The sequence below is a fragment of the Saimiri boliviensis genome, chromosome 1 (assembly GCF_048565385.1).
Source record: "Saimiri boliviensis isolate mSaiBol1 chromosome 1, mSaiBol1.pri, whole genome shotgun sequence".
Taxonomy (NCBI): domain Eukaryota; kingdom Metazoa; phylum Chordata; class Mammalia; order Primates; family Cebidae; genus Saimiri; species Saimiri boliviensis.
This window is the reverse complement of record NC_133449.1, coordinates 116472507-116543380: the sequence shown is the minus strand read 5'-3', so window position 1 is coordinate 116543380 and position 70874 is coordinate 116472507. Positions and strand designations below refer to the sequence as shown.

Genomic DNA, 70874 nt, shown 5'->3' with positions numbered 1-70874 from the left:
AGCTCAGGGAGACAGGGTGTGTTTGAGTTACGTGCAGCTAGTGTAGGGTGATGGTGCAAAGAGGTGGGGTAAGATAAAGAGAGGCTGAGGACTTGAATTTACTTTTAAGGCAATGAGGAACCACTAAAGGGCTTTCCATGAGTAGGCAATAGGTGCTCAATAAATGTTTCCTTATCAACACACGATTCCTCTCCCCATTAGACTTAGAGCTCCTTCCGAGCAGGACTATTCCTTCTCTGTTTTTCCTAGTTCTTTCCTGGAACATTGTAGAACCACATAGGATCCTGATCACTGAATGAATGAATGAATAAGTGCATCCAAGATATGATAGTAACAAAACAAAATGGATCTTTTCATTCATACAAAACTGCTTTTTAATCCCCTGGTTCCAGAGAGTGTTGAGGATTCAGACGTGCTCTGAGAAAGGTCTGGGCTCAGCCTCGGCATAGCAGCAGAAGTGTGTGTTGGCGTCACCTGGTGGCCACGGTGCTCATATTGCCAATTAGAAATCTCCCTACACTGTTGCTAAGGCAGCTACTGTCAGGCCAGGGAATGGGCAGAAACACTCCGCTCAATAGATTTATCTATCCTACAGCTCAGTGGTGCCTCTGCAAATGCCAGCCCCAGGTCTGTTTGTCTTCCTCCTGACAGACTTGAGTCCTGAGTCCCCATAACTTGAGCCCAAGGGAGTAACTAATATCAGACCATAAGACATAGATACCTTATGCGTGGCCTCTCAGTTCAGGGTGCTTTCCACTCTTGTTCTCAGCAGATGAGGGAATCTGGGGTAATGAAGCTGCAGAGAGGGAGACAGTGATCAGCATCTCCTCAATGTCTTTCCAATCCTCTCCCTAAGAGAACTATGATTCTATTCAGGGTAGCAGCATATCCAACAAAAGTTCTTACTTCTCCGGACTCTCTTATAGTCAGGGGTTGCTGTATTGTACAAATTTGGCCAATGGGATGTAGGCAGACAGTGGAGGGGTTCCATGGAAGCTCCTCTCCTCCAGAATGACAAGAGATGACTCAGCTGCCTTCTGCCTTTACCTTTTCTCTCTCCCTCCCCTTTCTCCTGCCTGAAAGGTGGGCCAGCTGTCCGCAGGTGGATTCACCATCTTTTCTCCATGAGGATGAGCACCACAGGCAACTCGTAGTGGAACAAGAAGCTAGAAGGCATCTAATTTTTAAATTACTTTTTAAAGCAGCCCCAGAGCCATCAGAGGCTTCTGGACACATCCAGGCAGGGGACCCTGTTGAAGTCCTTCTCTACGACCAAGGTTACTTCTCCCTCTTCTTCCTGCTCACCACCCTGTCCCTGACCCACTGCTTGTTTGTGATAAGAGATTAAGGAAATCCCATTTATGAAGAAGCCATAGTTATGTTTCTGTTAGATGCAGTCACTCGCATACTAATATATATGTGCCTGATGTTTGTCTTGGCTTGTGAGCCCAGACAGAACTTGTATCTGGCATAAGGAACCAGAGACTGCAGGATTGGGGGGTGGGATTTGGAGAAAGCCAGGATATTTTTCCTGGGAGACAGGGAGCCACTGTCCAAACTGAACTCTTACTATGTGATCTAGGGTAAGTTGTTTGCTTCCTAGCACACTGTAGGCACACACACACACACACACATACACACACACACACACACACATATATATATACATATATACACACATATTTTTGTTAAAATTAGGCATATATGTGTATAACACATATTATGTGTGTTAAATTACATATATGTGTACAACTTATATATGTATACACATAAGTGAAGATTTTTTTTTAGTATTATGCATTTGCAATTGAAGAAGGGATGGAAGTAGAGGAGGACTCACGTCCATACCAGTCTGAATGTGTTATTCCCATGTGGTCAAGAACCAGGGAAGGGGGTAGATCAGTGGTTAAAGACATAGACTGGAACCAGACTTCCTGGGTTCAAATCCCAGTTCCATCAACTAGTAAGTTATTTCATCTATTTGTGCCTCAGTTTCCCCATTTATAAAAGGGAATACTCATGCTAATTATCATGCTACCCCATGGAGTCATAAAGAGGATTCAGTGACTGACATTTGCAAAGAACTCACAACAGTAACTGACGCAAGGCAAGCCAACCTGTTCACTAACTGAAGGCCGCTCAGCCAATTGGCCTTGTCCAAGGTGCTGATGCGCCGAAAGCCTTGGTCCTTGTGGAACTCCATGGCTTGTGTGGCTGCAATGTGGCCTCATCCTCTCAACTGAGTGTTTTAATGAAGATAGGCACTCCTTGTGCTTTGTTGTCTTTCCAATTCCAAAACTCAAGGACAAGGGCTCCACAAATGTAACTGTGGAGCCCCAGATCCCCTAATCTTGTCTTTGACATTCCCTGGTCTGACTCTGCAGCTTACTTGACTGACTGGAGCTGTAGTGCTCTCCTTATGTGAGCGAGTATGCCTCAAATGCATGCCCTACCTTGTCCCTTCTCCCCTTGATAGGGGATTGTTACCACCAAGTGACTGCAGTTGTGGGTCAGGGGTCAATGGCAACTACTAGAGGGTAGTTTGATGGCCATGGTGCAAGAAGAGAGGTTTATCAGGGTCCTGGGAATGGCTTGAGGTGGACGGCAGGCAGGCACCCTGTTGCTGGTCCAACTGTGATCAGGGGCTGCTGTGGTGTTAGGCATCTCTTCTTCTGACTCTGTGTCTGCCCCTCCTGGGCTGGGGTCTGGAGTACAGCCTGGAGTTGCAGAGGTGTGAGGAGTGCTCCCTACCTAACAACCATCCCCTGCTGCAGGGATGGTGGCTCTGTGGCTCCTGGGCATTCCAGGCTGTGGCTCTTGCTGAGTTTTCTCTGGAGACAGGGTGGCCTCCACTTGATATCCTGCAGCCCAAACTTTACCCTTATGCCCTTCTAGTCAGGCCTGAGTCTGACAGAACCAGTAGCTGATAGGCAGGGCACCAGGACCCAGACAGTTGTCAGCTGTTTGAGGAGTCTGCCTCTGTCTCCTCCTCTGGGTCACAACCAAGACCAGGGTTGGCCTAGATTAACATCTCTCATGCTAGTAGTCTAATGTGGGCTGACAACCGAGGGCTTATGGGGCAGCTGGGTCCTGCAGGAGGCAAGGTCTGTGGAGCTTGGGGTTTCCAGAAGCTTCAACTTCCTGCCCAGGTGGTTGCATGCACTCAGATCCAGGGAAACTTGGATTTGACTACCCAGACCCAAACTCAAGGGCATCATCCTAAGGAGAGCACCATCCTAAGGAGGGGAACTGAGAAGACAAGGAAACAGACACTGATTTGGCCTTATGAAAAACAGTGGTAGCTGGGTTGCCTTTGAAATAGGCAGAGGTGGTGAGAGGAAGAAACATTCATCCTGTAGCTGACATTGACTGAATATGCAATAGGATAAGCTGTGTAGCTGATACTATTCTGAATACAATATTAACATTTAATCCTGCCTGTGACCCTATTGGGGGTCATTACTGTCATTCCCATTTATTGATGATAAACGGATGCATAGGGAAGTTATGTAACTTGCCCAGGGATTCACACTGTGGAGTGATGGAACAAGGGTTTGAATCCAGACACTGTTTAAGTGTACATTACCTTGTTTCATCTTCCTGAAAACTCCCTTATGGCAATCTTATTCTCACTCTTCAGAAAGACGAAAGCCTTTGAAAGTTTTATATAACTTGTCCAAGATTCCACCGCAGTCAGTGGTAAAGCTGAGACTCAAACCCAGGCTTAGGTCAACTCTGGATCCTTCACTTCTTCCACCAAACCAGAGGTCTGCAAACCACAGACTTCAGGCCAAATCCAGCCCACCACTTGATATTTACAAATAAGGTGACTTTCATGCTACGACAGCAGTTGAGAAGTCGCGACCGAGACCTTTACAGAAATAGTTTGCCAGGCCCTGCACGAAACTCACAGGATGAACAAAAGGCAGCAACTCCCGCCTTTATCTGTCTCTACCTGACAAAGTAGCCATCTACGACTTCATATGAATTAGCCCATCAACTTTATGCCAGGTCTCTGAGTGTATCTCATAGGGTCAGAAACAGAAAAGACTTTACAGAATCACCCCATCCAACATTCTCATTTTACAGCTGGGAGAGCCAAGGCTTAGCAATGACTTGTCCAACATGACCCAATCATCACACCAGAGTAGCTTGTCTCAAGTGGACACTAAGGGGGCCAAAACTTTTCCAGAGCTTTAGTCTCTAACAACATTGATCCTTCTAGTCCTGTTTGAGACTGTGTGACAAAGCAATGCTCACAGTACGCTGCAAGAAGCGCCAGTTAGGTGACCAAGTCCTTGTAGCTCTGCAGTCCCTTCCCACAGTTCTGTGGTGTCTGTCAGGACTTTCCTGGTCCCCACCCCACCATATTTCCATAGGACACCGAATTTAATATGTAAGAGACCTGACTTTGCCCTTCGGTAGCTGTGCAACCTTGGGCGGGTCACTTCTCAACTCCAGCCTCTGTTGTCTCATCTGTCCAGTGGGCACGGTGTTCCTGTTGCTGCTTATCTTGCAGGATCATTGTTAGGGGTAAAAATGAGATATTTGCTGTGGGATGATTGATATGAAAAGTCAAGCCAGGCCCTGTGGCCCACACCTGTAATCCCAGCTACTCAGAAGCTGAGGCAGGAGACTTGCTTGAGGCCGGGAGTTTGAGACCAGCCTGGGCAACCTAGTGAGTCACTGTCTCTACCAAAACCAAAATTACCCAACTGAGGTGGCATGTACTTGTAATCCCATCTACTCAGGAGGCTGAGGTGGGAGGATCACTTTGAGCCCAGGAGGTCAAGACCGCTGTGAGCTGCCATCACACCACTGCACTCCAGCCTGGGCGATAGAGTGAGACCCTGTCTCAGAAACAAACAAACAAATAAACAAAGTCGACATAATGCAGGGTGATGGAGATTCAGAAATAAGGTCTATTGTCATTCTCATTTAGTTTGGGTTGAAGGGCAGAGACTGAAGCCATATATCATCAGAAGAGAGAGGCCCCCAAAGATGATATATACTCGTGGGTTTAAAACATTTGAAAATCTGATGAATATATGGACCCTCTTTCCCCAAAACTGAGCTCTAAATCATTCAAACAAAAATTTGCATTTAATCTCAGAAGGTTCTGAAAAATTTTGAAGCCCATTCATGAATACTTAGTTCTGACTACTCCTGATCCACTGTACAGAGGAAAAAATTGAGCCCCAGAGAGAGACTACATATATCAGTGCCTTTGGGAAGGAAATAAAAATGAAGCTATCCAATCTCCAGAAATAGGATGGGGTGCAATTAAGTTGGGGAAAATTCAGAAGCCGACCAGATGCCTAAAGTGAGGCTCACCTGTGTTCCTCCAGCTTCTCCTACTGCATTGTCAGCCTAAGGGAAGAGTGGAAGCCTGGGCAGCCAGCTCCTTCATCACCCCCACAAAAGATCTGAACCAGCCTCCCTCTCCTCCTCCCACAGGACCACTGCTCACTAGATCTCGGCAGGCACAAGGGAATGCCAGAAGCACAGCTGCCTTCTGTTTGATTCACTATAATAAAGCCCAACTCCAATTCTGTGTTGAAACAAAATGATCCGAATGATAATAGCCTCTCTGGGATGTCTGCCCAACTCCAATTTGTGAGGCCAAACCACTCCTACCCCAGGATCCTTGGCATGAATGTATTTGCATCTCCCAGTGCTGCTGTTCTAGGCTGGCTTACAACTGTCCAAAGAAAACCCTAAGAGCTCCAAATGGAAGGGACCTTAGGGTTGCGTAACCTCCCTCCCTCAATTCCAGTTGACATTGCATCCCCAGGAGATATTGCCTGCTATCTGCTTGCGTATTTCCAAAGATGGAATTACCACTTCCAGCAACAGCCCATTCTCTGTTCTGGTCAAATCTTGCAAGCTATCTTCCTGGACTTTGTGCCATTGGCAGTATTTCAGCACTTGGGCCCACCACACGCTCTCTGACAGCCTTTACATATTTGAAGACATTGACTGAATACTTATTTGGCAACACCTCTTTTATATTGGTGTCACTATCTGCTTGCTGGCTTGTACTAAAAATAATTACCTGTAAGTTCACATCTTCTCCAAACAATGACAACATTCAGTTTACATCTTCCCCAAACAGAGACTTAGATCTTCTAAGGGTCTACATGTGAACATATCTCTCTCCCCAGAAAAATTCACACATGCACTAAATTGTGTATTTAATTCAATCAAACAGGAGGTTCTGAGCCCCTTGAAACTCAGCTTTAGAAATGAAAACTAAACGAAACTAAACCTGTTATTACTTGGTGCCCTCTTTTTATTTAAAAATATATGTTGATCTCAAAGCTAAGATTACAGGTTTCACCCCTTCCAATCTCCTTTTCCATAGGTTCTAAAAAGCGTTATTTGATTAAAAGGTGGGTCATTACGACCAGAAGCTCTTCTTTACTAGCTGGAAGCTGATCAAAGACACACCCACTTGCCTTACATAATTTGTAGCATTCTACCTTCGTGAAAGAAACTATTCGGAACTCCACTACCAGATACATAGCCCAGGAAAAACTCTTTATTATTCTGTACACTTATATTTCTACAGAGAGAAAACAGCTTTTAAAATAAATCCAAATCAGACACAGAAATCTGCATGACATTGGAACAGTCCATGACAGAGAGGACACAATAGAAACAGTCTTTATTTACACAGAAGCAGAGAGACAAAGGGATGAGGGCAGGTACCCCAAAAGTGACTTCACATTCACCAATGTTTCAGTGGCTTCTGCAACCACAGCAGAGCTGTGGATCCTGGGATTCACAGGGCATGACAACGTGTTACCCTCCAATGCCTCAAAACAAAAGGGTTGGATTAAAAACAAATACCAAGTGTTTCTGGAATCACCTAAAAATAACTGAGAAAGAGGAACTATTGAATGTCCAGAAAAATCAAAGTTCTGAAGGCTAGACATCTGACATTTCTCTGATAGAGAGATCATTGGTCATCAGTTCATTCTGGAAAATTTTTAAAGTTAGGTGATGTGTTTCCTTCATTGTAAATGTAACAGGAGAACATCAGTATGGAGACATGCAAGGATGTCTTTAATGGAATGGGAACTTTGATGGTCTGATATGACTCCTGATTTTAAAGACAAAGAATCTTGAAACCCCAAAGATGAAGCCACTATCCTCAGGCCACCCAGCTAGTGGTCTGCACATCCAATTCTGTAAAACTCTGCATACTCTTCTGTTTCCACCACACTATGTGCCCTCTCTGTTTTTCTCTCTTCTGCAGCTTTCAAAGGAAATAAACAAATGAAGTGAGTTCAGTGGGCTTCTTTACTAAGAAATGACTTCTTTGGTAAGACTGCTTCAGTCTCACATTAGCGAGGCTGGAAAACAGATCATATGTCAGGAACTGGCTCCCATCTGAGCAGCAAGTCCCTCTGAGAATTAAGGCAGCTTCGGGGATTTCTGTTTAGCAGGTTATCTGGCAAGAGTTGGCAGCCCTCTTTCTCCCTCGTCTTGTCTTCATCTAGAATGTAGGCTAGCAGGTGGCTGCTAAATAACTAGACATTGAGCAGATGTAAATGTGATGGTCTCAAACTGATACTTTACATTTCATGAAAAATAATAATTCTTTAAAAACCTGACAAAATATCAAAAGTGTCAAGTGTCATATACAGTACACAGCACCCTTGTCCTGGGTGACCTCTGCTATTTAAAAAAGGCTACAAAAAGGAAGTCAAAGATGACTTAACATAACAGAAAGCACATACTCTCTCTCCATTACATGTGGGTGGGGAAGGTAAACCCAAATGGTCTCTAAGCACCTCCCCGAGAACTTCCAAGGGCTTTCTGGGTACCCCCACCCCGCTGGGGGGCCTGGACTTGGAGCCAGGTTCCGCCCCCGCCGCCCACCAGATTCAGGAGCCAACTTCTGCCGCAAGGCAGCACCATTGCATTGGTTCGGGGTTGATTCAGCTAGCACCACATCTCTGATTCACCCCTGGGACAAATGTCTGGAGGCTGAAGGGGCCACATGCAGATGGCAAAGAGGAAATGGCAGGCTCTCTCGGAAGCATGCCCCTGCTCTAATGCACATGGGCTTTGCTGACTGCTTGCTCTCATTTCAGCCAAGTATACCCAGCTTTTCACGTCCACCTGTTCCGAAGAGTGATTACATTCATCAAAAGAGAGCAGCTGAATAGTTTCCTCTCTGGAAACCAGCTAGAGGAAAATACACGGCATTCTCTCACTTCTTCCCATCCTCCAACACATTGTTCTTTTGCTAAGAAATATTCCCTTGGCACTTGAATGAGTTTTTTAAAAAAGACAGCGCTGGGTGAGGTGAACCATATTGTGCAGGGAGTTTCAAAATGCTCTGGGCTGAGAGTCAGGGGATGTGAATTGAATCGAAGGTCCAACTTGATCTCTCAGTTGCTGAGAAACCTTGAGCAAGAGTGACTGAAATGCTGAGCCTTGGTTTTCTCACCTGGGAAATTGGGAGACAGAAGCTCTAGCCCTGCAGTTCCCACTGGGCAGATGGGAGGTAATGTACGTAAAAGTGCTTTATTACAAAAAAAAAAAAAAAAAGGTAACATCTAGGAAGAAGTTACCCTTCATGGGAGGATTGGAAATTACCAATGGGGCCCAGACCCTGACCTGATTGTTCTCCTCCATTCTCAAGCCTCATTGTTCATAGGGCTTCAAGACACCTGCCTCCTGTGCCGTCTCAGGCTTTCAGCTGACCTTTTTTACACGGAAGGATTCAAAGTCTCCTGAATTCCCCTTTTTTCTCTGCAGAATGACCTGAGGAGCCTGACCCTGACCCAGCAAGGAAACCTCAGGACCCTGGGAGACACAACCATCTCCCTGCCCGACCCTGGTCCCCTCATAACCCTCTGCTAGCAGGATTCACCAGGCTCAGTGACATCCTCGTTTTACGCAAAGCACCTTCTCCACGTGCGAGTGCAGCGGCCTCTTTATTTTTTCCCAAGATTCTGCAACAGGAGCTCCCACAGTCAGAATACAAATCCCTCCAACCAGGGCGTGAGAGACTCTAACCGTAAACAGAAACCCCTCCCAAAGATGCCACCAATTCAGCAAAGTAGGAATCACTTCTCCTACTGATCACCACCGCCACCACCAGAGGGCACCAAGTGCAAGCTTGTATCAGAAGTAAACCTAGAAACTTTCTCTGAAACCACCAACCTGTCCCATCCACTCATAATACTCTCCCCTCCACTTGAGAGAGTATTTCTGCACAGCTTGTCTCACTCTGCCCTCCAAGGGGCCGCATCTAGTGCATGAGAGTGTTTACAGTCAACTCTCCATTTCTCAAGATCCCTGGCTCCACTCCAGGATATTCCCAGGGGGAGGCTGTGCAGGTGTCCAAGAACAAGAAATTAACACAACAGCCTGTCAGGCTGCCGTTGGGCACCCACCTGGCCCTGTGAGGACAGCGCGGTGAGGACACACGTGCGGCCTCACTTTGCCCCTGTCTCTGTTTCTCCAGGCAGGTCTCAGGAAGCCCAAATGGGTTTCTGGGCTCCGTGTGTCTCACAGAGCAAGAGCAGCATGAGGCCTCAGTAGTCATGGCTTGCCTCGTGGCCTCCACCAGCTTGTCTGATGTAGGCACCTCCCAGAACTTGCTCACTATGCTTCATTTACCCTCTTCCCCCTGGCCCCCATAACTCTGGGCCATCTGACCACCAGAAGCTGGAGGAATGTTCCAGAACACATGCATCAAACTCAGATTGGCCAGAGTGAAAATCAAATATGAAAGTTTCTACTATGAAGGTTTCTACTCCAAATCCCTCAAAGCATCTATCCACTGACTTCATTTTAGGGGCAAATAAATCTAACTCCTGGGCTGAGGCTTAGACACAAGAGGGCTGCCTTGGGTAGGCAAGAAAAGGAGGGTCTATGTACCTTTCCCAGCCACCCCACTAAACTCAGCGGGAGTTCATGTTTGATTTTTGTTTTATTGGCGTCTGATCAAAAACCCATCCTCTCTCTGATTTGGTCAACTAAGAACTTCTGTGCCCCAAGTCTAAGCAAATGTGATGGGGGTTTCCGACCTCAAGGACCTAGCTTCGGCAGGCTGCCAAAGTAGGAGAGACTTCCCCCAAAACAAAGGGGATGCAACAGAAGTCATTTTCCTGTTTGCTCCTCTCCTCTGAGCTAATAGCCCCCAGGCCAGATACACAGAAGGCGAACAAAAACTAGAGCCATGAAATCATTTGTAATTGGTAAAAGAAGAGAAGATCAGAAGGACAGCTTCCAGCAGAGGAATCCCAAGATGGTGTCCGCGGTGGGGGTGAAGCAGCTGGCTGTGATCCGGGCGTTGGCATGGGGGTTCCTCCTCCTCCTCTCGGCAGGCTCAGATGGCCAGCCAGTGTTTTGACTGCAGAGAAAGACAGCAAGGACTTGACATGGTGGGGACCGACAGGAGTGAGGGCCAGCTGGTGGGGGCAGCAGGAAGCAGAGGAGGCAGAAAAACACCCCCTTCCTTCATGGACCTCAGGGAACATGCAGGTCAATTAACTAACTGTCACAGCGGCCCCGAAAGGGCAGCAGAACCTCCCCAAAGTCACATAGCAAGCCTGAAGCCATGGGCTTGCAGGGACCTCCCTGTCCCCCATCCTTTTCCCCTTTGGCCAATATGTTAGCCCTGCATGCTCTAATACTTGCTCAAGGTATTGCAGCTCTTCCTTCAAGATAAGGAATTTTCAGCATGGTTGATGACACTCCATGGCAACAACTCATAGGGGTTAAGCAGAGTGATAGGAAAGATGGCATTTGGCATCCCAGGATCAAAGAGCAGAGGGTCAGGCATGGGCTGATAGAAGGCAGAGGACGCTCCCTCTCCTGCTCTGATCCTGACACCACACCCCTGTGGGCTACAGCTCACACTGGGTTTCTGGGTTTTCTGGCTGTGAGGTCCAGCCTTGGGCAGTGCCCAGGAGGGAACAGCCAGGGCCTGTCCCTATGATCCCCACCCCAGAGGGCCGGGCTGCACCCACCTGGAACTGTCTGATGTCCCTCTGAGCCACCAGGTGGTGCTCGTTCTCCGGTGTGATACCATAGGCCAGTCTCTGAAAGGAGGAGGAGAGGAGGCCTCAGCTTGGCCCAGGGATACCTTTCTGGCAACCCAGCTACACCCCCAGATGAGGGCCGCCTGCTATTTGGCCCTGCAGCCCCATGTGGACAGCATTCGTAGTCTGTACAAGACACCTCCAGCCTTGTTTGTGGAGCTGGTTCATTGAGTCATTCATCCAACCAGTGTTTCTTGAGCTGCCTACTGTGGTCAGACATGGGCTAGGCCCTGTGGATCCAGACTTGAAGGAGACGCACACAGTCTCTACTGTGGGGGAGCTTACAGCCCATGTAAGGGACTGGCAATGAACAAACACACACGTTGTCTTAGACCCAGATTGGAGAAAGTGCAGCAGGGAGAGTGTGGAAGGAAGCCTCTGGCCCTGCAGGGAATCAGGGAAGCCCTCCTGCAGTGGGGGCACTTTCAGGGTTTCAAGCCATGTGTTCTGAACCAACAATTGATCACTGATAGTGGGAAGCCTTCCCCTGCCCGAAGTGTAGAGAATAGAAAGCCAGGTCCCAGTTCCCATGTCTAGAATGAGGTCACTGAACACTGGTCCTCCCAGGGACCCAGAACAGAGGCCCCCCTCCAACTTAGGGATTTCACAGACAGGAAACTTCTCACAATGAGGGTGGGGACTGTCCGTTGGGCTCATTGCCTTCCATTTTGTTTACCTGCCCTTCATTAGAATGTGAACTCCATAAGGGCAGGAATTTTTGTCTAGTACCTCGAATACTGCCCAGCATATATCTGGGTCCCAATAAATAACCTTCCAAATGAGTGGATAAAGGAATGAAGGAATGAAATCTTTGTTTTGTAAAGTAAGGATATGAATAAGACTATCACTATTAGTTTATAAAAGAAAGGGTATTTTAATCAAATAGGAATGGCATAATTTCAGGATAAAGGCCATTGTTTCCTAAATATTTATATAAATGTGTATGTGTGTATATATATGTACATATGTGTATATATATTTATACACATGTATAAATATTGACATATATGCAGAATGCATAGAAAGAAAATCTCTGGTTCAGAAATCTCTGGTTTAGGCTGATCAGATGATTAGGTTCTGGAAAGAGGCAGGTGAGAACCAGGTGGAGCAGATCACAGTGGGCTTGGATGGGGAGAGCTGGGACATCTGAGGAAATGACAAAGCTTAGATGGGGACACGAGAGTGAGCTGGGTTCAGGTAGTCTGTCTAATCAATCCTGAGTGAGCTTCAGGGCTGAGTGCACCCCCAAGGAACATGTACCCAACCCCAGCTGTGCACCAGGCACTGTGCTAAGTGCTTCCTTTTTCTTTTCGGATGTAGTATTATCATCAGGATATAGATGTGGAAACTGAGGCTCATCAGGGTAAATAACCTGGCCAATGAGGTGAATCAGTCTGACCCTAGCGTCTGTGTCCTGTCTCCCTTCCCCCACCCAACAGGAATGAGAGTCCTTCCGTCCCCCTCGGCCACCTCCCACCCTGTTCCCCAGGGGAGGCCCAGAGCTCACCTCCCAAAGAGAGCCCTGTGTGCTGAGGAACTTGTAGATGATGTAGATGGGCACCAGGACCATGGAAGACAGGGAGATGCCCCACCCCACCCAGTTGGCCCAGGGCGGGAAGATGTAGTCGTCATAGCTGAGTGGCTTGAAGTTGATGATGCTGACCACGACCACGAACTAGGGATGGGCAGGGAAGGGAGAGAAAGGAAGACAGGGCAGAAGAGAGACAAGAAGGGAAAGAGAGAAGGAGGTGGGAGAAAGGTGGGAGAGAAATGAAGAGCAGTGAGCATCACAGTGAAGGGAGGAAAGAAGGAAGGAGGGAAAGAGGAAGAGATGGAGAATCAAGAATTCAGGAAGCAAGTGATAATCAAAAGGAGGCAGAGATGACAGGGAACAAGCAAAGAGGAAGAACAAAAGGTGACTTTGGAGCAGACATAACAGCCCCCAGGGACCCGGCCCCCGCTCGGGAACCCCCCAGTAAGGTGGATGCCTACCATGTTATCCACAGGGCCAAGCATCCCAAGTGACCCCTCTACATGACCAGGGCCTCTGTATCCCAGAGCCTCCCCCCTAAGCAGCAAATATCCCCACCCAGCTCCATCCTGGGCACACCCCACTCCCCACATGCAGGGCTTCCCGGCAGACACTACACACCAGGAGGAAGGCAGGACTGACGAACTTCCAGCACAGTCTCCAGTACAGGCCCGGCCTGAACCCCATCATCTGCTGGATGTCATTGCTGAACCTGTCCACTCCTGTGCACACACAGGGCAGGCCTGTTACAGCGGCCCCCGCAACAACTAGGGCCAGGGCCTCCCATGAGGTCCTGGCCCCAGGTGGAGAGCAGGGCAGTGGGCAAGCTGCTGACATCCTGGGACTCGGGAGAGTTGGGATGGGCACTTTGTAATGCAGAATGAGGGAGAGGACAAACTCCAGACCAATATCCACTTTCATGTGCCACCCCATTTAACTTGTCAGAGGGAAACCTGGGCTCAGAGAGGTGAGGGGATTTGCCCCAGATTCCACAGCTGGTTGGTCTGACTCCAAAGCCCAGCTCTTTCCTCTTGCTTATGCTCGCTCTGAAAATAACAGATGCAACTATACATACAGCACATTCCCTGACCTCAATCTGCTAGCAGAGCCCAGCTTCTTCCGTTGATTCTCTCTCTGAGTGGTAGCAGAGTGAGAACAGAACTAACATGTTGGTGTGACACTTGGGGGGGGCGGGAAACAAACAATTAACACATTTAAGGTTTGTAAAATATTCTCTCAGTTCCCTTCCAGAATAAGTTTTCCAGAAAAAAATACAGGATACTCAGTTAAGTTTGAATTTCACATAAATAATGGGAAAAAATTAGCATAAGTATGTCTGACGCAATATTTGGGCTATACTTATACTAAATAATGATTCGTTATTTATCTGAAATTCAAGTTTAACTAGGCAACCTGAGTTGTATTTGCTAAATCTGGCAACCCTAGGTAGAATGAATTGTATGACTTGGGGGTCAGCATTTTCCTAAGGGTTCCTCTTTTAGAAGCTGATGCGGATACCCTCAGGGGCCTTTGTAGCCTCCTGTTAAGGGTGGGTTCATCCAAAGATGAGCCAAGGATTGAGATTTGTTCCCAAGAAGCAACTTGCTGGACTCTGGAATTTTAGGTGGCTGTCCTGGAAATGGCAGGCTGAGGCTTTTCCACATACTCACATACCGTAAAACCAGGAAACTCCGATGGCTTCCATCAGGACAGCAAAAAGGATGGAGGTGCCCGCAGCAAAGGTGTCCAGGAGGGTCAGCACATAAATTCCACCCTGGGCCAGGGAGAGAAGAAGAAGCCTGAGGACCTTTCTGGCCAAACGTGGGCACTGACTATTGTGTCCCTCAACTCTTACCTGCCCCTGTCCTGCTTGCTCAGAACCCTGTTTGAGACCACAGGCCGCAGGGGTGTGGTGCTGTTGGAGTTATGGTACAGTCACCTCAGTTTCAGCCAAAGAGTTAGATGGGTTTCAAAGGGACTTTTGCTGCCCCTCAGGTCCATAAACAATTAACAGGGTTGAGTGGAATCCTCAGCATCAGAGGTGGAAGGAGACCACCGGGTCGAGGGTGCAGAGTCCTGCATTGTTCTCCCTGAGCTCAGCCCCAGTGTTTGACCAAGAATCTGCCCAGAGGCCCCACGTGACCCAGAGCCCAGCTCCGACTCACCTTGGTTATGCAGAACAGGGCGAGAAGGAAGGTGCTGAAGGTGACGCCAAATGTGAAGAGTTTCCGGTGTCGCTTCAGGACCTGGAAGTCATCTGCCAGGCCCGTGATGATAGCCTCCATGCCTCCCATCTGGAGGGAACCAGGAGGGGTGGGATGTGGGAATGAGGGTCTCTCTGGACCTCATTCTCAGGCCCCGGGGTTCCTAGGGCCTCCTGCAGCCCAGGACTCCGCAGGCTGCCTTTCCTCTCTTGAGAAATCAGCACATCCTTCCTTCCTCCCCATCTTCTTGCCCCATTTCTGTCCTGTTCTCAGGCAAACTCAGAACTCAGAAACTACGTGGGAGAGGGTGAGGGTTAAGTCAACTCCTGTCTCCCCTAGCTCCCTGCTCAGCAGCTACCTGTCTCCTGCCTCCTCACTCAGCCCGAGTGTGTACAGATAAGCTGATAGCGGAGTGAAACCAGTAAAACACAAAAACCCGTGTCATAGGTTTCTATGTCAATAAGGGTCTCTGGAAACAACTCCTGCGGACGAGCTGCTGGTGATGAGAACTTCAGACAGTCTTTTTTAATAAGGATTGTGGGCTGCTTTTCTAATGATGGAGCAAAGTGGTCACTTCAAACTCCAGACTCTTAGAGTCTGAAAGGGTCTCACATCCACTGCTCTATTGTTTCCTTATGAGGCCACTGTGAGGGCCAGACAGGCATGAAAGTTACCACTGTCCCCTCCCCTTCCCTCCTTCTCTCCTCTCCTCTCCTCTCCTCTTGGCAGACGCTGTTAATCAAAATTAGTATTCTCCATTATAAGCCCAGAAGCAGCCTCAAAACCCTCCTTAACACCCTGCTCCTGGCAGATCTACTGATTGAAAGCAAAAGGCAGTGGGAGGAAACCCATGTGCCAGCCCTTCCATAAGATTTTTTGCAAACTTCCAGGCATGATGTACTAAGGGCAGACACAGATTTTAAAAGACATCATTAAACCCAGTCTTACATTTGGAAAAAATAAAAGGATGTAAGAAACTACTGAGGTTCAAACTGTTTTTGTTTGTTTGGGGTTTGAGTTTCATTTCGTTTTTTTTTTTTTTTTTTTTTTTTTAAACTAGATCTCACTAAACCCAGGTTGGAGTGCAGTGATGTAATCATAGCTCACCGCAGCCTCCAACTCCTGAGCTCCTGTGACCCTCCCACCTCAACCTCCTGAGTAGCTAGGGCTATAGGCACATACCACCATACTGAGCTATTTTTTTTTTTTTAATTTTTTTTTGTAAAGACGGGAGTCTCCCTATGTTGCACAGTCTGGCCTTAAACTCCTGGCCTCAAGCAATCCTCCCACCTCAGCCTTCCATGGCCCTGGGATTATAGGCATGAGCCACCATTCCCGGCCTGTTGATTGTTGATGATAAAATATAATGAGAGAATGCCTGTTTACAGAACAAGACTCTATCTGTGTCCCCTCTGAATCATTTCCCCACCTGCAAGAGGACGGTGTTGGGCTGGCTTATCCGAAGTCTCTTCTCATCTGTATTTCCAAGATACCAAGGGGTTCCTATGGCTCTTGGCTTTGGCCTAAGTCTTATCTTTTTGAGTCAGGACTCACTTTTTTTGACCTACATTTAAATAGGGCCTGCTGGAAACAACTATTAACCAGGTGTTTGAATAGTGGGAGCTTCAGGCCCAGCACTGTGTGTTGGTGGAGGGGTCAGGCCCAGGGGGATGGGGGACAGGTATCTTGAGCAGGGTCACTTACTGAGCTGTCAAGGCCCAGCGCCAGGAGCATGACGAAAAACACGACAGCCCAGAATGTAGATCCAGACAGGGTAGAAATGGCTTCTGGATACAGGATGAACACTAGGCCAGCTCCTGCAAGAAACATCAAGGACCTCATCAATGGCTGAAACCATTGTTCTGAGCTGCATGTGGCAGGGGAGCATCTGGGGGCCCCCTACCCCAGATGGGTCAGTCATGTGTGGGTGGAGCAGACCACAGGTCTAGAGATAACAGACGAAGTCAGCATGAACTTACAGCTCACCTGCGCACTGGAGAGGTTGCCCCCAACAGCCAGACTGGAGAGCAGTTTTCTGCCTGGTAAGCTACAGACTGCATACTGCATACCCCACCTCCTATACTCTACAAGGCATTCACTCTTACTTACAAAAGCTTGGGGTCCTCGGAATGCATCAGAAGTAGCCCTTCCCTAGGTCTCAGCTTCTTTGTGGCCATAAGAATATGGGAAACTGCAGGGAAGGACACAAGCTCCAGAGCTGAACTGCCTGGGGTATGAACACTATTGTACCGTTGCTTACTAGCTGGGTGATGCCAGACAACTTATTTGGCTTGCGTCTCAGTCTTCTCATCTGTAAAGTGAGTCTACTGACACTTGCCTGGCAGCCTTGTGAGCACTAAGTGGAGGTATGTCAAGTGCTTAGCCCAGGACTGGTACAGAGAGGACATTCCAAAATCTCTTCTTCCCAGCCTGACTCAGAGGAAGGTTCTGCTACATACATGGGGCCTGGGACTGCCTGAAATTCTCACTGATAACCTCAAGGGAAAGTCAATCATATGAGTGGTTTGGATACCTCCACAGACAGCCTAGTGATCCTACAGCCAAAGGCAGAGCCATGCAGCCAAGAATAAGGCGGGCTTCTCAGCTCCCTCCTCAGTGAGCTGGGGCCCAGGTGGGCTGCCCACCCACCTTCTGTGGCCACATCCTCAATGTTGACCTTGTGTTCATGGGCCATGTAACCAAGGATAGAGAAGATGGCAAACCCGGAGACGAAGCTGGTGATGCAATTGATGCTGCTGGTCAGCAGGGCATCCCTGGGGGAAGAATCACAATGAGGTCAAGCTCCTTGACACCCTCAACCCTGTGCATTGATTGCTGGGCCAGTTATAGAACCCGCAGCCTGGCCCCAGCCTCAAAGGCCATGCCTCCTTCAGTAGCTCCTGCTGCCACATGGATCCAGGGCCCCACCATCACTGGCGCAGGAAGTAGGCTAACCACATATGGATGGAACAGTCCGATACCAGAGTCTACTGGCAAACTCCTGCCAGGAAATTAATTCACCAGCCTCCTTCAACATACCTTCCATGGTTGCTTCCCAGTGCCTTCCAGCTCCTCATCCTGTCATGCAAGAGCTTTGCTAGGAAGACCCAACCTTCCTTATAGATTTATCTTCCATGACTCTCAAGGTGTATTCTGAACAGTACGACTGTGTACTCTGAACAGTGAATTGAAACCAGTCAATTCGCTGGTCCATAAACAAACCACCTCCCTGTATCTGGCTGTGCTGTCCCCCTTCTCCCATAGTGTGTGCTGTCCACTCCACATCTGCCTAGCATAATCCTAACTATCCTCCAGGGTTCATCGCAAATTCACCTCCATGCACTGGCTTGTTTTCTATCAGGCGGCTGATCACCCCATTTCCTTACCTCCCTATAGCCTGTCAAACTGGTATGCATTCATCGGACTCTGCCATGTACCAAAGACACTATGATTCTGCCTTAAGCCTTGGATGGTGTAACGGAAGTGAACCTAAATTTGTGCCCGTGCCTGAAGTCCCCAGAGCACTGGGCCAGCAGGAGGCAGCATTGAGTGCTTCCTGAACTGAGCTAGATCATGGTCCTCTGAGTGAGTCTCAGTCTGCCCTACAATCTCACCTCTGATCCTGCCAGGCCCTCAGCAGCAGGGATATTCTACCCCTGCCTGCCTGGGCATCTGATGGACAGAGTCAGCCAATGCTGTCCACACTGAAATCTGCACAGTTCTCCTCTGTCCCAGCTACCCATCTCCCAATGCTGGTGACTTCAACTTTCCCAGTTCCACATCTCACTTCTGTTTAAGAGGCATCCTGAAATGAAATGTGGTTATTGGGACCCTCAGAGGCCACATTGCAGTTTATAGAACGCCCAGGATGGTCCACAAGAAGAAAATGTGGCTTGCCCAGGGAGAGTTGGCTTCCAGATAAGAACCCTCTCTGCCACTCATGCAAGGGTCAACCCCAGGATTGAGAGCATCCCAGAGTTCTGAGGAAGGTCTTACCTGTAACAGTTGTTGTCAAATTTGTTGTAACTGGCAAATGCAATCAACACTCCAAATCCAGCCCCCAAGGAAAAAAATATCTGAGTTGCAGCATCAATCCATACCTGAAACCAGCAGATAAAAGCCATCAACCTCTGCTTCCTATACCACGGGACCACCTCACTTTTCTGGAAGGGCTGAGAAACCCTGGGGATGCTCTGAGACCAGAGGAAATACAGCTTAAACCACAGATGGGCAGCCCTGGCAACTCCCTCCCCTGTATCTTGTACAAAACAACTGCAGAGAGAGCCTGGGCTTCTCTCGCAACTCCCAGCCTTGGGTAGCAGCTGTGAGTGAGCTGACCCTGTAGGAACTCATTCACTCAATTTCATGCCCTGATTTTCAAAGAAAATTAACCATACTAAAAGTTCTAGGCTAGAGTGTGAACGGGCAAGAACAGAGGGTTATGGCCATCTTAGGAGTTGCAGAGGTGGCATTTTCAGAAGGGGAGGACTGTTCCTAATAGGCTTCTACAAGCCATAGACAATGGTGACAGCTTGGGGGCCAGTGGGGCTCGCTTATTCCATCCTTTGGGTGATAAAAGCAAATGGCTGGAGGCCTGGACATCTGAATTACTTTCCAACTTCTCTTGCTCATGTTCTAGCCCTGGTCAAGTTCATTTCTCTCTGTTTTCTCATTTGTATAATGGGGATAATTCTACTTCACCACTCAAAGAGATGCAATTCAGATTTTTTTTTTTAAGTGGAGTCTCACTCTGTCACCCAGGCTGGAGTGCAGTGGTGTGATCTTGGTTCACTGCAACGTCTGCCCTCTGGGTTCGAGCAATTCTCCCACTTTAGCCTCCTGAATAGCTGGGATTACACTGGAGTGCTACCATGCCCGGCTAATATTTGTATTTTTAGTAGAGACAGGGTTTCACCATGTTGGCCAGGTTGGTCTTGAACTCCTGACCTCAAGTGATCTGCCAGCTTCGGCCTCCCAAAGTGCTGGGATTACAGGCATGAGACACTGCGCCTGGCCTTCCAATTCAGATTTGAGAGATGTCTGTCATCTCCTCGCTGGTACTAGTCCAGGCTTCCCCAGCTGTGCAAACAGAGGGCAGGACCATCTGATGAGGGAAGACGGATCTGCTCCTTGAGACTGCGCTGAGGGCTTAGTTTTTACACATCTAAAAGGTTTGGCATCAACAGTCACAGAACAAAAAGAAGTCTGACTTGTTTTGCAATTTACAAGGCTGATTCATTTCCTTATGTTCTATTATCTTTCTGGTAGCTACTACAAAAATTGGTTTTCTCTTGGTTACTAGTCTGTAACATTGCAGCGTGTTGGGGCATTACAACCATGGAGATGCATATTGGGATGCATGTCTCCCAATCCTGCGCTGTTGGGGCCTGCCAGAATTATCGTGGGTTCAAATAAAGAAGCCATGGAGCATCGAAAGACAGCATGTTAAGGTGTTCTCACTGAGGGGCACTGCAAGAGGGGGTTGGAAGTAATCTCCGCAGTTACCTGAAGGTGCTCAAGGTAATGAGTATCTTTATCATTGTCTCTGCTTTCACCCTCACTGCTCTGCACTGGACTCCACTACCAGATTCACCCACTTTGACCATAATTTGAGCCTTTGGTCAGGGGCAGTGGTTGGCTGAGGGTGTTGGGGAAGAGGGTTGGCAGAGCCTCCCTGATGGCTGAATCTATCCTTATGCTGACATCACAGGATCGTGGTAAAGATCAGGTGTGGGGATCACAGAGTAGAAAGAGGGCAGGGATGGCTAGGGTGAGCGAGGGAGGACAGGAGCAAGAAACCAGGACATCACGTCCTCTTCACAGGGTATTGCTCTCCTCGAAAAGAGTAGTTTGTGAAGGTCACCAGATGAATCCACAGAATCCCAGGCCTCCAGAGCTGGGTGGGCTTATGGAGACTGTCAGTGCAAATCTGCACTGTCAAATGGGGAAGCTGCAGCTCAGACACGGAAGGATCCTGTCCAAGGCTATGCTGTACGTTTGTGGCAGAGCTGGGACCAGATTTTCCATTGTCACCTGCTCCTGAAAACCCTCCCAGAAGCCTGGCCCAAGGCTGGGTGGTCACTGAGCACTAACCGTGGCCTCTTTCAGGCGGTAGAAGTCGATGTGCAGGTAGGCATTGATGCCATTGGAGGCGCCGGGCAGCGTGACACCGTGGACCAGGAGCACGAACAGCACGAAGTAAGGCAGCGTGGCTGTGATCCACACCACCTGGGCAATGGATAAGTTTGGGTGAGAGCCTCGCTCTGGCCCCAACCCCATGGGGCGCTGGTGGGGCACAGAGCCCTTTCCCAGGGAGCCAGTCATGCTGTTTCCCACCTTCCTTTACCCAAGGCACATGCTGTAGGTTCCAGCTCTAGGCAAGGCCCGGATCCAGAATCCAGGGCCAGAACAGGAAACAGACACAGGGCACACCCTAGAGGAGCTCAGAACCCAGGGCGAGAGTCAGCCACACTGGGGATAGCACCATGATGGAAACCAAGGGCACCGAGGGCAAAGACTAGGTTCTCATAGCACCGGATGCCTCCTCATCTACAAAGCCACCCCTCCTGACTCCTTCACGGAAAGACCCCTGACTCCATAAAATGAAGAATTTTCCCATAGATAGAGCTCTCTAAAGGAAAAGAGCCTAAAGAAGTGGTGAGGTACGTGTCCCTGAAGTTATGCAACTGTTACTATGAATACAGGCATTGGCAAAGGATTGCTTAGATCAAGGTGTGGTTCATGGACCAGGAAGAACTAAGTACATCCACCTTGTGCTCTCCCCTTTCCCCGTCAGTCTTGTGTCCATCACACCATTGCTACTGGTTGCTGCATGCACCTATCTGGCTGGCAAGATATTTAGAAATCTGTCTCTCTCTCCTTCTTTCTGTCTCTCTCTCCTTCTTTCTGTCTCTCTTTCTTTCTGTCTCTCTCTCTCCTCTCTTTTTCTCTCGCTCCATCTTCCCTCCCTCTTCTCCCTCTCCTCCACTCTCTCCCTTTTGTTTACCTCTTCCTCTTTTTCTTTACCCTCTTTTAAGCAAGTTTTCTTTCCTAAGCACATTGCCCAGGAAGGGATGTGGCTGGGCAGAAAGCTGAACCTCTGTCCATTCTTCATCTTGATGGGAACAGATGTGGGACACACACAGGCAACGTGTCTTGTTCAGAAATATACGAAAGGAGAGATTACTCCAGACTAAAAAAGACACTCTATCCCCGTGCCCAGGTTGGAGGAACAGAAAAGAAATGTAGGTACAGGGACGCAGGTGTTATATGGATTTCCTTGCTGTTCCTTCTCACCCTTGGCTACACATTCAAATACTCTGGGGGAAGTTACAGGTAAGAATGTGAAAGCTCAGATCTCATTGTTGGCGTTACCGATTTAGTTGGTCTGGGCTGGGCCTGAAACGCAGTATATATTTTTAAAGTTCCCCAGGTAATAAAATTGTGCAGCCAAAGTGAGAAATCACTACTTTAGGGAGATATAGTCATAGGTAGCCTTGCAGAAAGAATGCTGTGCCCCAAGTAAAAATATCTGGTTAAGGTTAAGGCAGTCAGACCCAAGGAGAACGCAGCTGAAACATGAAAAGGGCTATCACTTAAATGCTAGATGGTTCCACATCCCCAAAGCTCTGGAACTATGAAGCCCTGAGAATCTTCACACATCCCTAAGGAGAGAGTGGAAACCTGGAAACATGAAAGTTCTTTGCCAGGCTAAAAAGATGTGGGTGCTAAACAAAAATGGAGATATAGAAAATAAAGCCATATGTTTTTCATACTTATATTTAAGGATGGGGATTTATCCTCTTTTTTTACTTGTCTTTCCCACTAGATCATGGCCCCCTTAGAAATAAAATTCTATATTTTTCAAACTTGTATCCCAGCATCCGGCATATGTGAATCCTAATACGTTTATCATATGAATGATTGGACAGTGTTGTGGATGAATGACTGGATTGTTAGGTAAATGGATGGATGGATGAGGGGATGGTTGGACTATGATTGAGTAGATGGTTAAAAGGATGGATAAGATGATTAGGTGGGTGGAGCATTGAGTAGATGGATGGATGAGTGGGTGAGTGATAAATCAGAGAGTTAGTGGATGACTAAGTCAAAGAATAAGTGTGTGAGCAAGTGAATGAATAACTGAGTCAGCACGGGAGTGAGTAAATGCATAGTGGCAGTCACATCTGGGCTCAGAAGGAATCAGGCAGGAAAGCCTCCTCTGTTTCATGTTGTCCACTTGTTTCTCCATCACTCCCTTGTTCTAGGAAGGTCTTTGTGGAAATGGGATTTCCACTTGTTTTCTTTCAGGGAGGCAAGAACAGGAAGGACAAATTGGCATAACAAATAAGGAGGGAAACATGCCTTGGAAAGTGAAGCTGTTGCATCTAGGTGACCTTATGTTAATAAATCTTGGAATCGGTCCCCTGAACTGAGATGAATAGGTCTAAGCCCTTGGCAAAAGGTACAAGGAGGAGCTCTCACATTTCCTTGTAATTAGTCCTAATGGCTCTGGTCTCTTAACGCTCATGTCAACAGCTGCAGCCGAGGTGCAATGCCTAGCCCAGCAAACCAGGTGAGACCACACTCTTCCCATCAGAAAACAGTATCTTGACTTCTGACTCTAAGGAATCTCCCATGAGTCCTGGAGGTGGCCCTGCATTGGCCATGTTTGATGGCCATGGATGCAATTTCCCTAAGGAATGCATTAGGACATGACTGATCTGAAACCCTGACTATAGTCAAGCATCAAGAAAGCAGGAAACTTGTTTTGTCTGTGCCCATGTATTCAAAGCTAGACCATCTGAGTCTTGCTGAAGATTCTCAGAATTGACAGAGGGTGTTCAGCTGCCTAAGATCTTGTGTTGAAAGGGAGATTCCTGGATCTTTGGCCAACAGTTCACTCATGCTCACATGTGCCCTGAATGCACAATGGGTAAACAGAAGAAAGGCTTGGGCTCTGTCATCTCTACCCCAGGCTTCTCAGCTCTCAGAATTTCAACTTGCAACACAGCTCTGGCCATGAGAAGCTAGATTTGGTCCAATTTTGAGAACAAGATGAAGAATGCTATGAGCAGCACATTAGTCTTACAAGTGTCCTTAAACCCCTAAGGGAGGTCACTGCTTTCTGTCACTTTAAATCTATACTTGCTGGTGTTTCTATGGATAATTTGTGTGATTCCAGGGTACCAAATTCAAACCAATTGCCCATAATCAAAATGAGGAAGATCTTGGCTCCATAAAAGAAAGCACGTTCAAATTGATAGAGCTCTCTCAAGGGAAAGAGTTGCCCAGGACGGTGGTGAGATGCTTGTCACTGAAGTTGTGCAAGCCTGAATTCAGGCATCAAGCAAAGGGCTGCCTAGATCAAGGTGAGGTCCATAGACCGGCAGCATCAGCTTCACCTAGGAGCTTGTCAGGAATGCAAATTCTCGCATCATCCCCACTGAATCAGACTCTCTCAAGGAGGGACCCAGGAATCTGAATTTTAGCAAGACCTCTCTGTGATTCTTACATGCATGAGAGTTTGAAAAACACTGCCCAGGAACTACTCTAAGGTTGACTCGGACCCAGAGATGATAAATGTCCATGCTTTACCACTGTAAATCTGTGTTAATTTAACTTTTACTGATTTAGAATTTGTGATCCTCTGAACTGAGTTTTAGGGACATTTTCACTAATTAAAAAAAAGATATAATTTGAAAAAGAAGGATTTACGGGGTGTAGGGTATGCACTGATGTTACTGAGAAAAACCCCAGACGACAATATTTTAGTATATGCCTCACTCATATGTGAACGATGGTGTTCATTATAATAGAGTCCAAGCAAGTCACTAAAGCAAGCCAGGACCAGCACAGCCTTTACTTGCCAAGACCAGAGGTATGAACATTTGCAATTCATTTGAGGCCAGCTCTGAGGCTATGGAAGCCTGCTAAGGAAAGCTCAGTGTCCTGTGCCAGGTTCAGTCTGGAAAGAAATAAGCAACACTCTTGGTTTTCTCATACGCTAGTTTATAAAAACAATTAACTTTGGGGCACAGGAATGTCCTCAGTGAAGCTCCCCATTCTAGAAATCTCCTCTCCATAGACTGCCTATGGCATGCCTATTAGTGGTCAGAACACTGAGGGACTTACGCAAAATGTGGGCTGTGGCTTCGGATGACACACGCAGAGGGGACTCATGTTCCTCTCTCATCGTGTTTCTACATGGGGGACTTTCCTAGCATAACACCCAGGTTCACCCCTCATTACCTTCTCTGGAGGTGCATTTTGGAAAGAACTGAGCATGCTCAGCTCGACTCTTCCTGGTCTCTCTCGCATCAGCCTGCCTGCAGGCAACATATACTCTCCTCTAGCCAAGAGCTAAACTAGATGGGGTAGTCTCTACCCTCTTTGGTGATGGCTGTGGGGAACCTAATCTTGGGGTGCAATATTAGAAGTCTGTGGTGGCCCTGTGCCAAGGCCAGAAGCAGTATAAAGCTCATACATCTTCTGCAATTCACAGGAATGGGCCCTGTCTCCCCTCAAGGCCTCTGTCTGTGCCTGCAGAGGCCAAGAGAGCCCAGTTTCTAGTAGCCAGGAAAAGTGCAGAGAGTGCTAGATAAGGCTGGTCTGGTGCTTTCACATCTCCGCCACTTTGCTCATGTAGTTTCTTCTGCTGAGAATCCCTTCCCTCCCTCCCACCTCTACCTGTGACTGACCTTATAGATCCAGCTTGAACGCCACCTTCCCTATGGTCTTTGGAGATACTTTCAGTTGAAAGAGCTTCCTTTCTCCACTAATGCAGCATCTCACACTTTTTGACCATGAAGCATGCTAAGAAATACCTTCAATATCAAGACAAACTACACATAAACTTACAGACTGCTGTAACAGAAACAAAAATTCCAAGAGACAGCTCTTACTTTAATATGTGCAATGATCTCTTATTATCTAGACTTTTTCGTTTTTAAAAAGTGTATGTGATGACTCATTAAGCTGATTTAATGACAGTTTTTAAACTCACAGTTTGTATTTCTATTGAAATGTAATCTGACTTCTGCATGTGAAATTATCTCCAAGGTAAAGTTAAGCTTAAAAAAAAGCAAGATGTATAATAGTGCACATAGTTTGTGACCACTGGGTTTTATTAAATGGGGACACACACATATGTCTCTGGACAGAGATCCAAGAAGCTGGTGACATTGGCTGACCCATAACCTGCCTACAATATGCATAGACTAAAGCAATTGAAGAAGGAACCTGTCTTATTCTTGCATCACTAGTACTAGCATCAAGCCTGGTACATAGTAGGTGTCCATAAATGGTTGTATATGTTGAATTAAATTCAAAGAACACTCAATGAAGTTCCCCAAATTTATATACCCACCCATCATTCAATCACCCAATAAATATTTACTGAAGACCAACTAGGTGTCAGGCATCAGAATGGTAGTGGTCCTAACCTGGCTTTTCTCCACCTTAGACTTTCTCCAAGCCTTAGTTTGCATTTTGTTTGTGTGCTTTCTTGGGGTAGACACTGTGTCCCCAACATGCTGGTAGGAAGTTCCATCTCCATTTCTTGATGGATTTCATACCTAGTGGCTGCTGCTTCCCTGCTACTGTCTTTGTTCCCAATGGCATGACCAAAAACTCCAGGAGTATCAGAGAGAACTCTAGTGCACACCTCCTTTCCAAAATCAGTTGCCTGCTGAGGTTTCTCAAAAATTTACACCCGCCTGATTAAGATAGACTGGTGTGTTGTGGCCCCCAGTGAACTCACACCTGTGTGTAATTCCCTCCCACACGGATACTGGGTTTTACCACAACACTTGGTTTGGCCACTGGGACAATAGCAAGAATGATGCAAGCAGAGACTGGAAGAGCTTTTTGTACATCATTGAGACTTGTCTGCCTGGGATATGTTTTTGGAACTCAGCCACTATGTTGTGAGAAGCTCAAGCATCATAGAAAGGCTATGTGGAAACATCCCAAGATGCTCTAGTTGGCAGCTCCAACTTAGCTCCCAGCCAGCACCAACTGCCAGCAGTGTGTATGCACCATCTAGAATATTCAGCCCAGCCGAGCCCCCAGATATGTAGTCCAGGGTATATAACATGGAGCAGAAGAATCACCCAGCTGATCCCAGTCAACCCATAGAATTGTGAGAAACAATAAAATGGTTGTTATTTTGAGTTACTACATTTTGGGGTGGTTTGTTACAGAGCACTAGCTAACCAGAACACTGGAAAGAACATTTCCCATCCATATCCTCTTTAGTACAGTCAAGCTACTAAATGGACCCTGTAGAGCCCAAATGGGGTTGTTGTTCCCATGATATTACCTGGGCTAAAAATCAATAGGAGCCATTTCCTGAATATTCCCCACCCTGAGAGGCTGGCTACAGGGGGACGGTGTCACCCAAGTTTAGAATACTAACTCTGGACTGGCCCTCATGGGTCATCTAAAGTATGCTCTTCTCTCCAAGGCACCTGGGACCCTGAGGGCACTTACCTCTGTATCCGAGGAAACACAAAACTCAGCTTACATCTGGATGTCTTCTAGAGCATTCTTTTTTTTTTTTTCTCAAAAATTCAGAAGGGGATTTATTGATCTTATGATAAAGCAAATAGTCATATTCCAGAGTGGCACACAACATTTGCATGAAGATTTAGGTTGAGATTCCAGATTTATCAAGGGCATGTGGATGGCATCTCTAGGCTTTGTCCTGAGGCCTTTGGGAATACCCAAGTCCCTGGCCTCTGGTATTAGGGAAGCTTTGGCAGGAAAGTATGAGGAACTCTGATCCACTTATACCCCTTCAATCTATTGTTGGGGAGACAGACTTGGGAAAGAGAAGGGAGAGGAAGGGAAGGCATTTGTCCAAGTCAGTGGCAGAACTGGGGCTTGAGCCCAGGCTTTGCACTTCCAGCTCCATCTTTTTTGTTCACCAACTACATAATTATTGCTAGAAATAATCACACACACCCCCAAGGTTGATTTCCCAACTGAAAGAGAAACAAAGAGATATTACCTTTCCCGATGTCTTCACCCCTTTCCAGAGGCTAAAATACAAGACGATGACGACGACCATCAGACACAGCAAGAGCTGCCACTGGGGCAGGCCGATGTCATGAATCCCGCTGCTCTCGTGAAGGTGCAAGACGCCACGCCTGCCCAGAGGGGAGGGGAGGGGACCAGGGTAAAAGACTTTAGGGAGGATGACAGAGGCCATGACCACAGGCAAGTCCCTGCAAATGCACGCTGATGGAGACAGGACCTGACCACTCTCCCCTAACTCGGGTGCTCCAGCCATTGCCATGCGCCACATGGGTCTGCCCTGGTCAGCCATGGCCTGTGCCCTTGACCACTCTGTCCTGGAAGAGGCAAATCATATGGGGAGATTCCAAGTTCATGGTTGCTTTTAACAGACAAAAATCTCCTAAGTGCCTATTGCTTGCCTGGCCATGGAGAAATAAATAGGGAAGGTTCCTATCCTCATAGAACTCACACTGTAAAGAGCAGTTCTTAGCAGGAGGGAGGACTATTTTGCCCCTGACCCCCGCCCCCCAGAGGATATTTGGCAATGTCTGAGATGTTTTTTATTGTCATGACTTGAGGAGAGGTGGTATGACTGGCATAGAGACTATGGGTGCCACTAAACATACAGGACAGTCTCCAATAACAAAGAATGATCCCACCCAAAGGGTCCATATTGCTGAATCTGAGAATCCCTGGTCTAGAGACTGAGACAAAAGTGAAAATTTCTCCTATTGAGGAACAGCTACTAAAGCTAAAAGGATGCTTATCCTGTGCCCTAGGTATTGATTCAATAGAAAATTGTACACATGTTCACCAAAAAGACATTCTCTAGAATGTTTATGGCCGCATTATTCATAATAACCCCAAATCATAAAGTACTCAAACATTCATCAACAGTGGAATAGATAAATTAGGATATATTTATAAAGTGGAGTATTTTTTTTTTTTTTGAGACAGGTCTCACTCTGTCACCCAGGCTGGAGTTCAGTGGCACCATCACGGCTCACCGCAGGCTCAATCTCCCCAGGCTCAGGTGATCCTCCCACCTTGGCCTCCCAAGTAGCTGGGAATTAGGTGTGCATCACCATGCCTGGCTAATTTTTATATTCTTTTGGTAGAGATTGAGGTTCTCCTTGTTGCCCAGCCTTTCTCAAACTCCTGGGCTCAGGTGATCCAACTGCCCCAGCCTCTCAAAGTGCTGCGATGACAGATGTGAGCCACTGCACCTGGCCTAAGGGAAGTATTATACAGCAATTACCCCCAGAGGGATGGCTCTCACACACAATGCTGAGAGAAAGAAGTCAGATCCAGAAGAGCGCCTCTGACTCTAGTCATATAAAATTCAACAGGCAAAACTGACCTAAAGGATTAGAAGTCAGGAGAGGTGTGCCCTGGGCTGGGGGTGAGGGTGTTACTGACTGGAAGAGGACAGGATGGGGACTCCAGGACACTCATCATGCTCTTCCCTGAGCTGGGTAAGGTTACTGGCTGTGCTCAATATGTAATATTTTCTGAGCTGTCAGTTGGTGTTAGTCACTTCTTTGTAATATATTAGCCATCAATAAAGTGTTGCCTTTTTCTGTTTTTTTTTTTTTTGAGACAGAGTTTTGCTCTTGTTGCCCAGGCTGGAGTGCAATGGCCTGATCTCTGCTCACTGCGACCTTCACCTCCCAGGTTCAAGTGATTCTCCTGCCTCAGCCTCCCTAGTAGATGGGATTACAGACGCCCACCATCACGCCCTCCCAATTTTTTGTATTCTTTGTTTTTTTGAGACGGAGTCTCATTCTGTCATCAGGCTGGAATGCAAGTGGCATGATCTCGATTCACTGCAACCTCCACCTCCCAGCTTCAAGCAATTCCCCTGCCTCAGCCTCCCGAATAGCTGGGACTACAGGCACACACCACTACGCCCAGCTAATTTTTGTATTTTTAGTAGAAATGGGGTTTCACCATGTTGGCCAGATGGTCTGGATCTCTTGACCTCGTGATCCTCCTGCCTCAGCCTCCCAAAGTGTTGGGATTACAAGAGTGAGCCACTGTGCCTGGCCTGTTTTTTTTTTTTTTTTTTTTTTTTTTTTTGAGTAAGAAAAACAAATAATCCTAAGGTAGTCTGAGCCTATCTCTTCCATCTATGGAATTTCCTGCTATGGAATTTCCCTGTGGAAAAACAAACAAACAAACAAAAAGCATCCAAACAAACAAAAAACAAGATGAGACAATGCAGGCTGCTTATTCTAACAATTCTGAAGAATTTCAGGACACCAGCAGCCCAGCGTTAAAGCCACCTGCAGCCCTCCTAGCAGCAGGACCCTGTGACCGCACAGGTTTCAGGCCCAGGAAACTGGCCCTGGTCACAGACAGAGCTGGGATATGAACCTGTGCAGCCTGGATCTAGAGCCTGAGTCTTTTTAAGTGTGAAGCAGTACTTCCTTCTCACCCAGAACAGCGTTTGAAAGCGCTGTCCAGGCCAGTCCTGGTCTTTAATTGCAGAACCTCATTCTGGCCAAGGGCACCCATTTGGCGGCCAATCTCTGCTGCTCCCTCGTGCGCAGTGTCAGATAGCCACCCTGCTTCTGGGGAAGAGTCAGAACCACAGCCCAGGGGTCCCTCTTTTCTCACTTGTAGTACTCGAGAGTAACTGTAGAATGTGCTAGGCTGCAATGTCCTGATGTGGAGGGACTGGCCATAACAGCCCCAGCTCTGTCCCCATCCCTCCCTGGGACCAAGACGTTCTTCAGCACTTTAACCCAGCATGTCATGGTTCCCCCAAAGGATGAAACCCAGGACGCACTGTCTTCACAATCCCGCAGCTGCAGGACAAGCAGGGCATGTGCAACTAAGACTCCATCTGCCCCAGGCAGCCTTCTGTTGTCCCTTGCTGCCTATGTGTTTGGGTGGGAGTTTCCCATCTCTTATTCCAGCTTCAAACTGAGATAGAACCCCTTCTTGCTACAAGTAATAATGCTGCTTCATAGAGGTGTTAGGTGTTGGTCTGTTGTGTCTCACCAGACCCAGATAGGCTGGGAACCGACCTGTGGTGAACCTGCCTCACAGTTACAACCTGTGAGGGACTTTTGACTGGCCTCTGACATGGGGGCATTCTTGTGGGACTGAGCCCTTAGGCTGTGGGATCTGGCACTGTCTCCAGGCAGATGGTGTCAGATGGGACTGCATTCGAGGCTATTCAGTGGGCGTGCACTAGAGAATTGGTGTGTGGGAAAAGCTCACACATCTGGTGTCAGAGGTATTGAGGTTGTGGGAGCGTGGAGAGGAAAAACAGTTGGGTTTTTTAATTTGCAAGTTTTAGACTGGTCCAGGGAAAAGAAAAGAGATGGACCATTTGCAGAAAAATTCTAGGTAGATGGAGTTTCCTGAACACTTCTGAGATGCCAGGAACTGGAACCGTTTTGTGTGAGACGTTGGGGGGAACCCTGAGTTAGAAGGCATTTAATCTTGGTTTGAAAGAGGAATAAGATTTGGGAAACTCCCACCCAAACAGCCCGTCTGTGGTGATGACTGTAGAGGCCGAAAGAACCAAGAGACCAGTCTTAATGCTGTCTCTGGATGTGTCAGCCCAGGCATCTGCACCACTGTCTGCGGACATTGCTAGGAGCCTGGACCTGGGGCTGTGGTCCTGACTCTTCCCCAGAAGCAGGGTGGTTATCTGACACTGCGCACGAGGGGCAGCAGAGACTGGCTGCCAAATGAGTGCCCTTGGCCAGAATGAGGCTCCTGCAATTAGAGACCAGGACTGGCCCAGACAGGGCTTTCAAACGCTGTTCTGGGTGAGAAGGAAGTACTGCTTCACACTTAAAGACTCAGGCTCTAGATCCAGGCTGCACAGGTTCATATCCCAGCTCTGTCTGTGACCAGAGCCATTTTCCTGGGCCTGAAACCTGTGCAGTCACAGGGCCCTGCTGTCAGGAGGGCTGCAAGTGGCTTTAACGCTGGGCTGCTGGTGTCCTGAAATTCTTCAGAATAGTTAGAATGAGCATCCTGCATTGTTTTTGTTTTTTGTTTTTGCTTTTGTTTTGCACAGCAAATTCCACAGCAGTTCATTTTAGTTCGGTCTTCTTGGGCCTCGTGTTGACGTCACTTGATTGATACCAAGTGAACCACTCATAGGGTTTCTGTGAAGACTCTCTGAGTTAATATGGAGACTGTTTATAATAAAACACATAATAACTATGCAGTGACTTTTACTTACTACTGTTACTGCTTTTATTTATTTATTTATTTATTTATTTATTTATTTATTTTATGTTTGTGACTGAGTTTCGCTCATGTGGCCCAGGCTGAAGTGCAAAGGCACGATCTTGGCTCACTGCAAACTCTTCCTCCTGGGTTCAAGCAGTTCTCCCACCTCAGCCTCCTGAGTAGCTGGGATTACAGGCACCCACCACCATGCCCAGCTAATTTTTGTACTTTTAGTAGAGATGGGGTTTTACCATGTTGGTCAGGCTGGTATTGAACTCCTGACCTCAGGTGATCCACCCCTCGGCCTACCATAATGCTGGGATTGCAAGCATGAGCCACTGAGCCTGGACTAGTGCTGCTATTATTATAGATTTCAAGAGTACTATGGACTGATCATCAAAGGCCAGCATGCACTTCCCTGGGTACAGATCCATCTGCTTAGCAGCTCTCAGTCCATCCAGGTCCCATTGCCCACCACTTATTGGGGAGCCCCAAAATGAGGTTGACATTGGTCCTGATCCAAGGATCCCACAGTCTGCGCTTTGGCCTATGGGCTGCACCTTGCTGACCCCTGATCTGTAGTGTCTCCCCTTCTCTCTGGACCAAAAGGAAAACATATGCTGTTTCCTCCCCTCACTGAGGCTCAGGGAGCTCTGAGATGCTGTCTTGGACAGGATGACCAGATGTGGCATGAGGATTCTGCACTGGGGCTGTGGTAAGCTTTCTCATGGTAAGCTTTGAATTTTCCTCCAGCACCAAAAAGGAAGCACCCCGGCTTTCTCAGCTTTCCAGGTGTCACCAAGAGGTGACAAGAAAAGGCTGAGGCTTAAAAGCCATCAGGAGTCAAACACCAAATAGTGAAGTCAAGCTCATTATGACACAGCATTTGGTTGGGTCTTGCATATTCTTTAATCCAATCTGAAAATCCTTTTTAATTGGTGTGTTTACATCATTTTTGTTTAACATAATTATTGATATGGTTGGATTAAAATCTGTCATTTCATCAGTACTTTTTCATTTGTTCCTGTGTCTTTGTTCTCCTGTCTGCTTGTTTGTGCAGTATTTAGGATTTCATGTTATCTCTTCTATTGTGTTCTTATTCATAACTTTTTAAAAATCTTTATGGGTTTTCCTGAGTATACAATATACATATTTAATTAATCACCTTTTACCTTCAGACAATATATTACCAATTAAACAAAGTATAAGAATCTTATAAAAGTGTACTTCAAATGCCTGTCTCTCATCTTTCATATTATTTTTGTCATATATTTTGTTCTTACCTATGCTCTACATTCACAGTTTATTGGTGCTATTTTTGTTTTAAACAATAATTAAATATAAGGAAAAATGTATTACCTTTATTTTAAAGTTGTCTGTAGAGCTTCACTTCTTTGATAAAGATCCAAGTTTTTGTCTTAGACATACTATCTATGTACATACAGAATTTTCTTTCATACTTTTTGTAACACAGATGTGGTAATTATAAATTCTCTCTGTTGCGATTCCGAAAGATTTTTCCCCTCTATTTTTGAACAGTATTTTTGCTGGATATAGAATTCTGGGTTGAGAGACTTTTTCCTTTGAATATTTTAAAGGTGTCATTCCATTATTTTATGGTTTGCGTAGTTTCCAGTGAGAAGTCTGTCCTAATCCCTTTCTTTGTATGCAATGGCTTTTTCCTCTGGCTGCCTTTGATAATTTCTTAGTGTGTGTCTAACTGTGTATGTTGTTTTTGTAGTTGTTGAATCCTGCTTGGGTTTTCCGAGCTTCTTGGATCTATGCCTTGATGTTTTTCATCACTATCAGGAAAATTCTCCACCATTATCATTTCAAATATTTTGTTCTGCCTGCTCTGTCTTCTCTTTCTGGGATTCTAGTTATGCATATGTTGGACCATTAGATATTATCTCACAGTTCTTGGATTATCTGGGTTTTTTTCACTCATTTTTCTCATTTTAAGTTGGGTAATTTATATGGACCTATCTTCAAGTGCACTCATTCATTCCTCAGCTGTGTCAGATCTACTGATGAATCCATTAGAGACATTTCTCATATCTGTCACCGTTTTTTTCATTTCTAACGTTTCTATTTGCTTCTTTCTTACAGTCTCCACCTCTCTGCTGAAACTACCCATCTGTTCATGTAAGCATTCCATATAGTTATTTTAAATTTCCAGTCTGTTAGTCTAACACCTAGGTTATCTCTGAATCTGGTTCCATTGATTGCTTTGTCTGTCTCTGTCTCTCTCTCTTTCTCACTTTAAGGGATGCTATCACACCACAATGCCATGGCTAGAGTGCAGGTGGCTGTTCCTAGGTACAATTACAGGGCACTCTAGCCTTGAACAGACAGTTTCAAGCAATCCTCCTGCATCAGCCTCCTAAGTAGCTGGGACTACAGGCATGCATCCCTGTGCACAACTGCTTTGTCTCTTGTTAATAGGTTTTGCCTCCTTTTTAAGGTATGCGATTTTGCATACAATGCTTGACATCATGGATAAGAAAGTAGAAATTGAAGTAAGTAATATCAGTGACAGGAAATGGCCATACCCTTTCTTCTGCTGCTAGACTGTGTGTGTGTGTGTGTGTGTGTGTGTGTGTGTGTGTGTGTGTGTGTATACCTGTATTTCAAGTGTGGTGAGAGGGAATAGTTTTGTTGTTGCTATGGTTATCTTAAATGCACCATCTGCCTCAGGTGCTTCCAGTGCTACCTTGTGCTGGTTCTAGCACGCTTGTGTAAGTACTGGTTTTCTGAAGGGTTTTTTTTAATGTCCCGTTCCACCCTCAGCTTTAGGTCTGTCCTGTGTACCTGCTGTTCTGAGAGGGTCTCTCTGCATGCCTTCTCTCCTCAGCATAGATTTCTGTTACCTGGCACTTGGCAACTCCATGGTAGCAACGAGGAGTGCTTTCTCTTGTCCTGGTCCAGTCTCAACGTTAGGCAGGACCTTTGTTTGTTGGTGTTGGAGTTGGGGACTTGTCAGAGATATTGACCATCCCTAGCAGTAAAAGACCAATTATCTGTGCTCAATATGATTCCCTGTCCCTCTCCCAGGAGTCTAGAGTTTTAAAGTGTTTCTTATCTTCAACCTCAATATGTCTCTGCCAGTGCCTTGAAGAAGACAAGATTTGCTGGCCATTCACCATTGGTTGAAGGATATTGTTCTTTAAGGGTGAAGGGTGTGAGCAGGGCTCATGCCTGTACCCCTGAAGGTAGGCTTTCTCCAGTCTTACTATATACTGCAGTCTTTCTCATGGGCCCTGATAGATGTCCATGGAGTAGAGTCTGTGATGGGAGTCAACTCCCCCATGGGTCTATCATTCCCAGAGATTTAATACTCACAGTGGCCCACACCTGGCCTTTAGCACTGATTAAAATTCATAGTATTTCTGCTTGTTATGGTCACCCCATCTCCTGCCTGCAGGTGAGAGGTAAGGCAGAGTTCACATCCCATCCCTACCCCAAGTGCTTGTCTTCCCTTCGATTTCAGGGTAATCATGTGCCTTACAACTTCAGCTCTTTGGCGCATGAAAAGTTATGATTTTCAGGACAATCCAGCCTTCACTTGCTGTGAAGGCAGGAGTGACACTCCTTAGAACTTTCTACATCCTGGAAGAATCCAGAAATCACCCTTGGGATTCTGAAACAAACACTACTAGAAGGACCATCTGGAGTCTTACTCCAAGGTGGTCACTACCTGCACCAGGAGTGGTCCAGGCTACAGAGGGAATTTTGACCAGCTGATGGAAGAGATAGGCTCAGAGAGGGCACTGGGAGGCTATTGTACATATTCAGGAAGGTGTTTCAGGCCTGTGAACGCGGCAATAAGGGCCATGCAACAATGCCATGGGATCACCTTGGCATGCCTCTCTCTTTCACTGATCCAGGCACATTCTCAGCGTGGGCCACCTCCAACTCCACAAGCAGCTCCAAACGGAGGGTAGGGATGCTGCACTCTGGCCATCCCAAATCCTACTGTTGGAAACTGCTGGCAGCCAGAAACATGCAGGATGCTCAGAGCTCCCCTGAGCACCATCCATGGCCCAGCCCTCTGGGCTCTACTTGTCCGGAGGCCAAGCCATCCCCAGCAAAGCCACCTTCCTTCTCACATTGCCTCTTTCATCATCGTTCTGTCTCTAGGAGGATGGATGAATCTCCAGTCCAAGACACAAGCACTGATTAGGCCTCCAAAAGGTCCTTTATTCCCAAAGATGAGGTCACAAATATAAAACTTGCTTCTTCATGGCCTCTGCCCCCTCCACATCCCCCACCACAAGACAATTCTCCAGCCACAATAAGATGCCTTCTTAACCTGCAATCCCTTTTTCAAAAGACCCCATTCTTGGTTCCTCCAGGCTCCTGAGGCTGGCTGGACATTCCATTCACAGCTCAATGTGTTCTGTCTGAGTTGGCTTCTCCACCACCTTCTTGCCAAAGAGGTTAGTCCAGAAAGCCACTTCCTTGTCCTTCAGCTTCTGGGCCGCCTGGGTCTTGGCACCAATCTGTAGGTACCCTTCCTTCTGGTTGTACTCTGGCCAGTGGGGCAGGCCTTCCCCATTGGGGTTTCTGAAACAGAATCAAATAGAAATGCCCCAAAGCTGCTATGTGGTCTGAATAATCCTCTGAGATGGCGTGAGGATGCCCAAGCTTATCTCTGTCAAGAGGCTTGTATACCTCCAGAGATGGGGAGCTCACTATCTCCTGGGGCAGCCTATCCATTTTTAGAGAGCTCTCATTGTCAGAGTGCTATGGTCACAAGGTCAGGAGTTTGATCACTAGAACCTTAGAAGCTGCCCCTTCCTGATAGACATGTTCTGTCCCCCCACCATCACTAGCCCGGCTCAGTCTTGGCCACCAGCCTCACCCATTGCGAGCAAAATTGGCCCAGAATTTCATCACCATCTCGCTAAGTCTGATCTCCTCTTCAGAGCCACCCTCTGTTAGGAAGAAGAAAAAAAGCATCTGTTACTCAAAGTGTGGTCCGCGGACCGGCAGCAGCATCATCATGTACCAGCCTGGTAGAAGCACATTTTTGGCCCATGCTTCACACCCACTGAGCTGAACTCTGAACTTAAGAAGATCCTGGTGGATTTCAGTGCACTTTACCTTTGAGCATGGCTGACCTAGGGCTCAGCAATGGCATATGTGATCCCATGTGCTGGTTGCCTTTGTCTCCTGTGACCCTCACTTGCCTCCTCCCTGCTCAGGGTCACAGGCAATGCCACACCCCAGGGTTTCCTCTACAGCAGCCCCACCTCCCAGGGTTGCTCTGCCTTGGGACTTTTCTCCCTCCCTGGCACACACCCACAATTCATATTCTGAAAAATAACAGAGCTCAAGTCTCCTCGGGTGCACAACTGGGAGAGGCCCAGAGGCGCTGGTGCGTCCAGAGCTGCCGTGTGGTGAGTCCCTTGAGATCTGTACCTGCTGAGAGTTAAGGTTTAAAAGACATTGTGGAAGGATTCTTTTAAATGTTGTGTGATGTAAACTAAAAACAAATCCTAACACCCCCAACTGACTGAACAGAACCCCTCAGGGCTAAGGGGAGCCCAAAACACCCTACACTGAGTTCCTGCCTGGGAACAGACAGGTCAGACACGTCTCATAGTACTCCCTCCCTTTTGTGATTTAGACACCACTGACCAGCATCAGCAATACAATGAAGGCCATCATTCTGACAGATCACACTCTTTGTGGCAATAAAACACCAAATTAAAATCAAGACCTAAGGTCATGCTGGGCAAGTGTTCAGGCCTGCATCTCTACCCTTAGAAAATCCACTCCGTTCTCACTGCTGCGAGGTGCTTCTGTTTCTCTGGCAGCTAAACTAGCACTGTCCTGGAGTTAAGCAAAATGAAAATAGTTACAACTCCAGCAGCTTGGAGACTCGGAGAAACAACACTGCCCCACCAGTCTTAACTATGGCTTTGATTGCGTAAGAGACTGATTTCAGTAACTTTCTCCAGATAAGAAGACAACCAACCATGGACTGGACTTGGCCGGTGTACAGAGGCTCCTCAGTTGCTGGGCTTTGCGTCCTGAGAAGACCTTTTGACTTATAAACCCTAATTGTAATACATTTAAATACATTTAAACATGATGTCTCCACCCCATGACCCACAGGTCACGTTACATGCAAGTTTGTTTAATACACGTGGGATTAGAACTGTCTTTATGAATATTCATTCCTTCCACTGCAACCTATTGAACGTGTGTGTTTAGCCAACCCATCCACATAGAGCTCCTACCCAACCCCTCCTCCTTCAATGTTGAGCCTATGTCTGGATTTGGCTGGACGCACCTTCCCAGCCTATGGGATGGCTACCTTGCTGACTGTAAACCATACCAAAAATAAAGTCTGCTCTCCTACCCCAAATTCATACATCCTGTGATTTCTAAATTAACAGTTATTAACTGTATTAAATCTAAAGGTTTATGAGTTTTTGTTAGACAGACAGAAAGAGAAACAGACACACATTAGACCTGACTCAGGGCTAACACCAATGCTAACCTGACCCTCACTCACATTCTGGGCACTCCTGGGAGAGGGAAATTGATTGGTGGCTTCTCAACTTACAGTAGGGTCCTGCATGTGTCCCATTGCCTGTCTTGTTGATGTCACAGGCCAGGATTCTTAGTGTCTGTCGCAGAGAGTACATGAATACACATCCTCCCTCACCTATTAGAGCAGGAGGAAGCTGGGGACAGCCCACTGACATTCAACCCTGTTACAGTGAATCCTTCGGGAGACATCCCCACTGTCTTGATGTCACAGGCCAGGATTCTGGGTTTCTGTGCATAGGGCATATGAGTTCACATCCTCCTTCAAGAGTGTTACAGAGGGAGAAAGCCAGGTGTCACCCAATGACATTCAACAGTGTCATAGTAATCAGGAAACTAAGACCAGGAGAGGACAAACTTGCTGAAATCCACCACACAAAGACTGGAAGCCAGATCTCCTAACTCCAAGCTCAGGGCCAGCAAGGAGCCATTACCTTTTAAAAACGGGGCCCCAAAGACAGAGAAGATCTCGTCCCCATGGTCTCCTATCACCGTCTTGGGTTTCATGGCTGATGAGAAGCTTGGACGATACTGAAACTCGTACATGTAGGTGGGTGCTCCAGCATCTGAGAAGACAAGGATTCATGCACAGTTCATGTAGCCGGACACACACCTGGAGGCTACCAAGGTCTCCAGCCCTGCAGGAAACCCCTAATATCAACACAGTAGAGAAACAGCGTTGCAGGAGAGCTCAGTGACATGCTCCGGGCTGCACAGCTGGTTGAGGTGGAACCGGAATTGGAGCCAGGAGTTTGTTTAGTGAATGAATGTTGAATAAATGAATGTGGAAACCCTGGGTCAATTCATTTCAATAACTGCCTTTACAGGGACACTGGCTCAGTCACGTAAACCCCTTTGCCTGCTGGCACATTCTCACACAAGACAATCTCTCTACATCTGGTTACACGGGATGTCATTCGTTGATAGCAGACTCGCGTTCATTCACTGGGATGACGTCTCCACCCTGACAGGTGTCTTCTGATCTGCCTAGTTTTGAGCATTTCCAGTATTTTTCTCACCCTTCCTGAGAAGACTCAAGCAAATCCAGGTTGCTTGTCTGAATGTGAGGCTATTTAAATACAAACATATGCGGAGTGTGAACAACCTGTCTCTTGTGTCTGAGGAATCTGCACACTGAGGGCTTTACCTCTCACTCTCCGCACGTGTCTCACTGCCTACCTGGCCTGGGAGTGTTAAGATGTTAAGGCATTAAAGTGGCGGCAGAGAAGAGAAGGGGCTGAGCAAGGGTGACCTTGCCTCTCCCCTGCCCTTTCTCCTTCTCCCCTGCTGTCCTCTCCCACCAACAAAGCTCTCCTGTCCCAGACCCAAGAAGATGTCAGGTTCATTGGAGCCACAGATCGCTGCTCCTTCAGGGCTTCCTCGTGGGCCACCCAGCCCTGTGACTCAGCATTTTGCATTGATCATGATACCCACAAAGAAGGACCCTAAGAAGAAAAGGGTCAGGGCCATGCCAGCCTGCTGGAGAAAATTTACAACTTCTTTCCTTTCGGGTACAGTAAGAAATTTGGAAAACAAAGTAAAAGCAATTACTAATAGTAAGATGGACTTAACTGTCCAGCTTATTGGACCTCAAATTTCCAGTAAGAAATTTGGAAAATAAAATTGAAACAGGAATAAGAAGAAGATACAAAAATATGGAAACACATAAAGATGAAAGTAGGCAACACTTATAATTCCATTAACTGAAGCAAGGGCTATAAATATTTGGTATTTCCTTCTAAAAATTTTCCATATCCTATATAATTTGAAAATCAATTGTAAAAATCAAATTTAAAACATCACTCACACCTCTACCACTCAGGGAATGCTTCTTTTTTATTTTAGCATATCTCTCTTTGATTTACATAAACTTGGGATATTATATATGTTAGTTTGTATTTACTGTGTTGACATTTTAAATTATTTTGTAGACATGGGATCTCACTATGTTGCCCAGGCTGATCTTTAATCCTCCCATCTCAGCCTCCCAAAGTGCTGAAATTATAGGCATGAGCCATCACCTCCAGCCATCATTTCTTAGCATCCTTAAATATTCATCCACAGAAGGATTTACCAATTTGGGATCACACCGCACCCCACATGTGTCATTTAAACGTGAAAAAGAAGAACAGTCTCTTTACTCATCTTTATCAGCCTCCTTCACTGCACCCTCGGCTCCGCAGGAAGCGTGGTTTGGAAGAAGCCATCCTCTGTGGCTCTGTAATCCACCTGTTAAATGGCTGCTTCAAGGTCAAGCAAAAAGTGCTTAAAGGAGGGTTTGACCTTGCCTTTGCAACTCGAACATTTTCCAGAGGAACTCAGAGTCAACCACAGAGGAAAGAGCTTTTGTGAATGAGAGAACTTATTATAGGCAGCATGCTGCCCAAAACCTACTTTGTAAAAACTCTTTGGCTAAAGTGACTGATATTCATACAATTCCTACAGTCACAATACAAGTCTTCAGAGAAAACTAGGGTGCACATTTGGGTAATGACAGTTAGGCACCATAAGAGAAGCACAGACAGTGAGAGGGCTTGTCATGAAAAACATGCAAATGAAAACAATGTGATGTGCTTCTTTTTGGTGGGGACAAATTGGCAGCATTAACTTTTAGTCTTAGTATCCCAAATGAAAAGGGGAGTTAAGAAATTCACATTCTTATGCACTGGAATGCAATTTTGCAATATTTGCCAAAACTTCTAAAACCTTTCTGTGGTCCAGTCAAGTTATTCACTTCTAAAAATAATCCCAAGAAAAGTATTAGACATGTGCTTAGAGACTTATGAACATTAGGCTGAGCACAATGTTATTGTAGCATCAGAACGTGAGCAGCCAGGCTAAATGTCTAATAGGTAGGAATATCAAAGTCAATTTCATACAGTCATTTCATGGAATAAGGGATGTTTTGATGAGTTTGTATCAACATTCAGAAATTCCTCACGACTTAGTGTTCTATGAATGAAAGCAAAATACAAAATTGATTTTTGAAGTATATAGGACATGGAAAATGTTTAGAAGAAAACAAAAAAATTATAGCACTTGCCTCCATGTAGTGGAATTATGAGTGACACCTAGTTTCTTCTTTATGTGTTTCCATATTTTTGAAACTTTTTACAATTTAACATATTAACTTTATATTGAGAAATGGTCTTTCCATCAAAAAGAGTGAGATACAACAGAAAGTGAAAGTAGATAAGACCTGTGTAGCCAAAAAAAAAACAAAAAAAACCTGAACCGAAAGTCACGGTAAATCAGATGAAAAACACAAGTTCAGTATTGCTCAAACCATCAGAAGATGGAGATGGGAACACTATGTATAAATCAGACGCAGAGCATGGGGCAAAGCCTAGTTTAAGAAAGAACAGATTCAACTTCAGTGGTCCTGGTTAAAGGGTTTTATCAGGACCCTGTGAAGAAGTGAGAGTTAACAAGCACCTGCACCTTCCTGTGCAATCGTGTGTGGGCACCTGCTAGATCAGCTTTAGCTCGTTTTTATCCTGCTTATGAAGTTCCACATTTAAAAACCCTTCCAGCATGGTTAGAGAGAGGACATTTCCTGTCTTGCAAACTAGGTGAATGAGAGTTGGAAGAAAAAGAGTCCTGTGAACCTCCTCTAGCTGGCACCCAGGAGAAGACACTCCTCTCTAGGAGAGCTCATGGATCCCTAACCTCATGACCCACCCACACAGACTTGGGTCAGTGATTGGCACCCAGGAGAGTACACTCCTCTCGAGGTGAGCTCATGCATCTCTAACCTCATGCCCCACCCACACAGCTTTGGGTCAGTGATTGGCACCCAGGATAATATCCTCCTCTTTAGGTGAGCTCAAGCATTCCTAACCTCACGGCCCACTCACACTGCCTTGGGTCAGTGATTGGCACCCAAGATAGTACACACTTCTCTAGGTGAGCTCATGCATCCCTAACCTCACCACCCACTCACACTGCCTTGGGTCAGTGGTAGAAGGTCCTGCATGGACCTTGCCCTGGCCTTCTGGCTACCTGTTCCTACGCACACTAAGATGCACAAAAGCCAGCCTCAGGCATTGCCCTCCTCTAGACCACCGACCCCACACCCACCATGGCTTCTCCTTTTGGCCTTCTGGGTCCTGGACAACCCTCTGGATCCTGTGCAGAGCTCCTACTCTTTCCCCAGCTCCAATACTTAACAAACTTGTTGGCAGCAAGTTTGGATCTTAAAAAACCTTCCACAATTCATCTTTCAATATTTGTCCTACAGCAGCCCTACGTCCCACGATAACTCCAGTCATGGAGCCCTTGCAGCAGATGCTGTCAGTGTCTCACCCATATCCCCTGTTTCTGGGCATGCCAGCCTGACTTCCACCTCCAGCATCTGTAGCTCCTGGCCTAAGGCCTTTGTCTGGTCACAAGAGACTAGTCTGCCCTTGTGTTTAGCAGGTCAAAGTCACAGGGAATTAACAAGTCCTGGGAACACCCTTCAACCAATGACAAGTGGAAGCTGATGGATAAATACCCCGGCTCCCTTGCTGCTCAGATGGGAAGCACCTGAGCACTGTCTTCTCCATGTTTCCTTGATTTTCCTAGCTGCAGTTGTCCACAGTGGATACTCCCTTGGCAATGCATCATGGATTGGATTCCATCTCTTTCCTCTCTCACTTCCCCACCTCCCCACTGCTGTTATCTGAGATCATCACCTTACAAAACCACTTGCCTCTGGATTTTTTTTTTCTCAGTCTTCTATAGGCATAAACCAAATAGGACAGCATCTCCCCCCATGCCATATGGAATCAGCCTTTGAGGCCTATCCCTTGGCTGTTTCCATGTCTGTCTATGCTGGGAGGTAGGCGGGTCAGATACAGAAGTTGGTGTGGTTCGTGTCCCTCCCCTGTTTGACCCTCTGGGACTCACCTCTGTGGTTTCGGGCCACAATCACAGACGGGACACCAAATATCACATCCCCCACCAAGTCCATGAAGAGGTCTTTCTTTTTGACAGGGTCATCTGTTCCTCCTAAGTACTTCTCAGTGGCTTCTGGAATAAGTTCCTTAGGAATTTTCTGAAATAGATCAATAAAGTGAGCATCACTTCCTGGTGAGTGATGTAGCATCTCCAGCCCACTAGGAAGGCTTGCCTCAATGGTGAACTTCACAGGTCCTGTGCAACTACCCCCAGGGTGAGAAGTGAAGTGGGAAAGGTGAAAAGATAGGGGAAACCCCAAGGTCCCAGTCTTCCTTCTGCCATTGAATTTCTCTATGATTTGGGGCAAGTACTCATCCCTCATTCCATGGTCTCAGACAATTCCGTGATTCCGCCACTCTTACAACAATGGGATGGGAGTTCCACAAGAGTGACATGGCTGTCTTCTGGTCCAGTTTCCCTTCGGAGAGTTGATAGCCCATCGACTGTTTTTAAAAAAAAAAAAAAAAAGAAAGAAAATTAAGCATTTAGGGATTTAGGGATCATTGGGAATTAATGAGAAGAAACAAACTGACCAACAAATCAAACCAATGCAGTCTGAAGGTCCTCTAATTTTGCTGGGCTTTCAGGGACAAGGGTCTTTACTGAAATGGGAAAAATCAGTGACTCAAATGGGCTTATATCCAGAAACTCAAGCATTGCAAAGATTACAAAAAAAAAAAAAAAAAAAAAAAAATTGGAGGAGCTGTGCCAGTGTTTTCAATGTGTGTGTGTGTGTGTGTGTGTGTGTGTGTGTGTGTGTGTGTCAGGCTGGCATCCCTACAGTGGTCAGTGATAGGAAGAGGGAAGATTTCTGCCAGGCTAGTGTAGAATAGGGAGCTCTGGGGAAGAGGACAGAAATCTCCCAAGTACCACCACCTGTCACAGGTGACACTGAAAGCCCCAGATCCTGCCTTCATGGATTCTGTCTTTGGTAAAACCTCTGAAATCCTTCTGAGGGGTAAACAGCACATCTCTCTGCACAAAATGACTCTGACCAAACCTCTGCACTCAGAGACTCAACCAAACTCTAGCATCGCTTCCAGCAGCTTAAGGTTCTGTCCCTAGAATGACTGCAGCCAGCGTCCTAAACATGCCTGCCTGTGAAGGCTCAATGCTGCCAGGAGAATTTACTCTTTGCTCCAGCCAAAACCTAGAGAGAAGCAGACAGGCCTCTGAACCCTCCTACAGCAGTTACTTTAGGAAGCCTGCAATGTTAAGCCCTTTCCCTGCCCTTTGGGTTGTGAATCTACCACCCAACCATGTTTCCTCGAGGACCTGAGAGCCTTCTCTTTGCAATGCAAACATTCAGGAAGCTCACTCTTGCTCTTCCCAGTCCCTGTGGAAAGAGTAGAACCTGACTTCAGTGGGTTCTTCCTGCAGTCCAACACACGGCGTCCTGTTCTGAAGATAAGAGGAGTTTGTTTCTGCCCCAGGTGAGCCAGGATGAAGAGATCCACGTGGTCTAGCCACATGGACCAACCCTCTCCCCACAGCCCAAAGTGTGTTTCCTTAACACACCTGGCCTATGAAACATTGCCAGGCTTTTGTTTTTGCTTTGAGATGTGAGTCCAGTCCACACTGGACTGTTTCCCCTATTGCAATCATGTTACTGAATAAACCCATCCTACTGCTATAACCAGGGTCAGCTTTGTTCATCTTCAACTGAAAGGAGAACCCTTCTTTACTTTTAGAAGTCAATCATTTTTTCCATTTTTTTCCAACTTTTATTTGAGGTTCAGGGGTTACCTGTGCAGGTTTGATACATGGGTAAATTGTGTCTCTGGAGTTTGGTGTATAGATTATTTTGTCATCAGGTATTAAGCATAGCACCTGATTAGGTAGTTTTTCCATTCTCACCCTCCTCTGACCCTCCACCCTCAAGTAGACCCAGGTGTCTACTGTTCCCCAGAAGTCAATGGTAACTCAAAAGAAGCCACCTTCGTTGGATATTTCCTATGAAGCGATGAAGAGCATGAGTGATTTATGGGAGAACTACGCATTCCCAGCCCAAGTTAGAAAGCCCCCACCTGCCTCTCCAGACTCCTCAGCTCCTTCTCCCTTCTAGATCCCCTCCGTTTTCCCAGCTGCACAATTATTTTCTCCCTCCAGCACAGACACTTCAGGATTCTTCAATAGGAAGACAATCAGGGAGTCTGAGGAGAGGGGATTCCAGGGCCCTGACACCCAGTTACACCTGAGCCCTCCTGGAGGAGGTTTCCATGAAAATGTTAGTCCTGCTGTAGGGAACAGCTGCCCAGGACTCAGTGGGGCTTGGAGAGGGAAGCACTCCTGGGCCCAGAGATGGGAGGGTTCACGGAGGGTGGTGAGTCCCTCCAAGAGGCCTGCGCCTTCTCACCATTGGAAGAATCCAGCCAAACTCCTGCTTGTTGATTCCGATCATGTAGGGAACAGGGTTGAATTTCCTTGCAGCTTGCAGCTCCTCAGGTGCTTTTGGCAGCACAACCCCGTCAATCACCGTGGGCAACAACAAGTGACTCTGAGGGAGAGAGCAGCGCAGAGTCTGTGATTCCCTCCCTGGTCACATCCTCCCTGATTCTGCCTGTCTGAGGGTGAGACCAACATCACAGACTGGCATGGCCATAGGCCACGGCTACACACACTTGGGTTCCTAACTTCAGTGGGGGGTAGCTGTGTGTGACATAGGGGTAGAACTTCAGGCAGAGGCTGGCAGTGGTCAGGTGATGGGGAGAGAAAGAAGCCTTCACTCAGTCTGAAATACATGTATTATACAAAATTATACACATCTGTATAAAAGTGCATGTGTATATATTTCAGTTTGAGGTGCACGCATTCCCCTCTCTGCATCCACAGTTGATTTTCGGTAGTCTCAGCAGTTGTTTCTGATAAAGCTCCCATGAGTCTGAATTAGAGAATACAGAATCATCACTCAAAGAGGAAATACTGGGTTAGGTTGTTGCAAACCTCTGGTCACATTTTCATCAACCTTCTTTTATGCGTGGGTTTCTGTGGAAAGACACTTCCACAGCTCCATCACAGACAATGGGTGTTTCTTTAGCACTTCCCATCACAGCCTCATGTATGAATCGGCCAATTTCCTTCTCCTTTCTCTGGACGTGCTGTTTTGTGGATTTTTCAACACCGAATGCACTGCAGCTCCTGCCTCACCCAAGCTTAGCTCACACGGGCGCCTTGCACGTCTAAGGCACAGCACAGCCTGCTTAGCTCGGGAACGCGAGACAGTAGCGCTACTCCTGGGGGCCACTCTAAACAGTGACATCACCACAAAAAGCACAGAAGTGCAGAACACATGGCACTAAATAGACCACAAAGAGGACACCTGTTAGCATGAGAGATGAAATGAGAAGACAGAGACTGCCTCGCTGGAGCTCAGACGGAACGCGCCCATCATGCAAATCCAACGTCCCCTGCTCTGCGCCTGCCTGTGTGTGACCAAAATGCCGTCAGTATCGATTACGGGGTCACAAGGACATTTCAGCAAGCAGGTGAATTTATAAATGGAAGGAAGGAAATTGGCCAATTCATTTCTAAACAGTGGGAACAGCACGAGCAAAGGAACACTTGTGGCACCATTCAGGGTAAATTCCAGAAACACCCAAGAGGGAGGCCGTGGGGTAAGGGCCAGAGGGAGGGACCGGTGGCACAGCCTACCTTCTGCACAGTCTGGCACATAGCGGGCACTCAGGTGTTTTGAAGGATGAACTCCATGGAGGGAAGTGGATTTGACTCATAAGGTAGGTCAGGCTTTTACGAATTGGGGTGATGTGCTCTAACTCTGTTAAGGAAGGCCAGTCTGGCTGCACCATGAGACATGGAAATGGGGAGGGAAGGTGAAGCAGAAGAGGATAAAAGTTGAAGAGAGAGACTGGAGCACCCAGCTGGGCGGCAGCCATGCGGGGAGACTGCCATCAGCAACGGTGACAAGTGACCATTGAGGAGAGTGCTGTGACCTCCAGGGAGGCAGCAGAGAGGACAGGATCGTAAGATGTCGCAGAGGTGATGTCACAAAAACTGTCAACCCATTGGGAGGTGGAGAGTGGGTGAGGAGATCGGGAGGATACTGTTGGAGTTTCCTGTGTGCTGGGAGGATGGGGGTGTCCTTGGTCTGAGATTTAGGCTTCCCCACTCCATGGCTAATGATCCTTGTTATCTCTGCCTCCTGATAGTGGAAAGTTCTGGTTCAGCCTCCACTCATAACGCCATTTTGGGGAGCGGAAAGTTTAAAAAAGAAAGGGAGTAGGAAGAGCCCAGGTGCACAGAGGTGATGCCTGGAAGCACTGGAATGGGAGTCAGGAAAATGGGTTCCAGGCCTGCCACTAGTCCTGGCTGTGTTAATCAGGCGAGTCTCTGTCCCCTCTAGGCCTCAGCAACAAACACACAGGAGTTTCATCCATAGTTAATTGGAGCTTAAAGGTGCTAAGACTCAAAACCTGCAATCAAGAAACAGAAGGTCCTTACTTCTCTGGGGTCTCCAAGTAAGTCCACAGAGAAGAATTTCTGTGAAGATAAAGGCAGAGAATGTGGGTGTGAGGCTTCCCAGGAAACACTGAGCTGGGTTAACCGGGCAGCAGGGGTGTCAGGTTCTGCCTCCTGGCACCGAGCTGGCTGGGCCAAGAGGAAGTGGGAGGACTCTGGCTCTACTTGACCTGAGCCCAGGGCAAAGGCATTGGGGGTTGGGGGGGGCACCAGCGCAGGAACCGTAGGCTGTAGACTCTGAGCCAAGGTTTATGGAGCTCTGGAGAGGATGCCCACTGAGGCTGCCCAGCCCCGAGTCCTCTCCCATTCCTGTTCCTCTGGGAAGAACACTCTAATTCTCCTTCAGAGACCTCCTTCTTCCCCCATCACTCCATGAATTCAGGCATCTATATATGACCTGAGGTGCTCCGTCTCCCTGAACACTGATATTAGCTCAGGGATGGGCATACACTCATGTCATTCCAGTAGAGCTTTCCCCAAAACTTTTGCAGGAATTGTTTAGAAAGAGGGCTTCCAGGCAGATAGGATATAAGTCTAGAGTGCTGTTGGCTTTAACCTTTCCAGAAGACATATCTGCCTAAAAGTGAAGCCAACACAGAGTTGTGAAAAGCTGAAGGATAGAGAATGTAGATTCTCAATAAAATCCTATGATCATCTAGATCCAGCCATGCCTGAAGCCATCAACTCCTGGGTTTTTCAGTTAACATGGGGATGCTATTGCAGCACATTCCTTTTTCTGTTCAAGGCACCTTGGGGGCATTTTCCCATCTCCCATTAGAAAGCTCTGACTCACACAAGCTCATTGAAACTCATCCTACCACACACTTCTCTTTGGTGTGTGTTCACCAAGATTGCAGTGATTGTAGTGTTTCACTGTAGCTCAAAGGTCTGACTTGTGCACAGCAAGTGACCAGTGTGAGTCCCTTCATTAAGGATTATAGTCCCACTAGCCAGGAGTGTGTGTGTGTGTGTGTGTGTGTGTGTGTGTGTGTGTGTATGAGTTTGTATATGTCTGTGTTTCTGTGTGTGTGTCTGTGTATGTCAGTGTGTCAGATTGTCTTTGTGTTTATGTGTGTGTTTGTCTATGTTTGTCTCTGTGAGGGTGTCTGTGTGTGTCTGTGTGTGTGTGTGAGTGTGTATGTCTGTGTGTTTCTGTGTGTGTGTCTGCCTGTGTGCCTGCATATGTGTGTACTGGAGGCAGTGGGTAATCATGCAAGCACTTCCACAAGATCTCAGAAAATCTCAAAAGGATGTCCTAGAATCTTAGGGCTGGAATTTCCTGAACCCCTAACTCTTCCTTTGTGAGCTGGGTACTCTAATGCCATATGCAGAATTGCTAGAATATTTGCCTCCTTCCAGGTATTAGAAAACAGTTGTGTTTTCATTCCTTGAACACTTTGGTCATTTAGATCCTGAACCAAGATCTAAGCCCCAAGACCACATAGGGCTCAATCCATTGAAACACAAGCAGAGTCCAGTAATAGTGCTGGCCCTGGGACTCTGGAGTAGCCTCAGGTCCAAGGAGAGAATCCATAGATCAGGCTACTCCAGAGCTTGGCATTCACACCCTTCTCCTTCAAGAGGAATAATTTCCAATGGTCCTGGGTGCTGTGACCTCTGAGTGCTTGTCCTGCTGGGCTTCCCTGTGATAAGAGACTGCTATGGCCATCTATCAATCCTACATGTCCCCAAGTCCTAATACATGAGGATGGCAGGAGTGGCAGAAGATACTCTAGACCCTCAAGTGTGGGTTCTGGGTCCCACAGTGTTGTCTCTGTGACAAATTAGAACTGTGACATGGGCCAATTACAAAATTTCTCTGTCTCTGTTGCCACTATTAAAACGGGCACAATGACCTCAAAGCTGAATTTCTCAAGAAATATAAGGTGGAGTCAGGGTTAAAGGCATGAAATCCCAGATTCCACTGTCTGGTTTCAAACCCTGGCTCCTCCACCTTTTCTGTGAAGCATTCCTGATAACTATAATGAATGCCTCCCCCTCTGTGCTGACATCATACTCAACCTGCAAAGTATATAAATATGATTCTGCTTGAACAGTTCCTTGTGAGCAGGGACTATGTCCAATTCATATCTGTATCACTACCTCTAATACTCACCCCCACATACTTGTCATGAATGGATACATACATAGAGGGAGTCAATACATGGAGTAAGTTGAATAGGATGGATACATGAATAGATGGGTGAAAACTAGCAGACAGATGATGACTGAATTGTTGGTTTTGGAGTCTCACCACCCCAGAGAATGGGTGATAGAGTGAAGATATAAGGTGGCTGGATGATGCATGAATGGTGGATGAACTGAAAATAGATAAATAAAAAGTTACAAATGGGTTGATATTAGATTGATGTTAGATTGAATTGGATGGATTAGTGAAAACATAGATGGATAAGAAGATCATACATAGATGGATTAATGAATTGGATTGATGAGTATCCTAGAAGGACAATTGAGTCAGAGTCTCAGAATATCTAGAATATTGGACCACCACCAGGTCTAATACAAACAGTTTCTAAGTCAACCAAGATAACTTGTGACATCTTTCTGAAAACCTTTCAACTTAATATCTCCATCTCCTAAATTCGGGATGACGGTGTTCCCTGGGAATAGGTAATGTTTAATTTCTCAAAAATACGTCTGAAAATAAGAATGGCAAAATATTAAATTTTGGGCAATCTTGGGCATTGTTACACAATGTTTTTATCTTGCTATTTTTGGACTTTCATTTTTACATTTGTGGTATTTTACAATAGAAAAAGACAAATCAGATTTCCCATTCAGATACTGAGATTCCTGAAAGGTGAGACACTGTCCCAGGTAACTGTCCCAGGGCAAGTGGAGAGCTGAAATGAAGAAGTCTAGGACAAAGTTTACAGGTTGGGGGCTACAGGAACAGGCACACCTACCATTTTCATTGTCGTCTCCAAGAGCTCCTCTTCCGACTTCTGTCGCAGGCAGTGAACCATGACAGCTGAGGTGGTGGTTTTACACCCAGCAGTGGTAGCAATTTGCTGCAAAGATCACAGGCAACGAGTTCAAGAGCAAAGTCCCTTCCCTCCATCAATGTGGAAAGAGGTGTTCTATCCCAAGCCTAACTTGTAAAGGTGGCAGGGGGCAGCAGAAGATACTCTAGACCTGCAGGTGTGGGTTCTGGGTCCCACGGAGCATTGCTTCTGTTATTAATCTTAATTGTGATATGAGCCAATTACTCAGTCTCTCATTTCTGCTACCCTATCTCTATTGAAATGGACATAATGATCACAAGCTGAACGTGTGAAGAAAGGCGAGGTGGAGCTGAGGTTGAGGCAATAGAATCTTGAATTTACTTCTCTGCTGGCTGTTCCACTTACCAGTCATTTGGCCACAGGCAGTCCACCTGATTTCTCTGGGTCTTGGTTTCTCCACCCATGGGTGGGAATAATGACTGCACCTACCTCATGAGTTAGTACATGTGGGAGAGTGCCATGTCTTTCACACAATAAAACATGTGCAGAATTGCAGAAGACCTAGATAAGATGATTCACACAGAGGCACCTCAGTAAGTAACGAATGTGATTTAAAGGTGAGTTTGGAAGAAAAGCAGGATGTTATCCCTTGCAATACATAGACGGGGCTTCTCAGCTGAGTGAGGCGTCTGTGGCACAGCTAGGAGTTTCCACCTGCACATTTCTGTACTGGAGTCCCAGGCAATAATCAAGCACTACTCTTTAGGGCACAGGACAGCAATGTGCCCATCAAAGGCCAAACGGTAAATATTTGAGGCTTTGTGGATCACATGGTCTCTGCTGCAACTTCTCAACACTGCTGTTGGCATGAAATGCAGCCATAGACACGGGACAAATGAACAAGTGCCACTACGTTCCAGGAAAACTTCCTTTATGGACTCTGAAATTTGAATCTCATATAATTTTATGGTTCATAAAATAGTGTTCTTCTTTTGATTCCTTTCAATCACTTAAAAATTTAAAAACTCATCTTTAGCTGAAAGGCCATGCAGCATAGACACAGATTTGGCTCTGGGCCACGGTCTGCACATCTTTGTCCTGAATCAAGCCACAGAGCAACCCCAATTAATGCACCAAGAACCTCTTTCCATCTTTAAAAAAAAAAAGGCCTGCTGAGGGAGAAGCTCCCTTTGCCTGTCCTGGGGATTGGGGTCAGTCTGCCCAGCACACTGTGGTTTCCTACTTTTCTAAGAGTTCAGGGACATCCAAGCAAAGATGGGACAGTGAACCTCTCTCCTAAGTAATTTGGAATCGGGGCGGAGAGCTGCTAATGTAAAAACCCTAGTTTTTCACAACGAAAAATACAATCTGACAGCTTTCTGGAACCAAAGGTGAGTCCTGAAGCTGAGGGGCAGAGGGGGTGCTCACGCAGACTGGAAGCAAAGTGTCGCCAGAGAAACAGGCACAAAGGGAGAGCAGCAGGCTCCATGGTGGGGGCGCCCTGGCGAGTGTGCATGACCCCACAGCCCTGTGCAAAATCTGGGACAGAATCAAGGCCCAGGATGGTTCTCGAAGAAATAAACAGGGACAGGGAGAAGTAGAGGGTGAGAGAGGGAGAAGTAGAGGGTGAGAGAGAGAAAAAAAAGACAGACGAGGGATGGACAGTGGGGTGGGAATAAGAATAACAGAGTCTAGGACTCTCATTTTGTAATTTCTACTTCTTGTTTTTTCTCAAAGCCAAGCCTCATCCCAGGTCTCTATTTCACTGAAAAATAAACTATCCCTTTAAAAGAGATTTGAGACAAGGTCTTGCTTTGTTGCCCAGGCTGGAGTCCTGTGGTGCAGACACAGCTCACTGCAACCTAGATCTCTTGGGCTCAGGCGATCCTCCCACTTCAGCCTCCCATGTAGATGGGCCCACAGGCTTGCACCACCATGCCCCGCTTAATTTTTTGTTTTTTGTAAAGACGAGGTCTCACTTTGTTGCCCTAGCTGGTCTCGAACTCCTGGGTTCAAGCAATCCTTCTGCCTTGGCCTCTCAAAGTGCAGGGTTTACAGGCATGAGCCACCACAGCAGGCTAAAACTCCTTCTTGGCTTAAGTCTGGTCAATGGGCAACTGTTGCTAATAACCAAAGAATTCTAAAAAAAAAATCAAAAATTCTAAAAATTCTTGGTATCCCCGTTTTCTCTCCTCCTATGTATCAGCCCTTTAAGTTTGGATGCTTTCCCCAAACAAGCTCTCAAATCTACCGAAATCCTCCACACCACTGGCTCCAGTGGGCACTCCTCAGCCTAGGTCTGGATTCCTATTGATCACCTCTTCCTTTGGCTTCCAATCGCTCTCCAGATGATGACAAAATCCTTGCCAGTGTCCTGTGCGGCATGGCCCCTGCCAACGTCCCCGCCCTCAGCGCTCGCCACGCTCCCCCTGCTCTCTCTGCTCTGGCCCCGTGGGCCCTCTCTCTCTCACTCACTATCAGGTGCGTGCTCCTGCCACAGGACACCTGCACATGCTGCTCCCCTCCCTGGACCTTCTTTGCTCCTGACTCACTGTTCACTTTTCCAGCAAGCCTTGCCTGGTAACCTCTTCCTGCCCCGGGACTCAATGCTTTCTTTAGATTCTGCTGTGGCTTCAAGACCATGTCCTCCACTGCTCTTGTCATAAGTGATGCTTTCTAATCATGCGATTCTGTAACTATTCATCTGTCCCTACATCACAGTGGAAGCCTGGGGAGGTGCTACGTGTCTGGCTAGGATGCAGAGCCACGTAGAACCATATGGTGTCTATGTCCCCTCCACATGGACATCCAGCTTTGAGCCAAACAGTGACCTCTGCCCACCTCCTGCTTTGGCCTGCACTTATTCACCTAGTTTTGTTGGATGAACAAATGAATGAATGAGTGAATTCTCCAGGGACCAACTCTGGTTATAAGGTGCTCAGTGTGGAACTGCTCCAGGCCTACATCCCACAAGTGGGTCCATGGAACTCGGACCCTGAGAAACACAAGACATCATCTCAACCCACTGCCTACTGCCTGACGTGGCACCAGGCCCTGGCACATAGGAGGAGTGTGGTCACATACAGGGCACTTGCTTGCTGTCTAGGGCCGTGAGCTGGAGTCCTGGCTCTGCCCTGATCACCTGTTGCCCTTGGCAAATCCTTTCCAAGCCCTGTGTCGGTTTGCTTGGTTGTGAAACCGGGAGGCTAATCAAGGTGTCTCCTTGCCCTTCCTGCTCAGCCTTTGGCACATTAGTGATTCTAGGAGAACATCAGCTAGAACCCGCAGCAAGAGTGACCCCTGTGAATTCAGGAGCACAGAGCCAAAAGGGTGGGGACCTCCAGTGGGAGACCTACCTCAGCCAGGGGCTTGATGTCGCCTTTCTCCACCAGAACAGCAGTGAGGGCCACGCCACTCTCAGAAATGGCCCGGTGGAAGAGGTTCTTGGCCAATGGAGAGAAAACCTGGGAGCAGAATACAGAGGAGGAGAGTTCATGCTCAGGTGTAGGGTCAGTGACTAGCTCACTCTTCTGGGCTACATCCACTGCACCTCTGCCCTGGCCTGTTCCCCAGACACGCTGGGGTTCAGTGGACATAACAGCTCCTCACCTGGCTTGGCCTTCTTGCTGGGCTCACCTCACACTCAAGAGAACTTCATCCCAAAGAGAATCTCCCACCCAAGAGAACCTCCCACCCAAGAGAACCTCTCACCCAAGAGACCCTGGCCTGACTTGCTTGCCAAGATCACGGCCCACCTGGACACCCAAGGGAACCCCAGTGGGATCGGGACAGGGCACAGGGCAGGGACATAATGAGGTGTGGGCACAGCCAAGCCTAACCAACAAACGTATTGGAAAGGTAGCTTAGCATCGCCTAGCCACAACTTCCAATTCAGCATCTCCATGACTCAGGTCTTATCCTAAAAAATGATCCCAGAGGCACACAAAGATTTCTAAGAATGCTCCTGCTGTTTACAATGGCACGCACTAGACAAAACTCACAATTCCAATATTGTAAGATTGGACAAATTAATAGCTTCTCTTTCTCATCATGGAACACTGTCCACTGTAAAAGACACTATTAAGGGAGAGCACTTAATATTTAGTAAAATATTTGCGTTGTGTTGTAATAATCAGGAAAGTACTTTAGTTTAAAAAAGACAAAGATAGATTATAGATGATAGGTGGATGGATGGATAGGTGAATAAACAGATACAAAGTTGTAGAAACAAGACTAGAAAAATCCATGTCAAAGTCAGCACAGTGACTATCCTTGGGTGGCGGGATGGTGAATGGCTTTTATCTTTCTTGGGCTTATCTGTATTTTTCCTTTTTCCATACTTTCAAAAGTATAAAATGTTTTCCCTTGAGTATTCAACTACAAAACCAACACAGGATTGAAGAATACCGTAGTGGGACTGACCCTCTGCCCACCTCGAGGCAGCTGGAGGGCTCCTACAGCTCCCAGCACCTTCTCATCTGGTTTTTCATCCCAGCTCCCCTGCTGTCTCCTGCACCCAACCCCCCACCCCAGCAGGACCCCTCACAGCCCCAGGTTCTGTCTGTGTTCCCCATCCCCAGCTCCATCCCTCCTTCCTGTCACCCACTGGGACCCTCAGTCACAGAGATGGTTGCCCTCTTCTTGGGCAAGGACCAGTCATCAGACCATCCAAGGGAAAGTCCTAGACTGTTCACAGTATCCAGGTCCCCTCCACACATAGTTCAGGCTTGATCCAAACAATGACCTCTGTCCACCTCTGTCTGTGCCTGCCCTACTCATAATGTATGCCTACTCCTGCTTATCAAGAGAAGGGAATGATAAAATGAGTGGGAAAGACAGAGAGAGACAGAACTCAACCAAGCTAGAAGAGGACAATGCCACCATTGCAGGCTGCAAATGGAGATTCTTTTAGCCACAGGACACTAAACTGAGCTCTGAGCTTCCTGGGGGCCAAGGAGAGCTTGGTCTTCAGCTCTCCATCCCCTGATGATAGTCAGTGAACAGGGTCAGTCCTGAACTCAGGTATTGTAAACAGAGGTATCCATAGCCAGACTGACAGGTCTCCAAGAGGCCCCATCAGCATCGCATCAAGCGTGGGGTTGGGGCTGGTGCCAGGATCACTCACAAGAACAGAGACACTTTCTCCTCCCGCTGACTCTCCAAAGATGGTCACAGAGCCTGGGTTCCCACCGAAGCTGGCAATGTTGTCCTGGACCCAGCGCAGGGCAGCCAGCTGGTCCAGGTGACCCCAGTTCCCCCTGCTGTGTTCATCTCCTGTGCTGTGAGGAAGAAAACAGGTGGAGGGTGGGGATCAGAGATGTCATGACAGGACCTTCAGGACCACAGATGGGGCTGGGGGCTCTCAGTGAGCCTTTCACATAAGGCTGTGCTTCAGCATCTATGAGACCCTGCCTGACATTCCTACAGCACTGCTGTGGTGTGTGATTCTACATACATTCAACTGACAACTATTTACCGATCATCTACTATCTGCCTGACACTGTCCTATAAGCTGGAGCACATATGAGAGCAAAACAGGCAAAACCTCTGCCAACACTGAGCTCACACTACAAATCATAAGCAGATAAACAGATACGATGTCAGGTAGTGAAAGAGCATTGAGGAAAATACAATGGGGTAAAGAAAAAACAGGGGTGGGACAGGCGGTGCCATTTCAGATCGCAGCCAGGGAAGGCCTTTTGGAGGCAGTGGCATTTGAGGTCTTGGAGCCAAAGACCTTCATCGAACAAGCACAATGAGCACCTGAGCCTTGCAAGTAACCAAAGAAAGGAATTCCAGGCAGAAGAAAAAGCAAGTGCGAGGGCCCTGGGGCCCAGGGGAAGAAAGTGTGAGTGGGGAGGTACAGCTAGACAGGGCCCTCGGTCCCTGGGAAGGACTTCGGCTGTCACCACAGGGGACATGGGAAGCCCCTGCAGGGCTTTGAGCAGAGGCATCACGTGATTCAATGCATGTGTTAAGCGATCGCTCTGGCTACTGCGCAGCTCAGCCCCAGCATAAAAGTGGCAGGGATCTGAAACTGAGTGTTAGGATCCTAATCCAGGTAAGAGACAGAAGACTCGGGCTGGAGTAGGAGCCAGGGAGGAGGTGCAGAGTCGTAGATCTGAGTGGATTCTGAAGGTGGCGCCATGAAGTTTGTGAGAAAAGAGAGTCCAGGCTGCCCAAGAGGCCTTCTCCTGAGCCCCTGAGAGGATGGGGCAGCAGCAGCTGAGTGGAGGCTCCATGTGGGGAGGAGGGGGTCCCTGCTGGGGAGGGAGGGAGTCAAGGATTCAGCTGGTCCCCAGGGAGACTGGGGCACCCTTTAAAGAGCCAGGGGCAGAGAGGAGGCAGTGAGTGACGCCCGTGGGCTTCAAAGGAGAGGTGGGCTGGAAACGGGGGCTCTGGGCTGCTCCCTGGGATCACTGGGAATTAGTGGAGAGGGAGAGGGAGACAAGAGAGGCCTGTGGACAGGGAGGTGGAGGCACCAGGACAGGGCTGGGGAGGAAGCATTTCACAGAGGCTGAGTGGCCATCGGCTGGGAGGTCCCGTGCGGTTGGGTGGAGAGCAGCGGCGGTCACTGGTGACCACGATGAGAGCAGCTGAGCGGTGTGGTCAGGAGCTAACATGACTGGCATGGGTGGAGGAGACACACGGAGGAGAGGAAGTGGAGAGAGATCATGAGGCAGCTTTATTGTAACGGGGAGCAGAGATACAGGCGGTGGCTGAAAGGGATGTGGAGTCCCACGAAGGGGATATGGCCAAGACTGGCCTGGGGCGCCCTGCTGACAGGACAGGTAGACCAGAACCCATCCTCCATCTCCCTAGGTCTTCCCATCGGTGAGTGGAATCCCTCCCACAGCCCTCCCATTACTCGCTCAGGATTGGGGTGCTGGGGGGACACACTTAGAAAAGGTTCATAGGAATTCCACCCTGCAGGAGTCATGGCACCTGTCCCCATGGAAATCTGATGGGGAAGACTCCGTCCTTGCTTCCTGCACTTGCCAGATTTCCAGCAGAAAATGGAGTGAGTGGGCCCCAACACTCCTCCGGGAAGGGGACAGATGCTCCCACACCCCACCGTCTGCAGCCCCCATTCCTTCACCCACAACATGCACTGAGCTCCCTCTGTGACTGCCCCTTCCCTCCTTTCTCATGAGAAGTCAGATGTGTCAACCCTCAATGCCTGGGCTGCCTGTTATCTGCTATGACAGAAAAATGCCACATGTGGAGGCAGCACAGGTGAAAAGGAGATGAGTCTTTCAGAGGAGGTAACTGGGGGCTGGGTCTTGCAGGGTGAAGAGGAGTTCATCAGGTAGAATAGGTATTCCATGCAGAGGGAACAGCACACGCAAAAGCTCAGAGGCAAGTGGATGAGTGTAGCTACGGAGTGAGAGAGTAGGTAGTATTCACTTATGAAGGTGCTTTGATACTTTACTGAGGAACCCAGCTAAGGTCCCCTGAGGGCTGACATGACCAGAGCTGGATACTAGCTTCCTCATGTTGGGGGCCAAAGTACAATGAGGAGAGTCCAATTTCTTACCTGAAGAATCCCCAGATACCCAGACGGTACTGAATCGTCACCACCACCACGTTTTCATGGGCAGCGAGGGCCAACCCATCATACGTTGATGCTCCACCCAAAAGCAGCCCCCCTCCATGGATCCACACCATCACCTGGGCAGAAGGGGAAGCAACAGATCAGTTGCAGGACGCAGAGCCAGGGAGCACTTCGAGGGTCTCTTGTTTGGTGATGTGCCTGTAGATCACAACTGAAGAAGGATGTTACCCAAAGTTCACCAGCACCCAGCAAGGTTGCAAAAGGTAGTCTCTCTCCTCTATAATTCTCCCAACTGGGGCCCAAGCCACCACCCCACTACGCACACTGTGGCTGCCCCTTCTTACTATCCAGCCTCCAGTGCTTGTCCCCAGGCTCTTCATCATCACAGGCATAGCAAAGGCTAAGGATGTCTTGGTCTCTGCCTCACTTCTATCACCCTCAAGCCTGGACTGTTCACGCAGCTCAGCATACCCACAGGGCAGCCCGTGTATCTCAGCTTCATCTCAATTGACTCTCAGCGTGAATTAAACTTCTCTGTGCATGAGTGATTGTCTTGAGAAGCACAGATGCCTGTGATGGTGTCTCTTCCTCAAATGCCTCCTTTATGCCTCTGCATCCCCAATTCCTATCCATCCTGCAGATCCCAGGGTGCCTTCAATCAATGGAGGGGTGCTACCCCTCCAGAGTGCCTTCAATCAGTGGACTAACACTATCTGAGAATTTACCATGTGCCAGGGACTGCGCTAATACCCGGGGATGAGAGTGGATACAATTCCTAACACATGGTTCTCGCACTTTAAAAGTCCACGTAGCAGGGAAGAAGTGAGAGTGGCTAAAATAATAATACTGTAATAATATCAATAAAACATAAAAGAACTCATAACATAAACTATGTACCATGTGTCGTCCTAAGCACGGTAAAATAAACTATCCACTTGGTAAGTACCAATACTGTCTTATTTTCCAGGTGGGAAAATGGAGGCGCTTAACCTCCCCATGGTCCTACAACTCAAAAATGGTAGAAGCAGGACTTGAACTCAGGCAGTCTGGCTCCAGTGTCCACATGTTGAGCTGCACAACACACTGCAGGAGCCGGCCACAGTGAAGCGAGTCCACTGTTAGTTACAGGAGTACAAGCCTGCCTCTACCTGCTTAGCTGGGAGCTGAGATCAAGCTTCGTGGTCACCCTTGACTGATCATATGTGATTAATCCCATTTTGAGGAAACAGAGCCTTAGACAAGTTAAGAAACGCCCAAGACTCTCAGTTAGTCAAATGCAAAACCAGGATTTAAACCCTGACCATGTAGTTCTAGAACCTGTGGCCATTCCTGGAGGTTCTCCCACCTCCGGGTTCCCGGAGCCCTGTTTCTCCCACACCTCTAATGCCTGCCTGCCTCCTGCGGAGGGACTGAGCGTGCATCCATCTTTGCATGAAGGCTGACCCAAGGGCTGGCCTGCAATAACCTGCTGAAGGAAGCATATGTCTCTACGGCCCAGATGGCAAGATCCTTGAAGGCAGGGGCTGCGTGAAGTAGGTTAATGTTTCTCTTTCCCCTGAAGCCCCAGGTGTAACTGTGTATATGGGCCCCGAGTACACAATAGAAGAATGAATGAGTGAATGAATGAATGAGTAAAACTCTCCCACTTCCTCTCTCTTGCCAAGCACATGTAGGGACAACTTTTAGGCCCAAGTTTGCAGACCTGCTCTCTCACTCCTGGGGATCATGCCACGGTGCCCATGGGAGACTGGCTGGATGCAACACTCTTTCTTCTTCTACCCTGGGGTGGCCTCCTTTGCCAGTAGACCCTTCCCACCCTCCAAGCTACAACTGGCAGCCTGCCCCATCTCCTGTCCTTCATTTGAGAAATGCTAACTCACTGGATCATCAGCCTTTGCCAAAGCAATTAGGGAGGAAATTAGGTACAACAAAATCCCAGATATTTGGCCAAAGGCAAAAGGAAGTACTCCTGGGATTGCCCCAGGCTCCGCCCCCAACACCCATACCCAGACAGTGAAAGTTACCCCAGATCGATGTGGCTGTGCTAGAGAAAGGCCACATACGAGCTCAATGCCCTACTCCATGTCAAAAGCACTGGTTTGCATTCAGGACATAGGTGTAGGCAAGGACTTCATGACCAAAACACCAAAAGCAATGGCAACAAAAGCCAAAATAGACAAATGGGACCTAATCAAACTCCACAGCTTCTGCACGGCAAAAGAAACAGTCAGTAGAGTGAATCGGCAACCAACAGAATGGGAAAAAATTTTTGCAGTCTACCCATCTGACAAGGGGCTGATATCCAGAATTTACAAAGAACTAAAGCAGATCTACAAGAAAAAAACAAACAAGCCCATTCAAAAATGGGCGAAGGATATGAACAGATACTTTACAAAAGAAGACATACAGGAGGCCAACAAACATATGAAAAAATGCTCATCATCACTGGTCATCAGAGAAATGCAAATCAAAACCACATTGAGATACCATCTCACACCAGTTAGAATGGCGATCATTAAAAAATCGGGAAACAACAGATGCTGGAGAGGATGTGGAGAAATAGGATCACTTTTACACTGTTGGTGGGAATGTAAATTAATACAACCATTGTGGAAGACAGTGTGGCGATTCCTCAAGGACCTAAAAATAGAAATCCCATTTGACCCAGCAATCCCATTACTGGGTATATATCCAAAGGATTATAAATCATTCTACTACAAGGACACATGCACACGAATGTTCATTGCAGCACTGTTTACAATAGCAAAGACCTGGAACCAACCCAAATGCCCAACGATGATAGACTGGATAGGGAAAATGTGGTACATATACACCATGGAATATTATGCAGCCATCAAAAACGATGAGTTCACGTCCTTTGTAGGGACATGGATGAACCTGGAAACCATCATTCTCAGCAAACTGACACAAGAGCAGAAAATCAAACACCGTATATTCTCGCTCATAGGCGGGTGTTGAACAATGAGAACACATGGACACAGGGAGGGGAGCTCTACACACTGGGGTCCATTGGGGGGAAATGGGGGAGGGGCTGGGGGGTGGGGAGATGGGAAGAGATAGCATGGGGAGAAATGACAGATACAGGTGAGGGGACGGAAGGCAGCAAAGCACACTGCCATGTGTGTACCTATGCAACAATCTTGCATGTTCATCATATGTACCCCAAAACCTAAAAAGCAATTAAAAAAAAAAAAGCACTGGTTTGAAGATCAGAAGACTTGAGTGAAAATTATCCTACTGGGTGACCTCTCTCTGGGCCTCAGTTTCTCTATCTGAAAAGGAAGAGTTGGGGTGTTGGCTTTTCTCTAAGTCCCTTCCACTTCTAACATTGGAAATCATGTCTTACCCACTCTGGGTATCAGATTTTTAATCTAGTAACTAAAAGTAATCATTCTCATCCTTCATTAGCATAAGGGAACTTGGAACGATTAAGATGTGCATTAAAGATGCACAGCAGATTCCCCCAGAGGCCCTGTGTCACAGGGGAAACTGAGGCATGGAAAACCTGTGTTTCCCGTGGAGGCCCTGGGGTCTCTGAAACAATCCTGGCCTTTGCAGCTCCCTCCCCAAGCTGCCTTCATCCACTTCTGGTGTGGCCCAGAAAATCTAGGGAACTGGAACTGACACGCCTCAACCAGGGTATCCCACGGCTTACCGGCAGCCTGCTTTTCTTGGTCAAGTCAGCAGGAGTGTAAATATTGAGGTAAAGACAGTCTTCAGAAAACTTGAGAGGAATGTTCTCCTTACGGTTGGTTAAGAGCTCGGAGAGAAACTGCCCCGTCACGGCATCTTGGGAGCACCTGGGGATGGAGAAAGAAAAACCCCTGAAAGTTCAGCCAGATCTAAGCCAGGTGTCTTCTGGGAAAGGGCCTTGGACTGGGAGGTCCAACATATGGGTAGGAGGCTATCAGGGCCTTCAAGGGGGACGCTAGGACTCACTAAGGTCTCCTGAGACCAAGCAGAGTGTGAAGAGCTTCACACCTTTTCCCTTCCTGAAGACTTTGGGACTTCCAGCATCAAGGAAAGGAGACAACCAATGTACTGATCCTCCCTGGGAGGTGACATTTCCTGCTATAGCTCAGGAGTGAAATCTTTGTGGGACAACATCAGGAGAACTGTGCTCTAGTCCTCTCTCTGCTATGCATTTACTAGGCGACTTTGGGTGAATTCCTTTCACATTCTGGGTCCCAATCTGCCAGGTCTAAGTGAGGGGAGTATTTCTACATGGGTCTTGCAGCCCTGACATGCCAAGATTTGACCATCAACCCATCCCAGGCAAGTGCTGAAGGGGCTCAAAGATCCGACATAGATGAACATGTGCAATAGTTACTGAGTCCTCCCAGTGCGCCAGGCACTGTTTTAAGCACTCTTTGTATAGTAACTCACCCAAGCCTCAGATCAGTCCCATTACATAGGTTCTATTATCTCAATGTTAGATGAGAAAACAAGCCCAGAGAGGCTAGAGAACCTGGCCAGCATCACATAGCCAGGAAGACCCATGCCATGTGGTGCTTACACACAAGTATATATATATATATATATATATATATATTTTTTTTTTTTGAGACGGAGTTTCACGCTTGTTACCCAGGCTGGAGTGCAATGGCGCGATCTCGGCTCACCGCAACCTCCGCCTCCTGGGTTCAGGCAATTCTCCTGCCTCAGCCTCCTGAGTAGCTGAGATTACAGGCACACGCCACCATGCCCAGCTAATTTTTTGTATTTTTTAGTAGAGACGGGGTTTCACCATGTTGACCAGGATGGTCTCGATCTCTTGACCTCGTGATCCACCCACCTCGGCCTCCCAAAGTGCTGGGATTACAGGTCACACAAGTATATTATAAGCAAAAGTCCCAGATCTCAATGTAGCAGGATGAAGACATCACTGCCCCCACTGCGTACATGAGGAAACTGAGGCACTCAGTCTCCAGGATAACAACTGTCAAGTGACAGAATTGGGGCCAGTAAAGATGACTTCTTGATTCTCATCCAGGGACATTTCCCCACATATCACCAAGAGTAAGGGGCATGATAATCATTAATAAAAAAGACATTCTAATGTGAAGAAAGGCAAAAAGAACTCAACCTCACTGGTCTTCAGGTTAATGCAAACTAAAGTGGAAAATAATATTGCAGTTATTATTATTTTGCCTATCCACTAGCCAAAATCATTTTTAAATTACTCCAAGCGTTGCCAAGAGTCTGCTGAATGGAGATTTTCATCCATCAATGGGAGGAGTGTAATTGGAAAATTTGGGAGGGAAATTTAACAAAAGATATATACTCTTGGATTCAGAACTGTCATTTCTGGGAACTTACCTTAAAATATTCATGCATGTACATAAAGATTTCACATTCATGATGTTATATTATTAAAAACAAGATATGTAACAATGACCACAAATAGAAGCTTGGGGAAAATTAATTATGCTTCAATACTAAATGTAATGCTGCTGTTAATATCAGGCTGTGCTATAATGGCATGGAATGATGCTCATGATATACTTATAAATAAGCGAGGCAGGGAGCCAAATTATCTGAGTATAGCATTCCAATTTAAAGGAAGAAAGAATAGAAATAGGTAAAAAAAAAAAAAACTGGAAAACAAAAAAAAATTAGATGATGACACTTTACAGTCTAAAATATTGCTAGCTGTTGTCTCTGAGTGGTGAGATATTGTACGTGATTTTAATTTTCTTACTTTTCCTTCTCTGTATTTCCTAAATTTTGTGTTAAGAAGTATATATTACATTTGCAGTCAAAAAATAAAAATAGTAAATATTACTTTTTTAAAAAAGCAAAGAAAAGACACAGCCATAGGTGGGCTGCTGGAAACCCCCCAAGTACCTGGCTGCAGAGATGAATGGGGTCTGGTTTGATTCCTATAAGAGTCCTTGGTACCCTGGGGGAGTGGTGGTGAGGCCAGTCAGAACCTTTGGGGTTTTCTTCCCAGCTTGGCCAGGGTGACTGCACACGCCTGCCATTGTTCTCCTCAGGAACAGGGAGCTGGGCACAGCTGAGAGTTGAGCACTTGCTGAGTGGCCACCTCAGTACACTTCCCACCCACACACCTCCTGGCTCATCCCTTTCCCCAGCTATGCCAAAGTTCAAGACAGGGGAATTCATGGGATCCTTACTTCTGATCTCCCTCACCTGCTCAACTGCTTCCTTGTTTCCAAGGCACGTATCCTGTTCTAACATATCACATCATCCATGGAGTAACTTGCATGTTGCTTCTTACCTGTCTCCCCATGCTAGAATGCACGCTCCATGAACCTAGGGATCTTTGCTCTGTTCCCTAATAGATCCCAAGAATCCAGAACATGCCCAGCACACAGTAGGTGCTCAATAAACATGTGTTAAATAATAGACTCTAGAATGCTGTGAGAGTTCTGGAATGTTCTTAAGGATCTACAATGATCTCAGGATTCCAGAGCAAAGTATCAGCCCATGGGGGGACTGCCTTGACTCCTTCCTGCATCACGTTGAGGCGAACATCCCGCTGAAACATGCCAAATCCACCCCTGGCTTACATGGGAGGGTAGGAGGTGGCATTCTTCACGAAGCTCCATGGCTCTGCAGGTTGCGGTGGAGTAAACCTCAGGGGTCCAAGAGGGGGCTTGGCAAAAGGGATTCCCAGGAAAACGGCCACAGGCTGTGCAAATCCTTGTAAGCTGGTGAACTTCCCCAGGACTTTACCATGCACGGTGTCCACCACAGGTGGCGAGGACGGGTGCCCTGCTGGACATGGAGAAGAAGTCAGAACGCATCAGAGGCAAAAGCTGAACCAGAGTTCCAGGTGGGGTCTGCCACTTTCTAGGTGTGTGACCTTGAATAAGTCACCTAAACCCTCTAGGCCTCAGTTTTTCCTGATGTAAAATAGGGATGAGGATCACTGTCCTTCCTAACTCATTGAGCTGGTTTAAGGAGCAAATTAGAATTGGAGGCATGAAAACATTCAGCCAAAAATCAATGCAAGAAGGGGAGCTACCAGGAAAGAATAAGACATTTAGCTTCCACCTTAGAAGCTTCTGGAAACATTTATCCATTAGAATCCTGGCACTGAGCCGCGAGCTGGCTGAAAGGATAAACAAGAGTTGCCCTGTACTCTCGGAAGCACTGACTCTGATAGGGAAGGGTCACATATACACCTGACCCTGCAGCTGGAAGGAAGTGGCTGTGTCCTGGAAGAGGTACCCGTAAGGCAGTCCAGGAACTAGAAGAGACGGCAAGGCCTTCTGACCGTGGGCATCATGGAGAAGCTGGAACTTGCAGTAGGGAAGGATTGAATACAGGGAGATGAGAAGCAGGGAGTGGTACAGAGCAGAAAGAAGGAAGGGAATGTGCGGAGGCTCAGAGGCAGCAGTATGCAGAGCTTGCCTGGTAGGGGGTGGGGGGGGCGTGGCCCAAGTGCAACAGGTGGAGTCTGAGGGGTTTGGAAAATATTCCTGGAATGAGAGAACACATGTCAGGGAGGGCCTAAAATACTGGTTTAAGCACTTGAGTTTTGTTTAGTGGGCAAATAAACAGCAGGAACTGTTCTGGATAAAGAAAATGATCAGATCGAGGAAGAATCTTCTGGTGGCCCTAGGCAGGGCTGCTCCATTCTTGCAGTGCAGACAATGCTTCCTCATTGAGCTGAAATTCATTTCCAACAGCCTATGCATCAGTCCTTGGTCTACCAGCCATGGGACTGTGGTGGCCTGATCTCATCTGTGGCCTGTGGCTTTTCAGACACTTGATCGTGCCACCCACCCATCTGGTCCTATCTGTCTCCAGTGACCTCAATTTTTCTAAGCTTGCCTCCTAGGAAATGATTTCCAGCCTCTTGTCCTCCCAGCTGCTCTGTTTTGGATGCAGACAAGACGTCAACACCTCTCTCAAAGTGTTAGGCTAAAATAGGACAGAACAACTCAGATTTGGATCTACAGTGGAATATCCAATCGCAGTGGAAACCCCTTATGCAAAGCCCAGTTACACAACAGCATCCATGTCTCATCTTATTAACAGCCAACCCCAGAATGCCAGTTTTAGCTTGTTTTCTTTTGTTGTTTTTGCTAATTACAAGTAACTGTGAGATGAATGTCCTTGGAAGCATATTTATTGACATAGCAATGGGTGGTTGGATTGGGGGTGACCTGTTATCTGGATGATTTCCACGTGTTTTGCAATGTATGGGATTTCTTGTCTTCACCTGAAATCCTCCCCACCACATGTTAATTACTTCAAAATTTTAAATAAAAAAGAAAAAAATATGAAAAAAATGATGATGTCTAAAAAGTATTTTGAAAGACTTGGAGACCAGGCACAGTGGCTCACCCCTGTAATCCCAGCACTTTGGGAGGCCAAGGCAGGCAGATCACTTGAAGTCAGGAGTTCAAGACCAGCTTGGCCAACATAGTGAAACCCCTCTACTAAAAACACAAAAATTAACCCGGCTTAGTACAGTGTGTCTATAATCCTGGCTCCTTGGGAGGCTGAGGCGGGAGAATCGCTTGAACCTGGGAGGCGGCAGTTGCAGTGAGCCAAGATCGCACCACTGCACTCCAGCCTGGGTGACAAAGCGAGATTCCATCCAAAAAAAGAAAGACTCGTTCCCTGACCAGATGCAGAGGACAAGGAAGGGAAAGAAGGCCAAAGAGCCGACTTGTGATGCTGGGTCCCTGTTTACATGGGCTCAGTGGAGATGTCAGTGAGATATCCTGGCAAGATAGTGCCACGGGACAAGCACACTGCAAGACTGGAAGGAAGCCTGGAGAAGAAGCAGGATCCTCTCCTAGATGGTGAAGGCACACACCGTGGAGGCGTATGCCTTCATCAAAGATGCCAGTGTGAGAGGTAAGGAAAAAAAAAAACAAAGATCAAACACAGGGTCCACTAAGCCAAGAAAGAAGATCTATCAGAGTGGGGACAAGAGAGCCTCCCGGCGTCCTGGAAGCCCAGGGAGGAAGAAGGCGAGGTGCTGGCTACGAGTGCCGAGAGCTTCAGAGAGGTGGAGAAGGAACAAGGCTGAGCGGAAACCACTGGGCTGGCCTTTCTCAGCTCAGGATTCCCTTCAACAACATTGTGTAGATGGCAGCCAATTGCCAAGGGTGGAAAAGTGGGTGAATGGGGGGAGGCAGAAACAAGAGTGGGAACAAGAGCAGTTGCCGCTGATGTGATATGAAACACGAACCCTGTGGGTGCCTACTCCATGCCAGGCATGCATTCCAGTTTGTTTAAACGCATCTTCAAAAAAGCCCTGCTGGGTAGGCATCAATATTCCCATTTTACAGAGGAGGAAACTGAGGAAGTGGAAGCAGCCGGTATGGACTTCCTAAGGAAGGAAATGGATGGCATGGCCAGGAGTAACCAGAGGTAAAGGAATATTCAGCTCCAAATAGGGTTCCTCTCTTCCTCTGCCTTCACACAGTTCAGGGCTCTCCCAGTGTCAGGCTGCCAGAAGGAGGACAGGGTGCAGACGGGGCCTGGGCTGTCAGGATTACGACCCAGAGACAGACCCAGCATGATTTCCCGGTTGACCTTGGGCAAGTGCATTTCCCTGTGTGAGTCTCAGTTTCTCCGTCTATAAAATGGCCCTGGGGGTATTAAGAGGCCCCTCCCTGCACCCCTGAATGTACCATGTGTTTTGCTTTCTGTATTCGGACATCTGAGGCTTTGCTGACCTTGGAGAAACTCTCCTTCCCAGGGTCCCGCCAAACCAGAGCCCACACCCCAACCATGTCTTTGATCCAGTTGCCATGCCCTGGCCACTACCCACCTGCCGTAATCACGCCAGGGCCAGGGACAACTAGGGGCAGCCCCCGTGCCCCCGAGCCCCCTAAATTATCCCAACTCACCAGTCCTCAGCCTGCCTGCCCTGCCTTGCCTCTTCTTTCTAATGGAAGCCACAGTAAAAGCCGCTTGGCCTCAGATCTGCCCCACCCCCTTCCCCTGCTCTGCTGCTTTCCCTTGTGCCCCATCCCCCACCTCACTGGTGTCCCCTCCTGTTGGGAACATTCGTAAGGAACTGTCTTTTTAATGGCAAGAGGTCCTGATATAGTGGCCTGACCACAGCTCATATTTTCTATTCATACACTACTTTTTTTTTTTTAACAACGCCTTTATTTATCCACCCCTTTTTCCGTGCTTTCTCCACCCCAGGCGCTGTCCAGAGCGCTTTAGAAACAACGACCCATTCCTCCTCACCAGAGTCCAGTGAAGTAGGTAGCACTGCCACCTCTATTTCAGAGAGGGGACAACCCAAGCACGGAAACGCTCAGTCCCTTGCCTAAGGACACAGCGAGGAAGGGCCCGGCCGGGACTCAAACCCATGCACTCTGGCTCAGGGTCTCGATGCTCTTAATATTCTGCTAAGCCGCGGTCCGTGATCCGGCCATGACTGACTCATTAGGGGACAGTAAACTGAGCTGCCTAAATTCCTCCTGTGTGTGGTGTGAGGTTGGCCGGCAGCCGGGCTGCGTCGGGGCGAGCAGTGCAGGGCGGTCTCAAGAGTGTCCATCCTCCCTGCGTCTCCGCGCGGCCCGGACTGCCCGGGCTCAGCTGCTCCAAGTTCAAGTCCAAGTCCTAGTCCGGAGGGCGCGCACCCCGCCGAGCTAGACCTGTTGTGCCTATGCGTCTAAGCCCATGTCCGCCCAGAACAAGGATTCCCAAACGTGCCCCGCACATGTCTATTTCAGAAAGACCTACCCCAAGTCGTGGAACCGGCGAGGGTGGCCAGGAAAAGAGCACGGAGCCACATCCTGGAAGGGCGACAGCTCCCGGGGCCTGCGAGGTCTCCGTGCAACTCAGGAACTGCACTGTTCAGCCCCAGAGCGCAGCCCTGCCCTGCGTTGCCCATTGCCTCCTGGTCAGATAACAGAAACGCCCTTTTCCCCAGATCACCCTGGGCTTCTATGGGGACCTTAAGCCACGCCCACCCACAGTTTACCCTCTCTTATTAAAGCAGGTTGGACTATGCTCTCAGATTACAGAGAGCTACAAACGCCCAACTGCTTGTTACAAAAGGGTTTCTCCCTTGCAGGCCTCTAACCTCTGTGCGCTGTGACGGCCCCCAAACAGGGTGGGGCCGTCACAGGTAGCAGGCAGATGCTTTTAGGCAAAGAGAAGCTTTGGTCTGAGGTCCTAGGAAACAGCTTGAAGGTCTTAGAGCTGGTCACAGCCCCGCAGCTTGGCTGGGTAACTTAGCACACATCTCAGCTCCCAGGGCTTGTGTTTTACAGCGTTCCAGGCTCTCACGTTTGGAAGCGATCTTAAATTTCATCCACTCCCCTTTCTGAGGCCTGAAATAGCTTCACAATATCTTGCCAACTGACCTGGCCTCCTGTCACACACCTCCAGTGTCAGAGGACTCACTGCTTTCCAAGGCAGGGATTTTTAGAAAGAATGTAAAAATGAATTCCGTCTCTCCAAAGCCCCTGGCTCTAATCATCCATCCATCCATGTACCCATCCATTCTGCGAACATTTACCAAAATGCCTGGCACCTGGCCACATATAATGGATACAAAGACCAACTCAAGATATGGTTCAGCTTCTCAAGGGGTTACCATTGGTAGACAAGACAAATGGTGGGGAGGAGCAGCAGGGGTGAGGTCAAAGCAATGTGAAATCACCAAATCAGGAGGATACAGAGTGCTCTGGGCACACCTGGAAAGCTGTCATTTACGAGCTGCTGGGGACACAAGGAAGTCACTTAAAGCCTCTTTCATGGGAACATTAAATGTCCAACAATAGGGAATTCACTAAACACACTCTGGTTCAGCTGGCTAAGGAAATATGACGTATTCACTCGAAATATAGTATGTGCACATCTATTTATTAACAATGAAGACAGTCAGAATCTGTTGTGAAAGGAGAAAATAACAGGTTATAAGCTGTTGTGCCGGATAAGCAGTTCCTCAAAAAGTTCAACATAAAGTTTCCATATGACCCAGCAATTCCTCTTTTAGGTGTCTACCCAAGAGAACTGAAAGCAGGTTTGTACAAAACCTTGTACACAAAGAGCCATGTGTACCAGAACGTGGACAGAACCCACATGTCCATGACCTGATGAATGTGTAGTGTAGTCTATGCGTGCAGAGGCATATCATCCAGCCATAAGAACAACATACTACAACACGGATGAAGCTGGAAAATATCATGGTAAAGGAAAGAAGCCAGGCACAAAAGGACACATGCGTATGATCCTTTTTGTGTGTAATTTCCAGAATAGTCAAATCCACGGAGACAGAAAGGGGTTGCCAGGGCCTTTGGAAGGGGAAAGAGAGGAGAATGAGGAGTGACTGTTAATGGGCATGAGGTTTACCTTGAGGGTGGTAAACATATTTTGGGATTA

At 47.5% G+C, this 70874-nt stretch overlaps 2 protein-coding genes across 5 annotated transcripts; both read right to left on the bottom strand.

The window, feature by feature from the left end:
• Positions 1 to 10167: 10167 nt before the first annotated feature.
• Positions 10168 to 32710, bottom strand: LOC141584451 (sodium-dependent noradrenaline transporter-like). The gene is made up of 13 exons (XM_074398676.1): positions 32402 to 32710; positions 31313 to 31491; positions 27814 to 28156; positions 20895 to 21029; positions 18798 to 18901; positions 17451 to 17575; positions 16506 to 16618; positions 14763 to 14891; positions 14272 to 14371; positions 13219 to 13319; positions 12574 to 12741; positions 10995 to 11066; positions 10168 to 10375 (listed from the first exon to the last, which is right to left on the bottom strand). Exons 1-13 carry the CDS (start codon positions 32708 to 32710, stop codon positions 10352 to 10354), a joined length of 1902 nt encoding a protein of 633 aa, XP_074254777.1. The 3' UTR covers positions 10168 to 10351.
• Positions 32711 to 36192: 3482 nt separating this feature from the next.
• On the bottom strand, positions 36193 to 69414 carry LOC101048092 (liver carboxylesterase 1). 4 transcript variants are annotated; one of them, XM_039480607.2, is made up of 14 exons: positions 69228 to 69414; positions 65072 to 65279; positions 62194 to 62338; positions 58500 to 58633; positions 56088 to 56241; positions 54319 to 54426; positions 50924 to 51028; positions 47979 to 48017; positions 45877 to 46017; positions 43883 to 43963; positions 43470 to 43617; positions 39014 to 39145; positions 36883 to 36955; positions 36193 to 36584 (listed from the first exon to the last, which is right to left on the bottom strand). In XM_039480607.2, the coding sequence occupies exons 1-14, from the start codon at positions 69376 to 69378 to the stop codon at positions 36401 to 36403; spliced, it is 1803 nt and encodes a 600-aa protein (XP_039336541.2). In that variant the 5' UTR covers positions 69379 to 69414; the 3' UTR covers positions 36193 to 36400. The 4 variants fall into 4 exon arrangements, with proteins under 4 accessions (XP_039336541.2, XP_039336548.2, XP_039336533.2 ...); XM_039480614.2 differs by having other exon boundaries at positions 65072 to 65276; XM_039480599.2 differs by lacking the exon at positions 47979 to 48017.
• Positions 69415 to 70874: the final 1460 nt, after the last annotated feature.

What these genes read in the sequence shown, in the direction of transcription:
- LOC141584451 (XM_074398676.1), bottom strand. Translation starts at nt 32,710, where the DNA reads ATGCCACATCTGGTCATCCTGTCCAAGACAGCATCTCAGAGCTCCCTG. An exon ending in GGGTGAAGACATCGGGAAAG is followed by an intron (nt 21,030 to 27,813) that starts GTAATATCTCTT and finishes TCCATTGCCCAG; the next exon opens with GTGGTGTGGATCACAGCCAC. An exon ending in GGGACATCAGACAGTTCCAG is followed by an intron (nt 10,376 to 10,994) that starts GTGGGTGCAGCC and finishes CTTTCTCTGCAG; the next exon opens with TCAAAACACTGGCTGGCCAT.
- LOC101048092 (XM_039480607.2), bottom strand. Translation starts at nt 69,378, where the DNA reads ATGGGCAACGCAGGGCAGGGCTGCGCTCTGGGGCTGAACAGTGCAGTT. An exon ending in CCAAGAAAAGCAGGCTGCCG is followed by an intron (nt 58,634 to 62,193) that starts GTAAGCCGTGGG and finishes CCTTCTGCCCAG; the next exon opens with GTGATGGTGTGGATCCATGG. An exon ending in GCCAATTTTGCTCGCAATGG is followed by an intron (nt 36,585 to 36,882) that starts GTGAGGCTGGTG and finishes ATTCTGTTTCAG; the next exon opens with AAACCCCAATGGGGAAGGCC.